This window comes from Schistocerca serialis, chromosome 8 (genome assembly GCF_023864345.2).
Source record: "Schistocerca serialis cubense isolate TAMUIC-IGC-003099 chromosome 8, iqSchSeri2.2, whole genome shotgun sequence".
Lineage (NCBI taxonomy): Eukaryota > Metazoa > Arthropoda > Insecta > Orthoptera > Acrididae > Schistocerca > Schistocerca serialis.
In genome coordinates this window covers 397467257-397539345 of record NC_064645.1, presented here as the reverse complement: position 1 = coordinate 397539345, position 72089 = coordinate 397467257, and the positions used below count along the sequence as shown (strand labels likewise).

The window sequence follows — 72089 nt, the reverse complement described above, 5'->3', positions numbered from 1 at the left end:
ATGTTGTACGCACCACTGAGCCAGAGTTCAAACTTATGCGTTGAAATGGAAGCCAGTTGCGAGGTTTCGAAAAAGTGATCCTTTACTTTTGTAGTACAGTGTATATTTCATTCACTTCAAGACAGGTGACCCAACTTACAGGATGTTTACCCAGGTCAGGTGAAGTATGTTGAGTTGCCTGCCGTAAGGTGCATGAAAAATCGTCCGGGGCAGTTTTATTTTGTGCAACACGCGTATCTACATCTACATCTACATCTACATCCATACTCCGCAACCCACCTGACGGTGTGCGGCAGAGGGTACCTTGAGTACCTCTATCGGTTCTCCCTTCTATTCCAATCTCGTATTGTTCGTGGAAAGAAGGGTTGTCGGTATGCCTTTGTGTCGGCTCTAATCTCTCTGATTTTATCCTCATGGTCTCTTCGCGAGATATACGTAGGAGGGAACAATATACTGCTTGACTCATCGGTGAAGGTATGTTCTCGAAACTTCAACAAAAGTCCGTACCGAGCTACTGACCGTCTCTCCTGCAGAGTCTTCCGCTGGAGTCTATTTATCATCTCTGTAACGCTTTCGCAATTACTAAATGATCCTGTAACGAAGCGCGCTGCTCTCCGTTGGAGAGGTACGGATCCGACACTATCTAAACCGGTTCCTAATTAAAATAAAATATTTCGAAATATGTGAGTGTTTTAAATTCCTGAAACCTAAAACATCGTATCGTGAGTCCTTCACTGTGATTAAATCACGTTTCAGCAACCTATGAAGGTACCTGGAGGTACTCCTCTTCATTTATTGCCAACAATTCCCTACAATTTATAGATGCAGAAGCGTGGATCATTCGATTAGTTGCCATACTTTGACAATTTGAAGTGCGTACTGAAAGTCCTAACAACCCGCCAGGTGAGCTAAGAGCGCTACTGCGCTGCTTCCTGGACTCGGGTAGGTGCGCCGGCCCCAGATAGAATCCGCCCGGCGGCTTAACGACGGAGACCGGTGTGCCCGCCAGCCTGCATGTGGTTTTTAGACGGTTTTCCACATCCCACTACGTGAATACCGGGCTGGTCTCCACGTCCCGCCTCAGTTACACGGCTCGCAGACATCTGAACACATTCGCACTATTCCATGGATTACACTCGACGCAGACAGTTGGGGTACACTAATTCCGTCCTGGGGGGTCCAGGGTGGCGGCAGGAAGGGCATCCGGCCACCCCTTAAATTAACCTTGCCAAATCCGATTAACCATGCCGACCCTGCGTCATTGCGGGAAAAAGGCACAAGCAAAACAAGAAAGAAAGAAACTGAAAGTCATAACACGTACCTGAGAGTCGTCGCTGGAGAAGATGGCGTCGAAGGAGAACATCTTGGGGGCGGCGACGGCCGGGACCCGCCGCTCGTCGGCCGGCGCCTGGGCCGGCGCTGGGGGCGGCGGCTGCAGGAGCGACACCTGCTTCCGGCGCCGGTCCACCGACAGGATGGGCGCGCACGACGACGCGGACGTCGACTGGTCCGCCGTGGCGCCCTGCACTCTCAGCAGCACCTTGACCTGCGACACGGAGGCGCCCACTGTAGCCAGCACTAGGACAGTGTTGCTGCTATGGCAGCGCTGCCTACAGCCGAAAAGATGACGTTACCAATAAAACTACTACATATACGCTATATATATATTAAGTAAAAGAAATGTAGGGTATCCCAGGCTTCTAAGGTAAAAATAATACAGACGCAGATCTTATACACAGTACTGGGCATTGTATCCCAGACTTTTATGCTGAAAATAGTACAGACGATAGATCTTAAATAGAGTACTGGAGATGATTTACTTATATGTGTGTTGTATGTCCCTTAATTGCCTGCCCTAGCTGTGAAGTAAAATGTGTCATTTTTTACACTTACAACATGCAAGGGTCACTCCGAATGAAATGCACAATATTTTTTTAAAAAATTCATGTCTTATTCTACATGTTTGAAAGTTTTACAGTGAGTAGAGACATCCTTTAGGAACAATATTTTCATTTCTCCACATAATTTCCATCCCTCTTAATTGCCTTACGCCATCTTGGAACCAGCGCCTGTATACCCGCACAGTAATATTCTGGACAAACGTGTCGGAGCCACTGTTTGCAGCGTGCACTAGGGAGTCATCATCTTCAAACCTTGTTCCACGAAGATAGTCTTTCAGTTACCCAATGAGATGATAGTCACATGGAGCCAGGTCAGGACTGTAAGGCGGGTGTTTCAGTGTCGTCCATCCGAGTTTTGTGATCGCCTCCATGGTTTTTTGACTGACATGTTGCCGTGCATTGTCGTGCAACAGCAAAACATCCTGCTTTTGCCAATGTGGTCGAACACGAGTCAGTCGAGCTTGAAATTTCTTCAGTGTCGTCACATATGCATCAGAGTTTATGGTGGTTCCACGTGGCATGATGTCCACAAGAACGAGTCGTTCGAAATCGAAAAACACCATAGCCATAACTTTTCCAGCAGAACGTGTGATTTTGAATTTTTTTTATTGGGTGAATTTGCATCATGGCATTCCATTGATTGCCTCTTCGTCTCTGGTGAAAAATGATGGAGCCATGTTTCATCACCTGTCACAATTCTTCCAAGAAATTCATCTCCACCATTCTCGTACTGTTCCAAAAGTTCGCTGCATACCATTTTTCTTGTTTCTTTTTGAGCCACTGTCAACATCCTGGGAACCCACTTGGCACAGACATTCTGCGAACACTTCCTTCCCCTATCCCAACGTAGCGTGACAATTCGTTCACTGTGATGCGTCTGTCAGCAGCCACCAATTCGTTAACTCTCTGCACATTATAACTGCGTAGGCTTCCGCGGCCAGAGGCAATCGACATAAAAGTTTTCTGGGTTTGGTACCACGTCTCAATGTAAAAACCACTGCTGCTGGAGAAAAATACCAATGTTACGGCCACGATTGCAGCGGTCTTCTTCTGGGTCTAATGTCTCTGCACATTGTCTGGAGGGTGTGCAGTGCGAGGTCTGCTGCGAGGATAATCCTCAATATTGCCGTGCCCGCTTTCATCACGTAACCTGCTTGCCGACAGACTAACAGTACTGCGATCGACAGCAGCATCTCCATACACCTTTTCCAACCTCTTGTGGATGTTTCCCACTGTCTCGTTTTCAGAGCACAGGAATTGTATGACAGCACGTTGCTTCTGACGAACGTAAAGTGTAGCAGCCATCTTGAAGACATGCTCTGGCGGCGCCACTCACGGGGACTGGTTGAACTAAGTTTGAAAACAAGCGGGAAGGATGTATCTACATACTGTAAAACTTTCACACATGCAGAATGAAAACTGTATTTTTACAAAAGTAGTGTGCATTTCTTTTGGAGTGACCCTCGTACTTTCCCAAAGAAAAATATGGCACCATGCTGCCTGTGTACATGGCTGTCCTTCTGTTTTACATATATAGTAAAGTACCTATGTTCAGTCTCTCTCTCTGTCATTCCCTTCTGTCTTAAAAACGCACACACACATACGCCACTTACATTGTTACCCATTCAGACACTCAGTTGTAGAACAGAGTTTTCCATCAGATATGATTTAAATTTGTGTTTGAAGTTAATTTTATTTATCAAATAAATTATTTCCTTCTCTTAGTAAGCTGTTACAGATTTTTATGGCTGAATACGTCACTACTTTCTGTATCACCCTAATGATGAGTGATGGGCAGTATAAGTCATTTATTCTATTACTATTACGTTTGTGAATGTTACTATAGTTTTCGAACTATGACTGGTTTGTTAATAACAAACTTCATTGGAGCGCAGATGTATGGAGAAGCTGTTGTCGCGTGTCTAACCGTTTAAAGATCCATCAGCAAGAGGCTACAGAATGAATAATAATCTACTCTTGCGAAATGGACGTTTTATATGGAATTAATTCTTAAATGAGTTGTGCAGGCGAAACACGTGCTTGTAAAGTGTCTGCAAAAAGTTAGAAATACGCACGTGGTTTCAAAGTTGTGCACTTATATATATCAACCACAGACTTAACAGGAATGAACCAATACAAAACAGAAACGTCATGCGACTCAGGCCATTTACTAGTTGATTCTAAATCCCATTGTAATAATTTGATCTTGTTAATGCGTGTAGCAATACATTTCTAACTTCTTTCCATATTCTCTACAGCAAATGCCTATCTTTTGTGTGCTAAAACCATCTCGAAGTTCGGAAAATTTATCTTCACATGACGTTAAAAGGCTTAATATCAATGAAGTAATCTGCTAGGGAAATTATCACCCAAGATTTTCTCAAATTTCTTCCCGAGAGGCATCAAGACGAAACATAACTCGACAATCCTTGATATTCGAAAATAAATAGGGCTGTACCGTCACCAGATTGCTACTTCTTTGTAATGGAAACGTGTAATTGCTGGGAAGACACCAAAGCAAGTTCTGTGCCCTCTGGTCGATTGTTTGCTGATGCGAGTTAACTAAATTGTGATTTGATATTTACAGTCTGGAGAGAAATTCTTTCTTCCAAACGTGTCTTAACGGTAACGGAATTCTGTACGATTCAAATGTTGCCAGTTTCCAACATGACATGGATGTCCAAAAAAGCCTTACGTTACGTGCTTTTGTTGTTATAGCTTTCATGAATCGATGTAAATAAGGGAATTTTATATTATGCTTTGAGACCTAGACGCTGCTTTCAACATGTTGTGAGAGATTTTCTTTTGCTTACAACACACAATAAAAAGTTGTAATAGTTAAAATTGAAGTAGCATCCCTCCTTACTCGATTAACTCTGTATAAAAATCATCCATACCAGTTGCCTTTTTCGTTTAGTTGCGCTTGCAGCCACCATTAATTCTCTAAAATAATGTATGCGACTAAAAACTAAAAAATTACATAATGAACATCAGCAAAAATCGGCAGTTTTCTTAGCATATGTCATTAGTTGATCCAGCTTAAAAAAAGCTACTCGTAATCGTCTGTTACGTATGCGCTATGAAATTTACGACTGTTTACAGTTTTCAACCAGTTGTCAAGAATGGAACTTTACTGGTTACAGAAATTTATAGATATCAGTTTGATGTAAGGCGTTGCAGGTAGCAGTGAAGTTAAAGCTGAACGATTGTGTAGAGATTCTTTTTCCAACCATTGTCGTACTAAGGTATATATCACTGTGGATAGAAGACGAGAAACTGAGTGGCTTTAGCCACTGGTAGCTAACTATGTTATCAAGAAAGAGTTATTTGTACAGTTGAATTTGACGGAATGGTGTTGGATGATCGGAGAATAGTTATCAATACACACCCATCAGCTTAACACTTCGAAGAACAGAGTTTTCCAACACTTAATTTAGTATTGCGGTGTAGCATCTTTCATTTCGGCAGGGTATGTATTATGCAGTTGCGGAAGCGATGGGTACTGCAAATTTGCTATGAAATGATATTACAATAACATACAGAAAGAATTTAAAGTTTTAGTTGATAATGAAAGAGCAAAAAGTTACACCGATCGATAGACACGATTCATTATTCTACTTCAAAAAGCCCCTCGTGATAAATTTTCAGGTATGCAGCACGCTATGAAATTGATGGTAAGAATACTAAAATTTCAGAAATTGACCGCATTATTTCACTGCCAGCTCCAAATGTTTTCGATGGAACTGAACGAAGAACAAAGACACTTTATGTGTTACTGCAAAGTACATTGACAAAGGCAATGGGCATGCCTGAAACTATTTTTCGGTTTGAAATACGCCATTATCGATAAAATGGAGGGAAAAGGAGTGCAGGAAGGAAAGTTAGGATGTCCCAAAATGGAACGCACACTTCGCACATTAAGTGGACATGACTGCACTCTGCCCACAGTAATAAATTGCAAGCTGACGAACAACTTATTACTGATTTGATGGCGATGCACATTCTGACAAAGGAAGTCCAGTCTCCTAAGCTGCCATTAAAGGAAACGCGAAGTTTGAAGAATCCATTGTGCCCATGACAGAATTACAAGGATAGTTTCCTAAACGTTGTTGGCGTCTCTGCCAGCCTTACTTCTGTTTTTTGAGACTTCTCCATTTCAGTTGCGAGTGCCCCTGACTATATGCAGATCTAACTGACTGACCTGCAAGGTAATTCCCATTTTAATGACAAAGCTTTTATGTTAAAGCTGTCGAGGAGGTTCAGAATGGTTCGAATGGCTCTGAACGCTATGGGACTTAACTTCTGAGGTCATCAGTCCCGTAGGACTTAGAAGGACTTAAACCTAACTAACCTAAGGCCATCACACACTTCCATGCCTGAGGCAGGATTCGAACCTGCGACCGTAGCGGTTGCGCGGTTCCAGACTGTAGCGCCTAGAACCGCTCGGCCATTCCGGCCGGCTGTCCAGGAGGTCTACCTTGCTTTCCTCAGGTATGGTTTCCACATATTCACAACGACGCTGTAAGAGTGGTACAATAGTTCTGTCGACATTTTTGTGTAAAAGACCTTTTTCGATGAAAAAACTAAATAAGTCACAATTACATGACAACCTGTTTGTAAAAATTTGAGAAATTGTCTGTGTCTCTGCCTATGCCGACGGTTTGTACCAGATATAAATTATATTTTGTCTTCAGTGCACCAAAAATAATTAAATTAGCCTTAAAATTTGTTTCGTTTGTGATCTATGATGTTGATAAATATGAAATATGCGACCGTGCTGTATGCAGAGCGACTGCACTGCCATTTAAATGCGGGGAATTCGTAGTTTCCCCCTCTTTCTCCTCCTCGAACTCATTGTGGTGTGGTTTGGTGGGGGAAGTGTGCAGCGAGGATCGGCTCTATGGCCTTCGTGCCAAAGAATGACTCGCAAGTCAAAAACTTAGCATGTTTTGCAGCGGTCAGACACTGGCGGAAAGCTGTTCAAATCGCTGTAACTTATCTAGGTTTTCCACAGTGTCCTAAATCACTCGTGACTACTACTGGAATGCTTACTTTGAAAAGCAAACTTCGAGTTTCCTTCACTAGTCTTCCCCAGTTCGAAATTTCGCTCTAATGGCCATGAAAGACTCTTTTCATCTTTGTTTTTCCTTAAGGCAGACTAGAGTGTTATTGACACCACTAGCCTTCAGCTTCTTGCAAACTTCTTGCACACTGCGGACGGGTCTAGTGAAGAAGGGGATACAACCTGTCGTCTTTGACCAATGACATTAGTCATAGATAGTAATGTCTTCACTTCGAGGCATAGATAATAAAACAGTTCTGTGTTCCGGATAAGCGCTATCATTGTACATTAAAATTATTCACAATGATATTGAGGTAATTTGGAGTATTAGTTTGTTATTGTAGAACAATTAATACTGTCTCATTTTCATTTATAGGAATGGATTTGTCTGTTTGTGGGTATGTAATTTTCGTTACTGTCTGTCTAGGCGAGCTTCGGTTATTCCTCGATATTTCCGTGTGGTAAGTTCACATTTCCATTTGCTTCTTTCACTGTATTTCACTATTTTGACATATTTCACTGTTTTACTCCACCAGTATTTTCGTGTAGTGAAGTACGTAATAGAAATTTCTCAGCTGTCGATCTTCTTTCGTTTCCCAGCACTAGTATCACTACGACATTTTCGAATGTGTACTTGCTATATCACAGGCGAAACCCCTGACACAACTGAAATTTGTATCCCATCCTTCACTTCGCTTTTACACTGACGACACAACTAAAATTTGTATCCCGTCCTTCACTTATTTTTTACACCGACACCATATATGTCAATTGGCGAGCAAGATACAGATGTTGCGTATAGCTATATAGCTCAAGTAACGAATGGGATACTATTAGCGTCCAAGGCAACAAGAAAACTGTACCCCATAGTGAAGTACGGGATACAAATTCTACATGTGTCGTCTTCTTGTCTCCGTGTAGTTCAGTTGTGGTACAGGTTGCAAATGTAACTTACGTCTATTTCCACCTTTTCGTTATCAGTGTACACATATAGCGGTCAACAGAAGTCTGGTATAGAAATAAAGATCAGTTTTAAAGGAGTCTGAAAGACTTACTAGTGGCCAACTCCTACTCCATTGACGAATTTTTTAATAGAAACAAATGATGTATTGTATATACTCATACCATTAGTACTGTTATTTCAGCTCAAAAATGATATATTGTATATATTCATACAATTAGTATTGTTCTTTCAGCTTAAAAAAATGACATGTTCCACATCCACGAGGATCTCCGCTGCACGGATCCATGGAACAGAAAGCTAATCTAATCTAATCTAAACATATATTACATACGTGGGTCCTTCTGTCATCAGTAGTACTGATATGTACATAAGAAAGGACTGTAAGTAATAGCGGAGACGAAATAAACAACACATCTACAATTTGTATCCCGTGTTCCACTTACGGTTTACTGAAGCAGAGGATACATCGTTCAAGTGAAGAACAGGACAGTAATGCTAGTGAAAACGAAGAAATCGACTTACGAAAAACTCGTATTCCGTACTGTACTTAAGCAACACACTTCGAGTGAGCTTTTAATTTGTATCCGGTGTTTCATTTACGTTTTAGTGAAGCAGGGGATACATAGTTCAAGTGAACAACAGGACAGCAATCCTAGTTGAAACTCAGGAATCGACGTACGCTGAACTTGTATCCCGTACTGCACTGAAGCAATACAGTTCTAAAGAGTTTCGGGATACAACTGACATACATGTAACGTCATGTATTCTTTGCTAGTAATATATTTCGTTCATTTCTTTCCATTGTATTTTGCGGAGAAATACTAAGATACAAACATGCGATATCGTTAACGTGAAAATGATTCTGGCCCTTATAAATGTGAGGTATAGTTTTTCTCTCTTGCATTCCTTTGTTTCTGAACCTTCTTCTCAGCTCTTTCATCTTTATAATACATGCTCTCTGGACAATTCTGACGTCATTGGTCAAAGCTGACGGGTTGCATCCCCTGCTAAACTAGACCCCCGGGCACTAGAACCTGAGGCCACACAGTTTTTCTGTCGTGCTGGGAGGTGGTAGAACAGGGGCGGCGGGCCAAGTGTTTGACCAGCTGCTGGCTACCGGGGCCCGCATGTGCTTTGTGGCCGACCCGCCGCTAGACCGTGTCCTAATTGGCCGCGCGCCACGGGGGAGTGGGGTAGTGGCCAGCGCGGCCAGCAGTACTGGGGTGGAGGGCACAGTGACGCCGGAAAGTGGCTGCTTCCACCCCTGCGCGAGCAAGAAGTGAAGCACAGTTTATTAGGCAACATATACTGTAACATCCAATGCGAAGAGGATTAACTCCTTATTAAAAATTGTTTATAACTTTTTGAGTATTTAATCTATTTCCACGAAACAAAAAAAAATTTTCACTGAGGGCCTCCACGATACAGAAAAAGAGGAAGACCCTGGCTACATTGGAAGATGGAGTGAAGGGTTCGATGCAGGACAGGGCTGTACAAGAAGAGAACTGGCAGGATGGAAGGAAATGGAAACTTGGATGCTAGAGACACCGCATGGTGTAGAAAACTTGCAGAAAGAAGAGAGAAGATCAAGGTACCATTCTAGATTCATTGTGTCCAAGATGAGATATCGACCAACAACTTCCGTGGACGTCATGCCACACCACAACGTGAATTTTGGGCGAAATTGGCTTCGTTCAACAACCATCCTCGGATCCTCTTTTGCCGCCCCCTCCTCCAACATGAAAGACGGCTTCATCTGATCACAGAATATTACTGAAAATATCGGACCAGTTTTAGTAGCATCATCTCCCCGTATTCCAAGCGATGATTACAGTCTTCCCTCGATAATTCCTGGTAGTAATGTGATTTACATCGACTAAAATTCAACTCTTCCTTCAAAACAGTTCAGATTGTGTGTCCCGTAAAAGCACTTTCGGCAGATGTGATTCAATGTACTTCTAGTGAACATTTCCTCATCCACTTGCACGTTTTCCTCTGTCCTGAATAGTAAGGGTTGAGCGCTTCTCCTACATCTCATACTAAACATGTGTCCATTAGCTTCGCCGGCCGGAGTGGCCGAGCTGTTCTAGGCGCTACAGTCTGGAACCGCGCGACCGCTACGGTCGCAGGTTCGAGTCCGGCCTCGGGCATGGATGTGTGTGATGTCCTTAGGTTAGTTAGGTTTAAGTAGTTCTATGTTCTAGGGGACTGATGACCTGAGAAGTCCCATAGTGATCAGAGCCATTTTCATTAGCTTCGAGTGGAACTCCTTATAGTATTTACATCTGCCAAGGCACGAGATCCTTTTACACTTTGGCACCATCTCTTTAGTTGTACCACGTATCGCCGTATTTCATACCTCATACTGAGATGCCAACTGAGCCCAATCACGCAAGGTTACACCGTGGACCGTGGTCGGCTATTGATATCTCCGATGATATCTAAGAGACGGAAAGTAAGACATTCTACCCCATTATAAGGAACAAAATGATTTTTATTTCATGAAAGTTAGTGATGTATTAAAAAAAGTTAGGAGCAATTTTCAACTGCTAGTTAATTCTCGCCCACCGAGTAGACACTAGTGTCGGTGGCACTCAAAAACAGTTGAAATTATTCCAATCAAACAAGGCTGCAAGGCCACATGTAATCTCAGGCCGATTCCATAGGATGTTGCAGGAGGAACGGTCGATGTTCATTAATGTGGCAGGAATGATCATTCGAAGCAAAACATTTTAGTGGACATCGGCTCTAAACAGCATTTCTTAACAACTAAGAGCACTCTTTTCAGTAGAAGAGTTGTGTTTCACATTAGTGACGACAAAGATGTGCTCGTAACTCTTAAGAGCACTTTTCAGTCCATGTTCATTTGTCATTTTTTTCTTGTTCTGGTCCACTCTATCATCTCTCAAAATATGGAAAGTAAAGTTATTCCAGTAAAAGAATTTTGTTTCACGCTACCGAAGAGGAAGAAGTGCTCTCAGCTCTTACGGTATGCATTTTAGAATCCATGTTTACTGGACTTTTTTTGCTTCGAGTGATCGTTCCTGTCATGTCTCTGAATACAGACCATTCTTTGTGAGATACCTGTATACAGAACTTGCCTTTATTTGAAACAAAAATGTAACGAAGATCTCTGAAAAAAAGAAAAAAAACTAATCAGTAACTGGGAAAGTGCACAGGCCATACGCGTGTATGAGAACAGTTACAGAAGCTTTACACAAAAATACTGTTCAGTTTCACTTACGCCCATTTTTTGTTCAATTTTAAAACGTTTTCTGAGTTTAAACGTATTGAAGAATGTCGCATATGTTTTATCACATGGGCCCAATACTAGGTTAAACAGTAGTGGACTTCAGGTTACTGATACAGTAGAATACTAGAAATATACAGTATGTCTATACAGAAAACTGCTCGCAAAACATTAATGTGACTCATGCTAAAATATCGTTCTTCTGTGCAACACCCATACGAGACAGGGCCAACAGGGGACACGGGACTTATACAAAGAATGGTCACTAGTTAGTTTGACAGCGCGCACAAAGGCAATTAAGTGATCATTCTTCCCACTTGCCATAACTGAGTGGAATGGGAAGAAGTCCTATAGTCAGTAGGACAATAAGTAATACCATGACTTGGTTCAGAATATAGACACAAATGCAGACATGTTGCATTAGTGTATTGTTAAACTACCGCCTATCTGTTATGTATCTCCACAACAAACGCCCTTTACACTACGTATGCATGTAGAGTACTAAATAGCACCACTCTAAAGTGTAACAACAAACCTCAGTGTAGCAAAGTGCCTGACTAGTATTTTTCTTTCTGTAATTTTTTATCATGATTTCTTACTCTTTAATGTGAACTTGCTTGCTTCGAGCTGATTACTAGTAATTTCGTGCCTATCAAAGGATGGCACGAAAGTACTAGTAATCAGCTTCAAGCAAGCAAGTTGCGCCTACAGATGGCATGAAAATGGATTTTATGTCTAACAGCCAGTACGAATTCCGTAATATTATCATTTTAAGGACTTATTTTACATGTATGTAAATGAGAAAACAACTGCAGTACCGGTAGGTATATTACGCAAGGATTTTGTATCAAACATTTCTAATTCTCTATGAGAGATATTTCTTGAAAATCATTTTGCTGTTCATATCGTTTTAGTGCTAATAAAAACATTGTAGAGCAGACCGGAAGGAGGGAACTCGTGATTTTTGGAAAGTGAAAGTAGTTGCATTGATGACTCGCCTGAAGAGTGGCCGTACTCGATTTGACATACTTAAATTGACATTACAGTATAAAATTGTACAAATCTACCATAAGATCAGCGAGTGTAATTTATAACGGAAAACAAGTGGGGACTTAAACATTTGACAGCTAATGTGTTCTGACGTTTTTGGTTCATATAAAATATGGACACACTTCATACACAAGTCTGTACATATATCTAGAGGCTTTAAAAATTAATGCACACACCAAAAAGTTTTGCAAGGCCCGGTTCCCAGAACTCCTGAAGATAGACGTTGACTGTGGATATTGTCTGACAGACACAGTCCCTTTGACTGTTCAGAGACGTCACTATACCCACCAAAGATGTAAACAACCACGAATGAGCAGTGCCTATTAGACGGAGGGAGCCCGACAGCCGATCAGTTCCAGTCATTCTACCAGGAAAGATGTGCACGGCTCGTGTTGTCTGTAGTTCAACCATGCCTAGACGGTCAACGCCGCGGTTCGATCGCATCTGCAATGTTACTTTGTGCCAGGATGGGCTCTCAACAAGGGAAGTGTCCAGGGGTGTCGGAATGAACCAAAGCGATGTTGTTCGGATATGGAGGAGATACAGAGAGACAGGAACTGTCAATGACATGCCTCCCTCAGGGTGCCCAAGGGCTACTACTGCAGTGTATGATCGCTACCTGTGGATTATGGCTCGGAGGAACCCTGAGAGCTCGTGCGGTAGCGTTCTCGCTTCCCACGCCCGGGTTCCCGGGTTCGATTCCCGGCGGGGTCAGGGATTTTCTCTGCCTCGTGATGGCTGGGTGTTGTGTGCTGTCCTTAGGTTGGTTAGGTTTAAGTAGTTCTAAGTTCTAGGGGGCTTATGACCACAGCAGTTGAGTCCCATAGTGCTCAGAGCCATTTGAACCATTTTCATTTGAACCCTGACAGCAACGTTGAATAAGGATTTTCGTGCAGCCACAGGTCATCGTGTTACGACTCAAACCGTGCGGAATAGACTGCTTCACTCCCGACGTCCATGGGAAGGTCGATCTTTGCAACCACGACACCATGCAGCTTGGTACACCTAGGCCCAATAACATGCCAAATGGACCGCTCAGGATTGGCATCAGGTTCTCTTCACCGATGAATATCGCATGCGCCTTCATCCAGACAGTTGTCGGAGACGTGTCTAGAGGCAACCCGGTCAGGCTGAACGTTTTACAAGCACTGTCCAGCGAGTGCAGCATGTTGGAGGTTACCTGCTGTTTCAGGGTGGCATTATGTGGGGCCGACGTACGCCCCTGGTGGTCATGGAAGGCGCAGTAACGGTTGTACGATACGTGAATCCCACACTCCGAACGCTTGTGCAACCATATCGGCAGCGTATTGGCGGGGCATTCGTCTTCATGAACGACAATTCGCGCCTCCATCGTGCATATCTTGTGAATGACTTACTTCAGAATAACATCACTCGATTAGAGTGATCTGCATGTTCTCCAGACATGAACCCTATCGAACATACCTGGGATAGATTGAAAAGGGCTGTTTATATACGACGTGACCCACCAACCAACCACTCTGAAGGATCTACGCCGGATCGCCGTTGAGGAGTGGGACAATCTGGACCAACAGTGCCTTGATGAACTTGAGGATAGTATGCCAGGCATGTAGCAATGCAAGAGAACGTGCTACTGGGTATTAGAGGTACTGGTGTGTACAGCTATCTAGACCACCACCTCTGAAGGTCTCGCTGTATGGTGGTACAACATGGAATGTGTAGTTTTCACGAGCAATAAAAAGGGTGGAAATGATGTTTACGTTGATATCTATTCCAATTATCTGCATAGCTTCCGGAACTCTCGGAAACGAGGTGATGCAAAACGTTTATGGATGTGTGTATGATTACTGGAAGTTATGCCGAGGAGGAAGTATTGTCTGATCTACATGGTACGCTACTGGTCAGGTGCTTGCAGCATAACACTTATGCTCTCTATTAAAAAAGAATATTATTTGTTCAGTGCATCGAATTAAATATTTGTACTCACGAAAGTGTGGAATTTATGCTAAGTACAGTAACGTTTATGAGCTGTACCTCCTAATCCATTGAACATTTCAATTATTAAATGTGACTTTGAAAGTAATTTTGTGTTGGATTACATTAATTCAGCTTTGACATAACACCGTTTTCCAGTATTGTTTCTGTTTTACGTTGACATATTGAATGGAGACCTTAAACCTACGGCTGTCACAGACAGTGTTGAAGGGCAGTGATTGAAAAACAATAACATAAAGTTACATTCGGAACTAGCGCTGTGCCGAACTTCTCAGGAGAAAAGGTAACATAATTTTATAAGAACAGATGTTCCCCAAGCAAGAATGATGAAATGCTTCATTATTTATTTGAACTATAAAACTGCAATATTGGCTAACTCGTTTGGAACTTCTCAAACGTTTATTACTCGTATATAAAAGTAATGGCGTAACTGTCTTTAAATTAAAACAGTCAACAGTACTTTGATAAAATCAGTGACAACAAATTAAATAACATTCACAAGGCACGTTTATTTTTTTATGAAACGATAATGAATGATGCCACCATTGCAGCAAATTTCAATAACTTAAACTAAATTTTTGAAGCAGTGCTGTAACTTATAATAGTGTTTTTCTACGTCAATTTTATATATACTAGTGTTTTTGCGTGTGCGTGCGTAGTGGGAATTTATTATGCAGTCATATACAAATGTGATTCATCACAAAGTGGACGGTGTTGTGATATTCTTAAATTTTTATGTAGAATCCGATGGGGTATATTCATTAAAAAAATTCATACCTCATTTAAGGAGAATAAATGGTTATCAGAGAATTTGTTTCAGAAACTCAGACGACGTTTGACGGGAGTGTCACTGTAATAATATTAGCGAATAAATAAAATTTTCCCGAAATTAGTGTATTGCAGCCATTAAAAACTAATCTCCTAATTTAAAAAAATAACTGTTTCTGCTGTATCAAACAACTACCGCAGCCGCACACACTACTCATAACTCTTACTCTCAATACAATTTTCGTCATGTGCAGAAAATACTGTTGTTAATCAAACTGGTACCAAGTAAGGAATGTTACAACATACTGAAGGACCCACCGAACGAGGTGGCGCAGTGGTTAGTACACTGGCCACGCATTCGGGAGGACGACGGTTCAAACCCGCATCCGGCCATCCTGATTTAGGTTTCCAGTGATTTTCCTAAATCGCTTAAGGCAAATGCCTGGGTGGTTCCTTTGAAGAGGAACCGTCAACTTTCTCCCCCATTCTTCCCCAGTCCAATGGGACTGATGACGTACCTGTTTGGTTCCCTCCTCCCTATACAAAAAACCAATCAACCAACCAACCAACTGATGAACAGAATTCAGTCTCCCAAGACTGCGTCGCCACACAGAGAATTTCCCTATAGTGAAAGAACATGAAGTTACGTGCGGCTGCCTAGGTTGTAGATTATAATATTTGTTCTCGAAACATCGCAGCTAACACACATATAACTTTCTTTTTCTTGTTTAATTCGTAAGATTTCCTAAATATAGTTTTGTAATGTCTGGGTACATTTGAAGATGCTTTACTTTCTCACTTCAATAGGAGGTATCTCAAACCCATTCAGTTTTGTAAGATTTAGAGAATCCTGAAAGGTTGTTGTATCGAAAAGTGTATCGAAAAGCATAGAAAAGTGTGCAGTACTGTCTCTACATGTCAGGATGGTGCAGTGGACGAACATTGTAGAACTGTTTGAAGACAGCGGTTGTTTTTCAGAAACGAGTTTAAATTTCGATTGATAGGAATACTCTGTAAGACTAGAGTTTTTAACAACGCGTTACTAGATAGCTTTCAGCATAGTTTTATGCTGGCATGAACCAAGAACCTAAGCAGTGCAGAATGTGTGCGGCCGTTTATTATGAAACACGCACGCACGCACGCACACACGCACACACACACACACACACACACACACACACACACACACACACACACACACACACACACAAATATGCACACACATACAAACATTCACGCACAAACGAACAGCAAGAAGACTCAGTGAGTGAGAACGTAAAAGGATGCTTCGACATTAATTCTCTTACGAGAATACTGCTATTCATACGATACTAGGTAATAGCTCAACCAGGGAAAAAAATTTCATCTTATGAAGTCTTCCTAGCAATGAATTACGAGAATTTTGAAGACGTCCCCTCTCATCTTCAGTGGTTTAGTCTGATTCAGGGACTCGTAAGGATTATTAAAGAACGCAGTGTGGGCCGTGTTATCTGGACGTGGTCCCCCCCACAGCAAGCCCCCATCTGTGTTATTAACAAAGCGCTAGGGGCGGAGCCGACCTGCGCTGTGGATTGATGAAATTATGAAGGCTTAAGCGTGCTTCCGTATGAACTCGGAATAGAGGTTGCAATCCCGATAGATTATTAAAGAGTGGCAGAAATCTCTGTCCGGGGAAAATGGGCTCAAAACAGTATGCAGAGAAAATCTGTACGCTCGTGCATTTGCCACGTGTTGTGGGAAAACTAAGAGAAGTGGATGCAGATATGGATATGAAGAGAATGGGATAGCTGTTGTTATTCATATTTAGTCACTTTGTTGCGTCCACGTGTTATCTGTAAGGCACACTATTATATGTGGGTAACGGCTTATGGCGTCTCTTTCTGTTTTGCTACGTAGCATAGAGTTGAAAGTGTATAAACATATTCTTTTCTTGTCATGAATCTCAACACTTGCAGCTAACCGTTGTAATTTATTTCGTTATTTAAGTTGAGTTATGTATGCTCTTGACGGAGATGAATCATTAATTATATACGTGATATACGTACGATTGATATTTGTGACATTATATCGGATTTCCCGTACTTAGCACACCACAACATTTTTTTTTAAAATGATGCCAACGAATGTCTTGGCGTGAAATTTTTTGTTTGCAAATACTTGAGGACTAACTGAATGATGAACTGCACATCATTAGGAATCTGCTAAGAATTTAAGAAAAACGAAAAAATTATAAGAGGCAGCAACGAGGAATGACAAGTGATCGATTAAGAGTATTCTACGTGCTGCCTTATGTCGAATCTGTTAAATTAGTTGTTAAGATTCTCGTGGATTTTTAAGATCCTAATTTACTGCCTAATCTTTAAAATCTAGATCAGTAAGAGATATCACTCCCTTTATGGCACGTTAAAGCTGCGTACCGAATCGACAGCTTTGCCTCTCGTGGTCTGTTCTCCAACCAGCAGAGCTATCCAGGCACCACTCATTATGCCTTCACTGCTCCCCTCCATAGCAGACTTGTTCCCCCACAACCTCTCTCCTGCTTTCAAAAGTTTGAGTCCTGGCCTGGTACACAACTTTAACCTGACGGTACTATTCGAAACAGCCCTCACTCCGCTAAAGGGTGAAACATTGATTCCGTTGCAAAGTACACGGTCATATCTCCCTATAATATAGTTCATGTTATTAAACTCAGTTCTGGACTTGACAGGATATAAAATGACTTCCGGTGTTAGCAGATCGCCTAGAGTCTTGTCGAAGCAGGGCTGGGAAAGAGAAGCCAACTGCACCTACAGTAAAACTCTCAGAAACACTCAAGTCTTCTCGGAATTCTTGACTTTGCCTTTTATAGAGGTCCAAGGCATAATGTTTAATTTGCATGTGTCTGAATTTCACGACTAGGTACTGGCACAAAATAACGTCAGTTTAACACACTATTTCGTTTGGCTATCATTTTACTATCTTGTTTACTGTCAGTTGTCGATATGAATAGAGCACCAGTTTTAAAATTCTTCAAACAACACTGAAGTTATTTAGCTGCGTTGTAGTTACTTGACAGTACTTGGTGCATTTCGCGTAATCAGAAACCGGCAATGTACCTTCATTTTATTTAAAATCTTGCTTTAAGGAGTTAACGTGATCGGCATCTACAAGGCACCTTCCTTTTTTTCAGCCGATATAATGGCCATAATATGTATATCAACGTTTTAAATTACAATCTGAATCCTAGCGCCTAAAATTTAGGTCTGCAAGGAAATTACAGTTTTCAACAAGATAACGACCCAAAGCATACGGCTCTAAATACAAGGCTGTGTCTCCTGTACAATACTTCAAAACAACCTAACACCCCTCCTCAGAGCCCAGACATTAATCGTATTGAACACCTTTGGAAAGTACTGGAAGATAGGATCAGGAGAAGACACATTTCTAGCAAGAGAGACCTAAAAGAGGCACTCCAAGACGAATGGGACAAAATTCCAGCCTCTCTGACTTGGTCAGTCGATGCCCAGACGACTACAAGCAGTAATAGCTGCAAAGCAAAACACCACTAAATATTAATTTTTGTAATTGAAATCATATTTTAAGATTGTAAACATAAAAAAAAATGAGTGGATGAATACTTTTTGAAGTAGCCGTTGAATAAATTCTCCATTTTGTCGAATTTGCTATCGCTATGGATGGACTTATTTCCTTGTCCATCAATAAAAATGACTTACCAAGGATCGTTGCATACGACTGGATGTTCACATTTATGCTACCTTCTTTTCACGTGACATATACTCAGTTTTTTTTTTTTTTTAAATTACAACTACACAAATTCTTTTCGGACTCGCTGTTTGTGCTGGTTGCACGCGTTTTTCGTGCGCCAGTCACACGGCAGTATTAGAGCGTTGTTTTGCCTGCGGCAGCTGGCTACAGCAGGTGGCAGGGCAGAGCCCCGGTGCAGGGGTGCAGACGTGTTGTGTCGGCAGTTGTTTAAGCGGGCAATGCCATTTGCCGGCTGGCTGCGCGCGCCCCCTCTTCCTACTCTCCGGATTGCGACGGTAACCGCTCGGATTCGGCCCTGTGTACGCTGGATGCCAGGCAAATGCGAAAACGGAAAGAAAAACGGAAACCAGAACGAGAAAAAAAACCTCAAATAACAGCAAATTTCGCAAAAACCACCCGACGTAGCGCACGAGTTAGTCCAGAGCTCCAGCAGACCGCCTAGTCCCTTCTGGCCTCGGTCAGGAGGTGAAGTCTGGCGAAACCGGACGACGCTTCATCCACGTCGCCAGTAATTTTTTAGTCTGCAGCAACTTGTCTCATGCCTGTTGCAGGATAATGATACTTTCAGCTTTGTTTTGTAAATATTAGGCCGTGTTGGAAAATGTTTCTAAACGTAAACGTTTCGTCACCAATTACTGCGCTCATAAACAGATGCTAGAAATGGAGAGGTAGTGGTTTCAAACCCAAACCACCTCAACTCTTTATACGTGTTGGGGTAAGAATCAGGTGGTGACGCCACCAGACCGCTGAGTAGCACCGTCGCGACTTATGTAAGAAATGTGAGGCACTGATGCATACCTTGGGCTACAGCCTAAACACATGAAACTAAAATCTCCAAGGATAAAAATATAGGCCAATGAAGCTTGCGCTGTTTTAGAGATGCCATTAACTTATGGTGGTGATTCCTATGTGCATGTGTAGGGACTGGTTGTGAGATGTCCGAGATGTTACGTGATTGTTAAAGAATTTAAAAAAGCAGGCGCTGGATTCGATAACACAGTTGTACAGATAGGTGGCTGCACCCTTCGTCGTGGAGACACCGGAGGATGAAGGAAGAAATAGTCTCCATGTCAGTATTCAGTTTACAGTCGAAGAAAAGAAACTACACTTCCCTGTAATTTCACTCACAAGTAACAACGCAAACAAATTTTTTTTTCGCGCGCTTTCCTTTATCGTTTCCCCTCCTACTTCAAAACTCTTTTACGGCCGGACGCTGGAGATAGAACGGAATGAAATGAGATCTTTATAATTTAGGGATACTTCTCAGTGACTCCAAGTGAGTAACGCCTAGGAGTGAGAGTCCTAACTGCAATATTTAGGAGATGCTTGCAGAAAAGAGACTGCTGTTGCCATCCGACCGGATAGCCGTGCGCGTTAGAACGCGCGCTTCTGGGACGGAAAGGCGCTCCGCCCCGTTTCGAATCGGCCCGGCGGATATGTTACGGGCCGCGACGAACCTCCTGGTCCGAGACTACGGTTCCGCACTGGAGAACGCATTTGCTTTCATACATAAAAGAAATCGGATAGCAAAGTAGTAGGAGCCCAACTATCAAATGGATGTTAGTACGATGTTATAAGTTTATTCCAACTATTTTTTTTCTTTTCTTTTTGAGAAGATCATGGTACCCTGGATGTTAATCCGAAGACAGTTATAATGCCACTTCTGTGATCTAAGGCTGACATATGGAATAAGAAATTTACAAGACAATTTGCCTAAGGCAGTGTGCCTAGTCTTTGTATTTATTCGATTATTCTTCTGTACACTGTTCCGAACAGCAGCTTACAGGAATCACTTGCCACACTAAACTTGCTTATCTTAATCAACATAAATACTGTACAAGCCACTGCAAAGTGCATGGAAGAGGGTACGTCGCAACAACATTATCAATTTTCTGTCGTGATGGCTCTGAGCACTATGCGACTTAACTTCTGAGGTCATCAGTCGCCTAGAACTTAGAACTAATTAAACCTAACTAAACTAAGGACAACACACACATCCACGCCCGAGGCAGGATTGGAACCTGCGACCGTAGCGGTCTCTCGGCTCCAGACTGTAGCGCCTAGAAGCGCACGGCTACTCCGGGCGGCTTTCTGTCGTGATCCATGCTCACACTGAGTAAGCGAGAAATGAGTATCCGAACGCCTGTGTAGGTGCCCTAACCTCTCTCGCTCGCTCGCCCTCTCTCTCTCTCTGTCTCTCTCGTGACTCCTGTGTGAGGTACAGTTTGACGAGACTATAATCATCGTGTACTGTCGTCGCACTACAGGTTCTCTACCCGTGGTCTAGGGGTAGCGTCTTTGATTTATAATCAAATCGTCTTCGGTCACGGGTACGATCCCCGCCACTGCCTAAATTTTGATAAATAATCAGCATTGGCGGCCGAAGACTTCCGGCATAAAAAGTCAACCTCATTCTGCCAACGGCCTTGTCAAAGAGGGCGGAGGAGCGGGTAGAGGTTCAGGGCACTCTCTTGTCCTAGGGGTGGGAAATTGCCCCTAAAGGCGGAAGAATCAGCAATGATCAACGACATGCGGATGCAGAAGGCAATGGGAACCACTGCATTAAAGACACGTAACGTGTATCCACAAGACATGTGACCTGTAATTGAAGAAGTGTCATGATGATCTCTCCATTGGCAATAGATTTCGGAATAGTCCCCCATTCGGATCTCCGGGAGGGGACTGCCAAGGGGGAGGTTATCATGAGAAAAAGATTGAATAATCTACGAAAGGATAACGTTCTACGAGTCGGGGCGTGGAGTGTCAGAAGTTTGAACGTGGTAGGGAAACTAGAAAATCTAAAAAGGGAAATGCAAAGGCTCAATCTAGATATAGTAGGAGTCAGTGAAGTGAAGTGGAAGGAAGACAAGGATTTCTGGTCAGATGAGTATCGGGCAATATCAACAGCAGCAGAAAATGGTATAACAGGTGTAGGATTCGTTATGAATAGGAAGGTAGGGCAGAGGGTGTGTTACTGTGAACAGTTCAGTGACCGGGTTGTTCCAATCAGAATCGACAGCAGACCAACACCGACAACGATAGTTCAGGTATACATGCCGACGTCGCAAGCTGAAGATGAACAGATAGAGAAAGTGTATGAGGATATTGAAAGGGTAATGCAGTATGTAAAGGAGGACGAAAATCTAACAGTCATGGGCGACTGGAATGCAGTTGTAGGGGAAGAAGTAGAAGAAAAGGTTACAGGAGAATATGGGCTTGGGACAAGGAATGAAAGAGGAGAAAGACTAATTGAGTTCTGTAACAAGTTTCAGCTAGTAATAGCGAATACCCTGTTCAAGAATCACAAGAGGAGGAGGTATACTTGGAAAAGGCCGGGAGATACGGGAAGATTTCAATTAGATTACATCATGGTCAGACAGAGATTCCGAAATCAGATACTGGATTGTAAGGCGTACCCAGGTGCAGATATAGACTCAGATCACAATATAGTAGTGATGAAGAGTAGGCTGAAGTTCAAGACATTAGTCAGGAAGAATCAATACGCAAAGAAGTGGGATACGGAAGTACTAAGGAATGACGAGATACGTTTGAAGTTCTCTAACGCTATAGATACAGCAATAAGGAATAGCGCAGTAGGCAGTACAGTTGAAGAGGAATGGACATCTCTAAAAAGGGCCATCACAGAAGTTGGGAAGGAAAACATAGGTACAAAGAAGGTAGCTGCGAAGAAACCATGGGTAACAGAAGAAATACTTCAGTTGATTGATGAAAGGAGGAAGTGCAAACATGTTTCGGGAAAATCAGGAATACAGAAATACAAGTCGCTGAGGAATGAAATAAATAAGAAGTGCAGGGAAGATAAGACGAAATGGCTGCAGGAAAAATGTGAAGACATCGAAAAAGATATGATTGTCGGAAGGACAGACTCAGCATACAGGAAAGTCAAAACAACCTTTGGTAACATTAAAAGCAACGGTGGTAACATTAAGAGTGCAATGGGAATTCCACTGTTAAATGCAGAGGACAGAGCAGATAGGTGGAAAGAATACATTGAAAGCCTCTATGAGGGTGAAGATTTGTCTGATGTGATAGAAGAAGAAACAGGAGTCGATTTAGAAGAGATAGGGGATCCAGTATTAGAATCGGAATTTAAAAGATCTTTGGAGGACTTACAGTCAAATAAGGCAGAAGGGATAGATAACATTCCATCAGAATTTCTAAAATCATTGGGGGAAGTGGCAACAAAACGATTATTCACGTTGGTGTGTAGAATATATGAGTCTGGCGATATACCATCTGACTTCCGGAAAAGCATCATCCACACAATTCCGAAGACGGCAAGAGCTGACAAGTGCGAGAATTATCGCACAATCAGCTTAACAGCCCACGCATCGAAGCTGCTTACAAGAATAATATACAGAAGAATGGAAAAGAAAATTGAGAATGCACTAGGTGACGATCAGTTTGGCTTTAGGAAAAGTAAAGGAACGAGAGAGGCAATTCTGACGTTACGGTTAATAATGGAAGCAAGGCTAAAGAAAAATCAAGACACTTTCATAGGATTTGTAGACATGGAAAAAGCGTTCGACAATATAAAATGGTGCAGGCTTTTCGAGACTCTGAAAAAAGTAGGGGTATGCTATAGGGAGAGACGGGTCATATACAATATGTACAACAACCAAGAGGGAATAATAAGAGTGGAGGATCAAGAACGAAGTGCTCGTATTAAGAAGGGTGTAAGACAAGGCTGTAGCCTTTCGCCCCTACTCTTCAATCTGTACATCGAGGAAGCAATGATGGAAATAAAAGGAAGGTTCAGGAGTGGAATTAAAATACAAGGTGAAAGGGTATCAATGATACGATTCGCTGATGACGTTGCTATCCAGAGTGAAAGTGAAGAAGAATTAAATGATCTGCTGAACGCAATGAACAGTCTAATGAGTACACAGTATGGTTTGAGAGTAAATCGGAGAAAGACGAAGGTAATGAGAAGTAGTAGAAATGAGAACAGCGAGAAACTTAACATCAGGATTGATGGTCACGAAGTCAATGAAGTTAAGGAATTCTGCTACCTAGGCAGTAAAATAACCAATGACGGACGGAGCAACGAGGACATCAAAAGCAGACTCGCTATGGCAAAAAAGGCATTTCTGGGCAAGAGTAGTCTACTAATATCAAATACCGGCCTTAATTTGAGGAAGAAATTTCTGATGGTGTACGTCTGGAGTACAGCATTGTTTTGTAGTGAAACATAGATTGTGGGAAAACCGGAACAGAAGAGAATCGAAGCATTTGAGATGTGGTGCTATAGACGAATGTTGAAAATTAGGTGGACTGATAAGGTAAAGAATGAGGAGGTTCTACGCAGAATCGGAGAGGAAAGGAATATGGGGAAAACACTGATAAGGAGAAGGGACAGGATGATAGGACATCTGCTAAGACATGATGGAATGACTTCCATGGTACTAAAGGGAGCTGTAGAGGGCAAAAACTGTAGAGGAAGACAGAGATTGGAATACGTCAAGCAAATAATTGAGGACGTAGGTTGCAAGTGCTACTCTGAGATGAAGAGGTTAGCACAGGAAAGGAATTCGTGGCGGGCCGCATCAAAGCAGTCAGTAGACTGATGAACAAAAAAAAAAAAAAAAAAAAAAAAAAAAAGTACCCAACAGGGATTACGTCGTCTTCATTCCAAGGATTGCCAGTTCAGTTTCCCAATCATTTCTTTTGCGCTGTCCCGTTGGTTAACACGGTCTATCACGATCCCAAAATCTCGTCTCTGAATTCGTTCGGCGTCTGTCGTCAGGCCTGCTTTATAATAACTCCACCTACTAGAATAATACTCTAGAATTGGTCGCACTAGCGTCTTGTAAGCGATTTCGCACTCTCCCAGACCACTTCCTGCAAGCCTAAGTCTTCCATTCGCCATCCATAATACTGATATTACGCTATCGTCACATATTATATCACTTTTTGGAATTACCCATAAACTCTTTCACGATGTGTTCATCACTATTATTGTAATGACCCACTGTACGGTTCTCTTTCCTCATTATAGACATTTTTTAGACTTATCCAGAGTCATTACATAAAATGGAAACTTCATCTACACCTACATCATACTCCGCAAGCCACGTAATGGAGTGTGGTGGAGGGTACTTTCGGTACCACTATCTGATTCCTCCAACCCTGTTCCACTCGCGAATAGTGTGTGCGAAGAGTGATTGTCGGTAATCCTCTGTATTGGCTCTAATTTCTCGAATTTTCTTCTCGTGGTCAATACGCGAGATGTATGTGTGTGTGGGACGAGGGAGGGGGGAGGGGGAGAAGGGTTGGAGTACTATGTTCTCCGATTGCTCCTGAAAAGTGCTGTCCCGAAATTTCAATAGTAACTCTCTCCGTGATGCACAACGTCGCTCTTACAACGTCTACCAGTGGAGTTCGTTTAGCATCTCCGTAACACTCTCTCGCCAGCTAAACGATCCCATGACGAAACTCACTGCTCTTCGTTGGGTCTTCTCTATTTCCTCTATCAGTCCTACCTGATAGGGATCCTAGATAGATGAACAATACTCAAGAATCTGGCAAACAAGCGCCGTATAAGCCACTTCTTTTGTGGAAGAGTTACATTTCCTTAAGATTCTTCCGATGAATCCGAGGCTGGTACCTACTGTTCCCAATATCTGTTTTATATGGTCTTTCCACTTAAGGTCACTCTAGGTAGTTACACCTAGGTATTTTACGACAAACGCTGTCTCCAGCTGTATGTCATCAATAGTGTAGGTGTACAGTAGTGGATTTCTTTTCCTATGTATGCGCAATATGTTTCATTTATTTACGTTCACGGTCAACTGCCAGAGCCTGGACCAATCATCAATTCTTTGCAGGTCGTTCTGCAAATTCTTACTGTCTTCTGGTGTTGCTACTTTGGTATAAACAAGTGCATCATCTGCGAATAGCCTTAAACAGCATCCGACGCTTTGTACTAGTTCATTTGTGTATATTGTAAACAGCAACGGTCCTATCATACTTCCCTGTGGTACTCCGCATATTGCCTTTAAATCTTTCGATTTTATTCCGATAAGAGTGACGTATTGAGTTCTGTCTGCGAGTAAGTCTCGAATCCAATCGCAAGTCAGCTCCGATACTCTGTAAGCTCGTATTTTTTTTCATTAAATGACACTGCGGGACGGTGACAAATGCCTCACTGAAATCAAGGAACATTGCGCTGTGGATCTCATGGAGGAACTGAGCGAGCTGAGTTTCGCAGGATCTCTGTTCGCGGAATACATGTTGAAGTTCGTTTTTCAAAAACGTCTACTTTACTTAAATTTTTGTGAAATTCTTTACGATCTTCCAATAACGAGAGTTTCCTTTGCACATCTGCGTCGTCAGCGAAAATCCTTATACAGCTGCTAATTTCATTTGATAAAGTGTCTGTGTACATTGAAACCATCATAGTTCTGCAGTGGACTTAGAGAGATTGACTACGAGGACCGCCAGAGCGATGGAACGAAGACATGGGGAAGCCTGCTTTAGTGATCTAGCTGAACATCGTCCGAAACGGTTCCTCGAGGAAGAAGAACTCGCGTACCAGAGCTCGGTACTTGGAGAGGCCCCAACAATTAATGACAGAAATGGCTAATAATAGTGGTGATGATGACTCCGTGTGACCGTATTTTGATTAGTAGTTGAAAGTATTACGGAAATATTTAGGAAAGAGTACAATTGAGCGAGTGGCAACTAGGAGTGAGGCAGTTGAACCGGAGAGGACCAAGCTGGTGGGACGGTATCGGAACGCCTGCCCGCGCTATCTCGGCGTCGCGTGCCCCGGCGCTGTTAGTCGCGGACGCGGCCTGCCGCCGACCGCCGCTCGTAAATCGCGTCCGTGCCCGCATGCTATTCAAACAGACAAGTGTCCGCTAATGGGAGGGCCAGCCTGCGTTGCCGCAGCCGCAACCGCGGACCTGTGGCACCACGCAAATAGCCTGACGGCAGCGTTCTCCAACTTTCATATTCATATTCACGTAGCGAAGTGAAGCGTCACCACTTTGTCCAGTATCACTTGAAGATAGTAAAATTTATTCGTTTCTTCCATTCCCCTGGTGGTTCAGAATCGTACGTCTAGCACCTACTATGCTGCTATCTATCTTAGAGCCTCGTATCGTGAGTCGCCGACTTTATCGCTACTCCGATGATTTCAGGTGAACAGCCCTACCTGAGCCGTGTGAGGCTGGCGTTGATGCCGTTCATAGCTTGACATCTTGTAAAAGCGATAGTGGCGTCTCGTTTTCTTTGTTCACTGGCGCCACCACGTCTGCTCGCCTTGTCCCTCTGGTAGCAGCAGCGCTAATCGACAGCGCGTACTGCAGTACCATCTTTGCGGCTCTCTCTTGTATTTCCTGGTCGTCGTGTGTCGAGTGAGTGGAGTAGGAACGGAACAGCAATGAGGACCGGACAGCCAGTACTCGCCCGACCTCTGGCGACACACATGCACTGTCCGACGGAAGGATGTGGTGTGTGTGTGTGTGTAAGCCCAACGAAGTGCCCTCATGGCAATAAGTTGTCAGTCGACGATTTATACTGGGATATTTTCCGTGCCTGACTTGAGTGAGGACGACCGTTGGTTGGTCGTTCGGTAGGTCGTCGCAGCGGACGAGGTGCATTTGATCTTCCGACCGCTTCTGGCTTGTCTGTGTTTGTGCCGACTTTTAATTCGTCCGTGTTGTTTCACAGTGACGGGTTTTAGTATTGTGAGTTGTTGGTGGAATTGTTTTCAAAATGGTTCAAATGGCTCTGAGCTCTATGGGACTTAACTTCTGAGGTCATCAGTGCCCTAGAACTTAGAACTACTTAAACCTAACTAACCTAAGGACATCACATACACCCATACCCGAGGCAGGATTCGAACCTGCGACCGTAGCGGTCCCGCGGTTCCAGACTGTAATGCCTAGAACCGCTCGGCCATCTCTGCGGGCTGGAATTGTTTTCCCGGATGCGTGTGTATCTTGTGGTTTTGAATGAGCAGTTATTTTAATGCTGTCTGCGTACTGCATTTGGTGAGAGTTGCGAACGGACGTAAGTTCGGTTGGGGACGCAGCAGCGAGCAGGTACATGCAGAGCGAGGGCAAGCCGTGGTTCGGTCGGCGCTTAAGCTGCCCCTAGTTTGAGTTGCCATCCTGTTACGTGGGTACAACTCTTGGCTGCCTTTCTCACCACTTTCACAGCTGTAGTCACCTTCCTCAGGTCGGCCCAGGGAGCACTGTCTGTGGATCACTCCGTCTTATTTGGACAAGTTGCCATAATTGTTTAAAATTTACTCTAATGTTTTAACATGTTATTGCCTTCCCCACTTGTAATTATGGCTTCCAGCCGTTATTTGTTTGTAACACTGCTTGTGGTGTTCAGCCGACAAATTATTTTCAATTTTCTCTTAATGAGGCCTGCAGCCGTCACTATAGTCTGTTACAGTTAGTTAAGATTGTTTTTTAAAAAAGTAATAGTATTTTAAAATGCAACTGCCTTCCTTACTTGTAATTCAGGCCTTCAGCCTTTGAGTATTCTGAAAATTGCTTGTGGCCTTCAGCCCCCAATATTTTGAATCCTTCCTTAATCAAGCTTTCGGCCGCTATTGTTTGAACATTGCTTGTGGCCTTCAGCGGACAAATAATATTCAATCCTGTTTTAGTGAGGCCTTCAGCCGTCACTATAGCTTGTTGTTATTAAGATTATTAGAAAGGGTTTTATTATATTTTAAAGTGTAATTGTCCACCTTATTTGTAATTCTGGCCTTCAGCCCTTGTGTATTCTGAAATTGGTTGTGGCCTTCAGCCCAAGAATAATTTTCAACCTTCTTAATCACGCCTTCACCCATTGATTGTGTGTAACATTAATTGTGGCCTTCAGCCGACCAATAATTTGCAATTTTTTTAGTAAGGCCTTCAGCTGTTACTATAGCTTGTTACCGTTTTGATCGTTAAGAAGAACATATCGTAGTATTTGTTAATGTGTAACTGCCTTCCTCACTTGTAATTCATGCCTACAGCCGTTGCGTATTTTTGAAATTGCTTCTGGCCTTCAGACGACGAATAATTTTGAATCTTCTTAATCAGACCATCGGCCGTTGATTGTGTGTAACATTGCTTGTAGCCTTCAGCCGACAATAACCTGCAATTCTCCTAAAAATGCTTGCAGCAGCCATTGTAGTAAAATCTTTTAACAATGATTGTTGAGAGTTTTTTGTAAAAATAAAGTGTATGTGTTTTCTGTGCAGCCAACGGTAACTGATTAGGCCTCGTCCACAACTTTTCCTGTTTTCCCTAAGTACCACGCCTCACTTCCCAGGCATAAACAAGCATCATTGTTTTCCTTCCAGTCTCCTGAGGTCTTCTACCGTCCTGAATGTACGAGTCTCGCCACAGAGGCCGCTGCCTGCGGTACCACATTGCTGCCGCCAGCCATCTACCCTCCACCTCTGTTTCCTGCCAAAGGTCACGTGACACCTCCTACTATGACGTAGGACCTCCTGTAGCCCGGCGTAGTGCAGCAGCTCGACGTGGTAGAGACTCAACAAGTCGGTGGATATCCCATGCATAAATATTGCTCCATGCTGCTTCTACAGCAGACCACAATTGCGAAAGTGTGGCGGTGCAGAATTTTGCGCACGAACTGACCTCTCCTTAATGTCCCATAAATGTTCTATGGGAGTCATATTGGAGGATCTGGATGGCCGAATCATTCGCCCAAATTGTTCAAAATGTTCTTCAAACAAACAGCCAATACTTGTGGCCCAGTGACATGGCGCTTTGTCAACCACAAATATTACATCATTATCTGATAGTCTGCAGGTAGCCGAACATTACCGTTTAGAGTCAATGATCAGGTGAACCAAATGATCTAGACTATTCTATGCAAACACAGTGTACTCCATTATGGAGCCAATACCAGCTTGCACAGAGCGTGTTTGACAGCTTTGATCCATGGCTTGGTGGGACCTGTGTCTCACTCAAACCCTACCGCCTGCTCTTACCAAGTGAAATGAGGACTCGTCTGACCAGGAAACGGTTTTCCACTTGTCTAGGGTCGAACCAATAGTTTTACGAGCCCAGGAGAGGCGCTGCAGGTGATGCCGTGCTGTTAGCAAAGGCACTCGCGTAAGGTCTTCTGCTTCCGCAGCCCATTAACGCAAACTTTTGCCGCACAGTCCTAATGAATATGTTCTTCGTATGTACAACATTGATTTCTGCGGTCATTCCATGCAGTGTTGCTCGTATGCTAACACTGAAAACTTTCAGCTCTCGTCCATTAAATGAAGGCCGTCGGTCACTGCATTGATCGTGTTGAGACGTAAATTCTGAAATTTGGTATTTTCGAAACACTCTTGATATTTTGGATCTCGGAATATTGAATTTCGAAACGATATCCAAAATGTAATGTCCCATGCCTCTAGCTCCAACAATTATACAGCATGCAAAGGATCCCGTGACTTACTTTTTTTTTTCTTTTTTTAAAATCTTATGGGCCTTAACTGCTAAGATCATCAGTCCCTAAGCTTACACACTACTTAACCTAAATTATCCTAGCAACAAACACACACACCCATGCACGAGAGAGGACTCGAACCTCCGCCGGGACCAGCCGCAAACTCCATGACTGCAGCGCCCCAGACCGCTCGGGTAATCCCGTGCCGCGTGACTTACTTACTACACAGCCGGTCGGTGTGGCCGAGCGCTTCTAGACACACTAGTCTGGAACCGCGCGACCACTACGGTCGCAGGTTCGAATCCTGCCTCAGGCATGGATGTGTGTGATGTCCTTATCTAAGTTAGGTTTAAGTAGTTCTAAGTTCTAGGGGACTGATGATCTTAGATGTTAAGTCCCATAGTGCTCAGAGCCATTTGAACTAACTACACAGCACTGTTCCGTCAACGCACTGTCCATTTATACCTTGTGTACGCGACACTACTTCCATCTGTCGACGTGCATGTCACTATTCCTTTTGTTACCTCAGTGCAGTTTCATCCGCGACCCGGCTGTACTGGTAACATCTAGGACGATCATCAGCAGTCGCACACCGTGACAGGCTCCGTGGCCAAGCGCTGACCTTCCACTGTCCTTCAATATGGAGCTATGCCCAACGAGTGCAGTTGCAACTCATCGGGAGTCGTTGAGTGACCACCGCCGACTTATAGTGATCCTATGGAAGCATCTCTAGGCATATCCGACCATCACTCACCACCACCGGTTGTTAGAATCGTTTCTCGGTGGATCTCCTCAACCACCTACGGATCGCGGGCACCTAAAACAGCTCAAAGGACATTCCAGTGCATCGTGTCGAACTCAGATTCTGAACCGAGTTATCCACCAAGAAACTGTTCAAAGTTTTTTTTTTTCATTGTGCGTTAAGTAATGCACCAATAGACTTTCGTTTTGTTTGATTATTTATTTAACAAAGTTCATTACTGTGGCTAGCTGGGTTCGTATCTAGTAGCCATTCAGTCACGAACTTCAAGTCGGACTATTGTTCCTCACTAAATATCACAATTAATTATTTCACAGGTTCTGCTCTGAGGGTCCCGCACAAATTTAATTGTGTATAGTGGTAGTTAATCTATATTTTGATAGGTGAGTTTACCAGTATAAAATTATGTGTCATAAGTGGCAGTATCTCTTGACTGCACTGAATTAGAAGCTTAAATTTCTAACTCCATCAAGGGTCTGTTGGCCTTAGTATTCGGTATAAATTTCGACCTAATACTTGCACCAGTTCCTCAGAAACATTTGTCTTAATACTCAGACAGAGAAAAGGACAACGAAGTAACCGACTGCGGCACGGGAATCTAAAAACCAGGGCGATGACCTGATGGTATCCTTCTATATGGCATTAGAATTTGTTTTTCAGCTGCACGGTTTTGTCGTCTTTAAGATCATAGTACCTGAGACAATCAGAAAGTAAACCATAGATTCCACAAGGAATAAAGGTGTGATGTGGAACAAAAAGGAAACTCTATCTACTATCTAGGAACAGCTCTTATTTTAATACATTACAAAGAATAGTGGAAAATACTGTAGCAAGTAATCCAGCAATCTAAGCAGCTTTATTATGAGCAAAAAGATAATTACATGACGCAACATAAAAAGTAAATGGGATATAGAGAAGACATAGACGGGTGGGGTCAGAAAGCAAGAAGAACCATTAGCTCTTAAAATAAATGAGACTTTTCGTAAAAAGTCCTCGTGGTGTTGCAAACCTTTCTAAAAAGTACACTATTTGCCCTTAAAAATTGCTACACTACGAAGACGACGTGCTACAGACGCGAAATTTAACCGGCAGGAAGAAGATGCTGTGATATGCACAATGCTTTTCAGAGCATTCACACAAGGTTGGCGCCGGTGGCGACAACTACAACGTGCTGACGTGAGTAAAGTTTCCAACCGATTTCTCATACACAAACAGCAGTTGACCGACGTTGCCGGGTGAAACGTTGTTGTGATGCCTCGTGTAAGGAGGACAAATGCGTACCATCACATTTCCGACTTTGATAAAGGTCGGATTGTAGCGTATCGCGATTGCGGTTTATCTTATCGCGACATTGCTGCTCGCGTTGGTCGAGATCCAATGACTGTTAGCAGAATATGGAATCGGTGGGTTCAGGAGGGTAATACGGAACGCCGTACTGGATCCCAACGGCCTCGTATCACTAGCAGTCGAGATGACAGGCATCTTATCCGCATGGCTGTAACGGATCGTACAGCCAAGTCTCGATCCCTGAGTCAACAGGTGGGGACGTCTGCAAAACCACAACCATCTGCACGAACAGTTCGACGACGTTTGCAGCAGCATGGACTATCGGCTTGAAGACCATGGCTGCGGTTACCCTTGACGCTGCATCACAGACAGAAGGGCACGCGATGGTGTACTCAACGACGAACCTGGGTGCACGAATGGCAAAACGTCATTTTTTCGGATGAATCCAGGTTCTGTTTACAGCATCATGATGGTCCCATCCGTGTTTGGCGACATCGCGGTGAACGCACATTGGAAGCGTGTATTCGTCATCGCTATACTGGCGTGTCACCTGGCGTGGTGGTATGGGGTGCCATTGGTTACACGTCTCGGTCACCTCTTGTTCGCATTGACGACACTTTGAACAGTGGACGTTGCCTTTCAGATGTGTTACGACCTGTGGCTCTACACTTCATTCGATCCCTGCGAAACTCAACATTTCAGCAGGATAATGCACGACCGCATGTTGCAGGTCCGGTACGGGCCTTTCTGGATACAGAAAATGTTCGACTGCTGCCCTGGCCAACACATTCTCCAGATCTCTCACCAATTGAAAACGTCTGGTCAATGGTGGCCGAGCAACTGGCTCGTCACACTACGCCGGTCACTACTCTTGATGAACTGTGGTATCGTGTTGAAGCTTCGTGGGCAGCTGTACCTGTACACCCCATCCAAGCTCTGTTTGACTCAATGCCCAGACGTATCAAAGCCGTTATTATGGCCAGAGGTTGTTGTTCTGGGTACTGATGTCTCAAGATCTATGCACCCAAATTGCGTGAAAATGTAATCACATGTCAGTTCTAGTATAATATATTTGTCCAATGAATACCCGTTTATCATTTGCATTTCCTCTTGGTGTAGCAATTTTAATGGCCAGTAGTGTATTTTGTTTCTGTCTCTGACAATTTGTTTTATTAGTTTCAGTGAACAGTGCCGTGGAATATCTGAGACCAGTCTGTTTAAATAAGTCCAATGAAATGGAAATGACACTCACTTCTCCCAAAGAAGTTGTATCCACCATCAGTTCCTTGAAATCATAGTATTCCAGTGGTTATAACATATGAACGAAGCCTACATGGAATGATTAAACAAAGAGTGTTCATGTGATTTGAGTACTATCTTAAGTTATTAGTGTAATCAATCAATTATCAGCGAAACATTTCCAAACTATCGATTGATTTCACTTTTTCCGTTTTTTTACAAAGATATTTGAAAAGGTTGTGTTGAAGAGTCTTCCCAAGCATCTGACTACAAATATTATATTGCCGTAGTCACAGTTTGGGCTCCTTAAGGGTTCCGATATAGATGGGACTATTTACAAGTACAGTGAATATGTACTCAACTCATTAGAAAAAAATCTGAAGCTACTGGAATTTTCTGTGATTTGTCAAAAGCATTTGGCTGTGTGGATCACGCAATTCTCTTAAGTAAATTGGAATATTAAGTTTCACTAGCAGTACGGCAAAACGGTTCGAATCTCACATAACTAAATGGAAACAAAGGATGTCGTTGCGCAATACCTGTTGAGTAAGCAATCAGTCTTCGTCTGATTCGGAATTAATTACGTGTGATGTTCCTCAAGGTTCCAGCTTGTGCGTTGCTGTTTCTTCTGTACGTTAATGACCTCTCGTTGTTACATTGCCAGATGCTAAGGTTGTTTTGTTAGCGGATGATACAAACATTGCAATAAATAGCAAGTCAAGTACGAATTTAGAAATGACTGTTAATCAAATTTTCACTGACATTAATAAATATTTGAATCTAATTCACTGACAAACTTTTAAGAGACCCAATATATGCAGTTCAGGAGCTGTAAGTAATTTCCTTCGAGGACGTGAATAACTTATGAAGACTTACAGACAGAGGTGATTCGCAGTGTTAAATTTCTGGGATTATAACTAGATTCTAAATTCAGTTGGGATGCACATCCCACAGAATTTTTGAAGCGTCTAAACAAGTCTATATTTGCAATATGAATGATCTTAGAAGTAGGAGATATAAATATAAAAAAAGCTTACATACTTCGGTTACTGTCATTCTACTACATCATATGGGATCATAAGACTCATTTGTGATGTAAACTCAAGTAGTCAACTAAAGACGATTGGACATTCAACAAACAGTGTCGCCGCGGTCCACAACTAATTTTTGATGTTTCCAGAATGAGAGTTTCACTCTGCAGCGGAGTGTGCGCTGATATGAAACTTCCTGGCAGATTAAAACTGTGTGCCGGACCGAGACTCGAACTCGGGAGTTCGAGTATCGGTCCGGCACACAGTTTTAATCTGCCAGGAAGTTTCATATATGCAGTTTCATATCAGCGCACACTCCGCTGTAGAGTGAAAATCTCATTCTGGAAACATCTCCCTAGCTGTGGCTAAGCCATTTCTCCGCAATATCCTTTCTTTCAGGAGTGCTACTTCTGCAAGGTTCGCAGGAGAGCTTCTGTTAAGTTTGGAAGGTCGGAGACGAGGTACTGGCAGAAGTAAAGCTGTGAGGACGGATCGTGAGTCGTGCTTGGGTAGCTCAGTTGATAGAGCACTTGCCTGCGAAAGGCAAAGGTCCCAACTTCGAGTCTCGGTCCGGCACACAGTTTTAATCTGCCAGGAAATTTCAATTTTTGATGTTTATAGTTGCCTAGTAATGACAATGCCTTTGTTCTTTTTCTGTAGCATTGCGAAGAGCCTTCGAAGAGGACTTCAATTACATAACGTGCGTGAAAAGTGATCAAATATTAACAAGAAAACAGCAGTGCAAACCGCTGTCCTTAACATCAGAAGAAAGGTGTCTCATTTGCGCGTGCAGTGATTCGCAGCACAGTTATCTTCTTACTATTTTCATACAAGCTGTGATGAAGTCCTCTTTGAATGCTCTTTCCAATGTTACAGAAAAAGTATACAGTCTCACTAAAAACATGAAGGTACCAATAGCCCAGGAAGGCCGCCGACCGCGGGAATTCGCGCCGCCCCCATCCCGCCAGCGTACACGAGACTTCCAGGGCACCCTGGACGACATCTAGGGACTGCAATAATTGGCATTCGCCGTGTCACAGGGCTCGTTGGTCTAGGGGTATGATTCCTGCTTAGGGTGCAGGAGGTCCCGGGTTCAAATCCCGGACGAGCCCTAGCGTTTTGTGCAAACTGATCGCACGTCAGTGGCTGAGTCAGCGCAAAAAGCTCGCCGTCAATATCAAATGAATTTCTTATTCGATGTGAGCAATTGACACTCTGGTCCGACGCGTGAAGGCGATTACGAAGGTTTCGGGTACAGATGGTAACTAATTCGGTGTAAAATTCGGTAGCTAGATATAAAGATAAAGAACAGTAAATTTACTTTATCGATGTATTTGGACCGGTCTGTCTTAGCTTCCTCAAACTGTATGTCGCAGCCAAGATGCTAACTCACTATTCGCAAAAGAAGTTACGCACTAGATTAGAGACGAGACAACTTGTGACACATTAAGGTTCTGTGGCACACCGGGACTCCAAAGCAAGCGCCTAACTTTGGAGGGCAGTTCTCACACTGTTCTATCATCACAGCACGCCTGACGTTTGGATAAGACAACCGATTGGGACCTCTTCCTCGTCACCGCTCACTTATCACCTAGAGTCTCTCACTCAGCGTTTAACTCTTAGCAAATGACAAACTGGAGAAGTAGCTACGGGTTTCCCACTATCGGCATTTGCAACCCTAGGCATCATACAGTGCGAATTTCTGTACTTATAAATGTTGGAAAATGACCTGTCTCGTGTGGCCACATGATGAAGAGAGACTGCAGTACATCCACCACTAGCTTAACCAACTGCATGCTAATATCTAATTCATCAGGGAAACTGAAAATAATTGTGTGCTAACATTCCTCGATCCGGAATTATTTATAGAACTTGATGCATCACTGGACCACAGAGTGTAGAAGGGCACTTGAAAGCGGTGCTGAAGAACCTACGATCCTGTTCCAGAGCCAGTGACTGCAACAGAGGAACGATACATAGCACTATGGAAACACAAAATAAAACACAAGTGATGAAGAAACAGAACAGCACTTCTCTCTCACTCGGTACATATAGGACGTAAGTGAAGGAGTTACTAACGTTATCCAGGACGTGTGGAAAAAGCTCGTCGGTTGAAGTAGCAGCAAAATCAACGATGTCATCAGCTATACAAAGGATGCTGTCAGTAAAGCTACACATCCCCGGAGCGTATGAAATCATCAGTGAGTGGGACACAACTACGCATTAACACATGCCTAGCAGACACAAGAGACATACAAGAAACAAGCGAGTCAACAGTGGTTGCGCATCATAAGACGTGCGGCAAAACTATGCAGCACCAGGAGGTTATATTCATGTATTTAAACACCTGAACTATTATAATGATTTGATTAAGAATCCTATATCATTTCGTAATCAGATGATCCTATGCTTCTATCAATTAAATATTGTTATGTGGGTGGTCTATGGCTTATGCTACACTAGGGCCATCCTTTTCTAATTAATTTAATCCGGTTCACTGAGTTTTAATAAAAGTATTTGAGCCTACCGAAGTACGCAAGTTACAAATGACCACTACCCCTAGCTGTTTTTGTGTCCATAACCTATGAATAACATTTGAAAACGGACTCCATCAGAATAGTTACATTTAAAATACGGTAGTACTAATTAGGATAGTATATCACACTGAAGTCAGTGGCGGCTCGTAACCGAACATAAGCCATGATGTCATTAGCGGCTCGCTTTTGAACTATGTTTACTAGAAGTTTTTTGCTTCTCTTATAGAATATTTTCATGCTCGTAAATTTTCGGTATTAATTATGAGTCACATCCTCAAGTCAGTTCATAAACGTTGATGAGCCGAATTATTACGAGTACCTGCTTTGCAGGCCCACCTTTGGAACGCAGTCTCGCCGCTATTCTGCTTGGTGTCAGTTCTCTACGCACAGTTCACGTAATTCCCTTAAATTAGCCCGGCCGCTGTGGCCGAGCGGTTCTAGGCGCGTCAGTCCGGCACCGCGCTGCTGCTACTGTCACAGGTTCGAATTCTGCCTCGGGCATGAATGTATGTGCTGTCCTTAGGTTAGTTAGGTTTAAGTAGTTCTAAGTATAGGGGACCTCAGATGTAAAGTCCCACAGTGCTTAGACCCATTTGAACCCTTAAATTACGGGCAATCGTGCAATGAAGCGGGCTGATGTGGTCCATAGGGTTCAGATCACTTGAATTTAGTTGTCAAGACAATGCCATAGCCCTAGGGGTAGTCCATAATAATGTTTAAGTAGTACCCAGCTATCATGGCAGCATTGATTACTACCACAAGTGCCATGGAAGCCAAGTTAAATGTCACCCATCGCATAATACTTCCCCCACCAGCCTACGTCTTTGGCGATGTCGTTGTCTCGAGCTACTGCTCACCCGGTGTAAAACGAAAAATTCATCCGACCAGAAGTCACGTTTCCACTGATCCAGGGTCCAATCTCCATGGTCCTTTGCCAGCTGCAATCGTAATTGAGGATGCAGTTGGGTCAAAATGGTGTTGTCTGCTATTAATCTCAATTTTCAATAATGTTATTTAGCGATATGCTCCGAAACAGTGATTTATTCACCAGCTTTTTACTCTCTCCTGTAACCGATCGCCGCCTAATGCTTCACAGAACGAACAATCCTCCGATCTCAATGTTATGTGACGTCCATCACCTTGTCGGCTACTAGTGGTTCAACCGCACTCCAGCAGTTCTCCATACACTCTCACGACATTAGCACGCGAACAGCCGACCAGCATAGCCGTTTTCGAGATTCCAAGCCTTTCACACATTCGCTTGTCGGTGGATTTCCCCTCTGCGGCCCATATCGTCGCTTCAGTTATTCTCCATTCGTCTCTGCTCCGTGGTTGGCAGTGGTCTGAATGTTTCGGCTAGTCAGTCCATAAACAAGGCGTAAAAAAATGGTCACTTATTCCCGCAGGGGTAGTATTTATCAAAAGCAGAAGAGAAGTCCCTATCAAATGTTCCACAAAATTTCGGGCATGCAGCCGCATAAATTTCACTTCTTCTTCTAATATTTCGGCTGTGTATCCGTGGCCGCGTGCGCAATATCGCGTCTACGGGTTTACAAGGACGGAGCAAGTGCTGGAGCGTCAGTTACCTCGGTTCTCTCTCAAGATGGGTGGACGATATATAGCCGGAATATTAGAACAAGTGACATTTTTGCCGCTGCTCGTCCGAAATTTTATGTAACAGTCATTGCGTCTCGAAAATATGGAGATGCAGTTCCTGTAACATGTCCGGAAAACGATACCTGTTGAGGTACGGACCAGTCTGCTACATATTTCCATCAATGTGTCATCTGTAAGTATGCACTACAGGCTGTATTTTATGGGGTTACCACCTATCCTCGTACATTCTTCAGCGCCTTTGTGTAGCAAATAAACCACTCTATGAAACAGACCTAGTTCCTTTTGGATTGTGTCACATGCGTTGATCACAAGTTCTTGTAATGTCTGCACATTGTCGATGGTTTCGTCATACATGAGACCTTTGAAATGTGGTCGTAGCTATAAATCTAGCGAATTCATGCCCGCTGAACAGGGCAGCGTGGAAGATGTCATTCTGCCGGACCTCCTCCGCCAATCCACCACCAATGAAAACTTTCGCAAGATCCGCAGAAAATGGTTTGGTACTGTCGTGTATAAACCACACTCTATGTCTTTCTGCAAGAGTAATGTTAAACAGCGCTGATAAATCATTGTGCAATGAACATTAATAGTAAAACGACCTACACCACCGAATACTACACTTTAACACGTCATAAGTAAAACAGTTAGTGTCTGAACAGGTATGAGTTTCCGGACATACCACTATAAGAATTTTTCTTCTATTTTTTACCAGATTACGTCCTCTAAAAATATGTGACACATTTTAACGTTCTATCCCTCAGTCTCTAAAACGGAACTCTTGCAGAATCACTTCGTTTTCCGTATGTCTGTCTGACTGTTAAAAACCCTTCGTCTTAAAAACGTGTGGACGTTTCAAGTTGAAATTTATGTCAAATTTATGTCACTATAGTCTACGGTCTCATAGTGATGTAATAAATGTAAGCTTCCAAGTCAGTGCAATCAAAAGGCACGGCGGTTGAAGTCACGTATTTATTCTCCCAAGCTCCATTATTAAAACCTATAAGGTATCCACTGACCTAAAATCACGAAAGTTGCCAAGAAGCATGTTTTCACAGTAAAAATAGAGGAAGAAGATCATAAAATACTTGATTTGTAATTATATAAGGGGACGAAATATTTCTTTTGTCATTTGTTATCTGGTTTCAAACTAAAAATTAAATTCAAATGAAAGTATGGTCCAGACCTTTTTAGGTTCCAAAATTAAAACATTCGCGAAATTCTTGGGATTCTCAGGACCGGTATCTTGCCAGTATCTTTCCGATGACAGGCAAAAATCGTAGACAATCGCATTTCCCGGGAGAGATGAACCGTCTATATGATCAAAAAGTCAGTTTAAATTTGAAAACTGAATAAATCTCGGAATAATGTAGATAGAGAGGTACAAATTGACACACATGCTTGGAATGACATGCGGTTTTATTAGAACCAAAAAATACAAAAGTTCAAAAAATGTCCGACAGATGGCGCTTCATCTGATCAGAATAGCAATAATTAGCATAACAAAGCAAGACAAAGCAAAGATGATGTCCTTTACAGGAAATGCTGATGTCCACCATCATTCGTGAACAATAGCAGTAGTTGAGGAATAATGTTGTGAACAGCACTGTAAAGCATGTCCGGAGTTATGGTGAGGCATTGGCGTCGGATGTTGTCTTTCAGCATCCCTAGAGATGTCGGTCGATCACGATACACTTGCAACTTCGGGTAACCCCAAAGCCAATAATCGCACTGACTGAGGTCTGGGGACTTAGGAGGCCAAGCATGACGAAAGTGGCAGGTGAGCACGATATCATCACCAAACGACGCGCACAAGAGTTCTTTCACGCGTCTAGCAATATGGGGTGGAGCGCCATCCTGCATAAACAACGTACGTTCCAGCAGGTGTTTATCAGCCAGGCTGGGGATGATGCGATTCTGTAACATATCGGCGTACCTCTCACCCGTCACGGTTGCAGTTTTCCTGTCCAGCGCCATCTGTCAGACATTATGTGAACTTTGTTTTTTTCTGTTCTAATAAAACCCCATGTCATTCCAAGCATGTGTGTTAATTTTTACCTCTCTATCTACATTATTCCGTGGTTTATTAAGTTTTCAAATTTAAACTGACTTTTTGATCACCCAGTACATGATTATATTTGTACGGAACCCTCAGAGTGCGAATCCCATTAACACCTTGACAGTTCTTTCTAAAACATTCTGTATATTAATGCGACGACATGGTCACATAGGGAGCGAAGCTGTATTAAAGAAAGGAGAAGGTTCACCCTCACTAGCGTTGATGCATATCGGCAGGGTATGTGTCAGAAGCAATATCGTGAAATGAATATGGGGAAATTTAGTAGGGATCAAAAGACAGCAGCAGAAAGAGGGGAAGAGGGTCGGTGGGTAGGATCGTAAAGCGTGCAGCGTGACACTGAGGAGGCGGGACCTGGCTCGGGATTAACAGGTACCCGGGCGGACGGTGCGCGGCTGTCTCGGCAGCAGATAACAGGCGCGCCTGACGTGTAGGCAGCGCCGCGTCACGACGTAACTCAGAGAGGACGGCGGCCTGCGTGCCTCGCTGCCATCGCCAGCTTTACGACCTGCTGTCTGCCCGCTTGATATTTACCTGCCCTATCGAGGGGCAGCAACCTAGTAAATCTTTATTGCCCCTCAACAGTGGGCCGGCAGCGTACAGCCCAGTATGCTCCGTGAATAAAAGGGCACGCACCCTTCAAGAGCCTGTCCTAGAGAGCGGGCTATCCACAGTGCTTCCAGGGGGAGGAGCTTCCATACGTAGCTTTGCTACGTGACACGCCAGTATTCATCAGATTTCGTCGTTAGTATTCAGAACAGTGAGCCAACGAACTAGCGCACTACCCTGTGATGATTTGCAGGGTGCAGACTTTTCGTGAACAAGCCACAAGGCCTGCCACCAGTCTCTAATGCTGTATGGTCCAGGTCAGTGACAGTGGGTGACTGCACTAGGTAAGATAAGTCAATACCTCTCACATTAGAGTCGGGTTATTCAGAAAAAATACTTTTCGTTTCGTACGCACTCCAAGTTGATAAAATTGGTATTTCACCAGTCATCATAATTAATCTCTAATTATTCGCTATTAAACTAATTTTCTCCAATGATCTGAGATCGCCGTCGGCTTGCCTAACCAACGGACTACAGGCTCATGGGGGGGGGGGGGGGGCGGACGAATTTCCTGGTTCCTAATTGTCGTAAGGTAGCGACTACTGCATGAGATTAGCCAGCTCTTAGTTCCAAATTCAGCCCAAGGCTACATACCGCGAAGGACATCAGAGTTCCTGCCGTTTTCGCGGAAGTTGGTGACCCCTCAGTAATCCCAACCCCTGGGTCGAGGAAACTAACGTAGCCACAGCGATGGTCAGGTTGGCTCTACGGCCCTCATATTGTCTTTGGAAGCTTACTATGCCGATGGCTCTTCGGCCACAAAAGTGTCGAGAGACTCCATGATCAGGCATTTGTCACTAGTTGAACAGAAATGAGCAGTTAGAACGGTTGTGAGTTCGTGACCGGCAGCCATGTCGGCGAGCATATTTTGTGCAGAGTTTGCCGCGATGGACCGTTCCGCTCGCGAGGTTGCTGGTAGTTAAATTCATCTCCCAGTTCATATTCTGCAGCGTTCGTAGCTATACTCCTAATCATTCAGTACACAATAGAAACGGGTGCTGTCCAAGACAATACCGCACTAGTTACTTGACGTTACCGTTCAAGCTAGTGAACAAAGTTATCCATATATTCTCTCCACGCACTCTCTCGTAGTTCAAGGGCTGGATCGTTTTAATTTGATGGTTTTCATGCAACTGAATATTTTATATTCGTGTCCAACAACAAGAAGCAATAGGACCTGGCGATAATAAATTTACTGTTTTACTCATGTATCTGGCTGCGTCGCCAATTTATTGTGTGTTGTTAGAGGAACAATACAGTAGATTTTATCATAACTGACGCCTTTTCTCTTGTCTGTAGACCCCTTCTGTATCGTATTGTTTGTATTAATTAACCATCAACTTAACCCCTCCTAGCAGAGAATTAGTTCGCAGCCAATCACGTTTGAAGCAGCAGCCGACAGGTAGGTGAGTGACAAACCTCACAGCTTGCAGGGAAACAGAGATATCGTCTACACAAGTAATTATTTTGCCTCATTTCTGCAAATTAAGGTTCATTAGAATTCACGCCATTGTCTATAGCAGACAACAACAGCTACAGATCGTCTTGTTGTGTGGGGGTGGTTTTAGCAGGAACGCCACAAATTCATCCCCCTTAATCTCTCCATAAGGGAGGCATAAAAACGCCATCTTGTAGTCTAGTCTCTATAAAATCAAACTATCCTACCAGTCCTGAATGTTTACAGACTGAGTTAATTACAGGAAATAAAGAAACAATAAGGTATTGGTTTTTAATGGTTCAGGTGGTCTACATAGTTCCCCACCCCCCCCTCCTCCCTACTTCAGTACAACGCACAGAACTTTCAACCACGTTAAAATGTTTGAAAAGTTCTTTAGGATGGTGCTCAACTCGCCATTTATGTTGTACTGTACGTTGAACCTTCGTGTGAATTTCTGCACATTCTTGTTTTGTGATAGGCTCGTATTGGTAACACCAAACCATGTCGTTTCTGATTATTTGTTTCCAGGAAAGAACTGTCCGCATTTTGCATTCCAGTCAAGTCACTGCAGGCGTCCACTTGACTCTCTTTCCTTTCGAGAATCAAGGTCTGCGGGAGAAACACTGCACACATTATTCTCTTCCTCAAAACATTCTTGAAAATATTTTGAACACTTTTGTTAGAGACATTGCTTCACAGCGATTTGTGAAGCAACTATGCTGAGGTACTACTGTCACACGTCCACTGCTTAACATTGCCGACCTGCAAGTTATATGTAGATCCCACATCTGTAGTTGACAGGTGTTAGTGCTAGCTACCACCATACTTCTACATCTACATCTACATTGATACTCCGCAAGCCACCCAACGGTATGTGGCGGAGGGCACTTTACGTGCCACTGTCATTACCTCCCTTTCCTGTTCCAGTCGCGTATGGTTCGCGGGAAGAACGACTGTCTGAAAGCCTCCGTGCGCGCTCTATCTCTCTAATTTTACATTCGTGATCTCCTCGGGAGGTATAAGTAGGGGGAAGCAATATATTCGATACCTCATCCAGAAACGCACCCTCTCGAAACCTGGCGAGCAAGCTACACCGCGATGCAGAGCGCCTCTCTTGCAGAGTCTGCCACTTGAGTTTATTAAACATCTCCGTAACGCTATCACGGTTACCAAATAACCCGGTGACGAAACGCGCCGCTCTTCTTTGGATCTTCTCTATCTCCTCCGTCAACCCGACCTGGTACGGATCCCACACTGATGAGCAATACTCAAGTATAGGTCGAACGAGTGTTTTGTAAGCCACCTCCTTTGTTGATGGACTACATTTTCTAAGCACTCTCCCAATGAATCTCAACCTGGTACCCGCCTTACCAACAATTAATTTTATATGATCATTCCACTTCAAATCGTTCCGCACGCATACTCCCAGATATTTTGCAGGACTAACTACTACCAGTGTTTGTTCCGCTATCATATAATCATACAATAAAGGATCCTTTTTTCTATGTATTCGCAATACATTACACTTGTCTACGTTAAGGGTCAGTTGCCACTCCCTGCACCAAGTGCCTATCCGCTGCAGATCTTCCTGCATTTCGCTACAATTTTCTAATGCTGCAACTTCTCTGTATACTACAGCATCATCCGCGAAAAGCCGCATGGAACTTCCGACACTATCCACTAAGTCATTTATATATATTGTGAAAAGCAATGGTCCCATAACACTCCGCTGTGGCACGCCAGAGGTTACTTTAACGTCTGTAGACGTCTCTCCATTGATAACAACATGCTGTGTTCTGTTTGCTAAAAACTCTTCAATCCAGCCACACAGCTGGTCTGATATTCCGTAGGCTCTTACTTTGTTTATCAGGCGACAGTGCGGAACTGTATCGAACGCCTTCCGGAAGTCAAGAAAAATAGCATCTACCTGGGAGCCTGTATCTAATATTTTCAGGGTCTCATGAACAAATAAGGCGAGTTGGGTCTCACACGATCGCTGTTTCCGGAATCCATGTTGATTCCTACATAGTAGATTCTGGGTTTCCAGAAATGACATGATACGCGAGCAAAAAACATGTTCTAAAATTCTACAAGAGATCGACGTAAGAGATATAGGTCTATAGTTTTGCGCATCTGCTCGACGACCCTTCTTGAAGACTGGGACTATCTGTGCTCTTTTCCAATCATTTGGAACCCTCCGTTCCTCTAGAGACTTGCGGTACACGGCTGTTAGAAGGGGGGCAAGTTCTTTCGCGTACTCTGTGTAGAATCGAATTGGTATCCCGTCAGGTCCAGTGGACTTTCCTCTATTGGGTGATTCCAGTTGCTTTTCTATTCCTTGGACACTTATTTCGATGTCAGCCATTTTTTCGTTTGTGCGAGGATTTAGAGAAGGAACTGCAGTGCGGTCTTCCTCTGTGAAGCAGCTTTGGAAAAAGGTGTTTAGTATTTCAGCTTTACGCGTGTCATCCTCTGTTTCAATGCCATCATCATCCCGTAGTGTCTGGATATGCTGTTTCGAGCCACTTACTGATTTAACGTAAGACCAGAACTTCCTAGGATTTTCTGTGAAGTCGGTACATAGAATTTTACTTTCGAATTCAATGAACGCTTCACGCATAGCCCTCCTTACGCTAACTTTGACATCGTTTAGCTTCTGTTTGTCTGAGAGGTTTTGGCTGCGTTTAAACTTGGAGTGGAGCTCTCTTTGCTTTCGCAGTAGTTTCCTAACTTTGTTGTTTTACCACGGTGGGTTTTTCCCGTCCCTCACAGTTTTACTCGGCACGTACCTGTCTAAAACGCATTTTACGATTGCCTTGAACTTTTTCCATAAACACTCAACATTGTCAGTGTCGGGACAGAAATTTTCGTTTTGATCGGTTAGGTAGTCTGAAATCTGCTTTCTATTACTCTTGCTAAACAGATAAACCTTCCTCCCTTTTTTTATATTCCTATTAACTTCCATATTCAGGGATGCTGCAACGGCCTTATGATCACTGTAATGACGCCGTTTCTACGCCAAGAATAAAATCAGTTTAAAAACCTTCGCGACGGCCGGTGCACACTGAAAATTCTCGCCCACAATATTCCATCCAGCATACCCGCCAAAGTTCACATGTGTCCACACATGAAGGCAGCGGTAATCACTTGCTACTTTCCTCGTCACCCTGCAACTACTTTTAGTGTGAGCAGATATGAAAGTCTCATTTCCAACGGTACCAAATACGAAAAATTTTAAAATGAGATAACAGGTCTGCAATGTATTTCAAAACGTACCATATTCGTTATATATTTTTCCTAAAGACTTGCTGTTCATGGGGATGAGTACCGAATCCAGTCTTATTTGGTTTCCGAGCAATATCAAATCCCGGCGGCCAATGGTTGCTCTTCTTTGTAACGAAGCCACACATAACATGACCGACATATATTTACAAGACACAGCATGTTGTAAGGACGTGGCTGACGTTTTTTTATGTCCAGTGTGAGTTTTTAATTAAATTTCGGAGTTTGACATGTCAGATGGATGATGTGAATCTCCATCAGAAACTTCAGAACAACAGTTACCAAACGTAACACAATTTTCTGCCAAAAGGTACCAAATCCATTATTATTTTTGCAATAACAATTAAATAATTAAACATTTAACAAAGGTACTTCACATAATGTGTCTCAACATCTGTCTGAATATGAAAACAGGGCTACAAAACACATTCTTATGTTACTGTGGATGTAAAAGATTTTTGCCAGTCCTAAATAAGATTTTAAGGATTTGATATCTTCTGTCGGGACAGGAGGTGTTCTGACGTGTAGTCAAATGCCAGCCTACTGGCACAAATCATAAAACAGTAAGAGAAGACCACATTATGGCTGGTATCCGATCCAAACCTCTGAAGTAGTTTTTTAGGTGTCATGGCCAATTCAATTGTACTGTAGGTGGCAGAGAAGATCGCTGACGAATTAAGAAGCTTGGACAATCATTAACAAATTCCTGCATTGGTGGAATTACATATTACTTCTGATCAATGGCGCGAAATCGACTAAACCTTATCTCACAGAACTGGAGATACTGACGATTCAGATAATGCTTCGCACACAGAAATTCTTGTCGCTGTGAACTGTCTGACGTCACTTAGGGGTGATCTGTGACGTCTGGATTGACCTTCACCCTCTGTTTATGTGCGGATACAAGGGGTTCGTAGGGGTCACGACACTGCCCACCCTCCTCCAATAATATTTAAGTAAAAGCGGTTATGTTGTTACAGACTCAGTTTCTTAATTTATGGGAGAATAAAATAGCATGGAAACTTAGGGTCTTGGAAATGATGTGGGATTCTACAAATTCCAAGTTATGCATAACAATGGATACTTTTCAGTTTCTTGCGGCTATCAGTAAACACACATCACAAAAGTTTTGCATCACCTCGGTTCCGAGAGTTGCGGAACCTGTACAGAAAATTGGAAAAGAGATCAACATAAACAACATTTCCGCCCATTTTACTGCTCATGAAAACCACACATTACATGTTGTACCACCATACAGCGAGATCTTCAGAGATGGTGGTGCAGATTGCTGTACACACCGGTACCTCTAATGCCCAGTAACACATCGTCTTTCATTGATGTGTGATTGTACTCGTCGTGGCATACTATCCACAAATCCATCAAGGCACTGTCGGTCCAGATTGTCCCTCTCCTCAACGGCGATCCCCGTCGTAGATCCCTCAGGATGGTTGGTGTGTCACGTCGTACATGAACATCCCTTTTCATCCTATCCCAGGCTTGCTCGATAGTGCTGATGTCTCGAGAGCATGCTGGCCAGTCTAGTCGAGCGATGTCGTTATCTTGAAAGAAGTCATTCACAAGATGCGCACGATGGGCGCGCGAATTAATGTCCATGAAGACGAATGCCTCGCCAATATGCTGCCGATATGGTTGCACTACGGTCGGAGAAAGGCATTCACGTTTCGTACAGCCGTTACGGCGCCTTCCATGACCACCAGCGGCGTACGTCGGCCCCACAAACAGCAGAGAACACCCACCTTGCTGCTCTCGGTGGATAGTGTGTCTAAGGCATTCAGCCTGGCCGGGTTGCGTCCAAACACGTCTCCGACGATTGTCTGTTCAAGGCAGGTGCGACACTCATAGGTGAAGAGAACGTGATGCCAATCCTGAGCGGTCCATTCAGCATGTTGTTGGACCCAGCTGTACCACGCTGCATGGTGTCATGGTTGCAAAGATGGACCTCGGCATGGACGTCGGGAGTGAAGTGGCTTACCAAGCAGCCTACTGCGCACAGTTTGAGTTGTAACACGACGTCCTGTGGCTGCACGAAAAGCATTATTCAACATGGTGGCGTTGCTGTCAGGGTTCCTCCGAGCCAAGGTCCGCGGGTACCGGTCATCCACTGCAGTAGTAGCCCTTGGGCGGCCTGAGCGAGGCGTGCCTTCGACAGTTCCTGTCTCTCTGTATCTCCTCCACGTCCGAACAACATTGCTTTGATTCACTCCGAGAAGCCTGCACACGTCCCTTGTTGAGAGCCCTTCCTGGCGCAAAGTAACAATGCTGACGCGATCGAACCGCGGTATTGACCATCTAGGCATTGTTGAACTGTACACAACACGAGCCGTGTACATTTTTCCTGGTAGAATGACTGGAACTGATCGGCTGTCTAACCCCAAATGGTTCAAATGGCTCTGAGCACTATGGGACTTAACTTCTGAGGTCATCAGTCCCCTAGAACTTATAACTATTTAAACCTAACATCTCTGAACAGTCAAAGGGACTGTGACTGTGACACAATATCCACAGTTAACATCTGTCTTCAGGAGTTCTGAAAACCAGGGTGATCCAAAATTTTATTTGATGTCTGTAGTAAGTGCACTGAGTTAGCTCACAGTTAGAAGCGGCAGACCACAGAAAGTTGAGTAAGGCGTGGCAAGGGAAAAAATAAAAAAAACAGTCAACCATAAAGTCCGAATTCTCGAACGACACGGTTCGAGACATGTATTCTCAAGATGTGTGGGGACTTCTGGGACACCACTTAGGTCTACTTCACACTTATCCGGCAAACATCTATATGGCACCGTATGCACGGCAGTGTTATGGAGAATCGTACCGCGTATTTCATATCAGCGGGCACGGACTACTGCCTCCCAAACGACACACGGCAGCCGTGTAGCTGCCGGACACTCTCACAGCACTGTATTCCTGCTGTACCGTTACCAAGGTGACGCGTCTGCTAGTGGATACTTTGGAAATACTGATGCATTGACATTTTTCAGGCACGGCAGACTTCGAGACAACAACAGCGTATACATCAGTTAATTCGTTGTGATTTTGCTTGTGTTTCTTTTTGTATTCGTAGCTTCTTCTGGTAAGCCTACACATGGTTTGAGAAATAGACACTAAGCGATTAATATCTTAAACGGAAGAACAGACAGATTTGTAGGAGAAAACTTTAGATAAGTACAAGTACAGGATTCATACAAAAATGTTCCTCGATGAATTCATAGAATTGCGTGGACCATGTAAAAACATCAGCGACAAAGGAAGAAACAAATGAATACGTGGAACAAGTCAGTCAATCGTTTGATGATGATGTATTGGATTACTTTCAAAAATATGTAAACAATGAATGAAAAATACGTCCTCCCAAAAACTATGTTTTAGGAAACTGCTAGTCTAGTGAACCCTCTGAAGTTGTTCCTGAAACTATTTACTGAAATTCCTCCACGAACCTATCTAGCTCCCTGCACTCGTGCCCATCCAGTTATCGGTAATGTATTTTCAGTATCATAGCCATCTCTGTGACGCACAGAGCTATACAAAACGACACCAGATTTTGCAATATCTGCAGAGAAATCAGAATCTATGTTGAAGGGCGTTTGAAAAATTCTCCATTTGCTGCTCGGTAATCCAAAGTTACATTCTACGTACCTTCGAACTACGGAAAGACGGTAAGTGAAAATTGTCATTGCAGTTTTCAACATATTCTCTGCGTATGGTTGAAGAAGAGATATGTCCACACCGAAAGTCTCATCCCCCGCGAAAAATTAAGATATCTTGGGGGATCGTTCAGTCGCTATGAAGGTCTTAGAATGTTGATATACTCAATAGAAAGTAAACGAAACAATCACTCAGGATCTCGGTGAAGCACTTGGAATACAGTGTGAAACGCTCCGTTTGGCTCCTTTTTAAATTAAGTGGATGAGTCCACTGTATTCTGTTTCTATTGTTTTACATTGACAACAAGCTAAACTCATGTTAGCATCTGTTCCCATTCTATTTTGCTGGGACTGCGTTCAGAGAGTGGGAAGCAATAAAATGGTGACTCCTGTGTCCTGCCGTTTACAACAGCATGAGGAAATATCAGAAACTATCGCGGTTTTTTGGACGGCTACCGGACCAGTGTGAAATGGGCCCTACATTGACGCTTGTCGTCTTCCCTGAACTCTGTGAGTCAAGATTTTATGTGCTTTCTATGTCTGTCTCCAGGCAACTTACGGACGAAACTGTCTAATCGAATGGAAGGTGAAACATCCATTCACTTTGTTGATTTGCCGTATTTTAGCTTTTATACTAATTTGTATGAGGGTGATGTCATTTTTCTCCCCTTTTTAGTTGTTTATCTCCTAAGCTGAAGGTCTCTCTCAGATATAAATAATTTTTCTTTATATAGCTGAGAAATGAATCCCCAGTATATACATTAGGCTTAACACACGGTCGCGGCTGCGGCAGTTATTAACGCGCCCCGACACCGTCCCCGCGGCCTGTTGCGCCGCAGTGAACACAGCCCCGGGGCGGCGAGAAACGCAAACACCGGCCCCAAGTTTGCAGTCCAAGCAAGGCAGCCGCGGCGTGGGCTGCCCTGGCCGGAGCGGGCTAGTTTGCATACGCTGCCGCCAGCCAGCTGTTAATAACACGCGTGTTCCAGCAGCCCGAGCATGCGGCTACTGTGCGTGAGAAAGGTTCAGCAGTGCAAACACCGGGCTGTTCTTTGTCATGTACGGTCGCGGCGAAAGTGTCTTTCAACGACAAGCTGCTGGAATCGCAATTGTGTAAAGTCTGGTTTACTGCTTAGATTCGTCATTGAAAGCCACCTCCATGCCCCTACTAATCCCTGTGATGCAGAGAGAGGCTTCCGCTCATGTTACGACTGTACAGGTTGTTTCAGCTGCTCGTACCACTGGGTTTTATGCTACCTGCAACGCCTTCAAATACCGCATGCAATATTTTCATATTCCCTCTCTCGCTACGTGCCAACTATTAGATCTGCAGAAAAAAATGAACACACCATTTTTGTACGAAATTTAATGAAGATAAATTTTGTGCTGTGAGACGTTCTCAGCGGAAGCTGTAGTTTTCGAATTATTCTAGAAAAACATACAAAACTAAACATCAAACGCATTTTTCCGTTTAATTCGAAACCTTGGTCTCCAGCGAAAACGTTCTGCATTACAAAACTAAACTACAATAAATTTCTTCATTCCTTCAGTAGGAGTGATAGTTTCCGCATAGTGACGGAAAGAATACAAAAATCTCGCATGTGCTTTGTGAAAGCGTTGCAGGTTGCATAAAACCAAACTGTGGGGGCAACTGCATCACCCTGTTTAAAGACAAGGAAATGAATACTGAAAAAGAGTTTGTTCCGGATTGCACCTTACTTTTTGAGGTAACAATCAGCTGCTTTGGCGCTACAAAGATTTATGGTCGCTCGTAGTTTAATTTGTTTCTTCACCTTTATTAATGATCGGTCATTTTGGTAAGTACAGTACCTGAAAAAAAAATGGAAGCAACCACAAAATGTGGTGGAGAACAAATGAAATTTCGCAGGTTGAGGAGGTATATAATTTTAGTTCAGTGATTACAAAATACAAAATCGATTCAAATTTAGTAAGAATACAGCAGTGTGGCCCCACTTACCGGTATGAAGATGTACTCCCTCAGACGGGAGGCATGCGCTGATTCAGTTGGGAAAGGTGTTATAAATCTTTTTGTCTTCTGCTAAGGAAATCTGTTCCACAATTATTATTACTGGTCCTTGATATCCTGGTACACTGTAGGGGTTTATGTCCGAGCTGGTCCGTCACATTTTCTAATGTAGACAGATATAGGTATCTTGTTGGCCACAACAGTACCTCAGCACCACACGTGCATTTCAAAGCGATAGGTGCCGTGTGTAGATAAGCACTGTCCTCTTGAAAAATAGCGCACGATACTGCCGCATGAGAGGTAACACAACAGCGCACAAGACATCCATAACGCACTATTCTCCTGTCCGAGCTTCCTCATTCACTACCATCCATGACCTGAAATTATATCCAATGGTTCCGCACACCAAGACGCCAGAGGTAACACCACTGTGCCCTTAGAAAACAATGTGCTCTGTGACCAGGTCGTATCCATAATCGTGCAGAACCACGATTCATCGGTGAGCTCAGTTCGACGCCATTCATCTACAACCCATGCTTCATGTGCACTGTTTAAACGCAAGTGCAAGTGTTTGTGTTACTGTGTTAACAGTAGCCTATGCATGGGACGGTAATTCCCCAATCTGGATGCTGGTAGTCTCTGACCAATGGTGCGGAATGATAGAAAATTTTCCAGAGAGCCCATTACTTCATTACTTGTTCCCGGATCGCAGCCGTAAATGTGAAGATGTGACGACTGCGTGATGCACAGTGAGGTTGCTGATAATCCTGTCTCATACGAGTACACAGCATTTCCATGTACTACACGTTAAACACTGAGGATGTGAGGCTTTACGCGCCCCTTATATTCTCTACCATTCGCAGTCGTTCGACTGGAAGTTTGATGAGGAGTGTGCCTACCCTCGCCTCCCCACGTAGGCCGACATAGGGTCCCCGTCAGAACTGAATGAACAATAAACCTGGATACTGGGTAATTCGACCAGCTGGTCAAATGAACACAGACAAATATGGAGCCTTTCATATATTGTGAGCTGTTGATAATGCTGCCTCATACGAGTACACAGCTTGTCCCTGTACTAAAAGTTGAACGCTGAGGATGTGACGCTTTACATGCGCCTTTTATTCTCTACTATTCGCAGTAACAACATTAAACACTAACAACACTAATGCGCTCTAGTCGCCGTTCTACCTCTCACAGACAAGTACACATCTTATCATTTAATTCCTGCTGATGGTGTATGTGTGTACAAAGATACACTGACATGTGAGAGCTTCATTTCGTTCTTCGTCAGGTAGTCGAATATCAAACGTGTATTTTTAGAAGAGCGGTTGGTTGCGGACTGCCTCAACGGAGTAATGCTGAATCAGTGGATGGAAATTCTGGCCGTGTGCGTTGATCCCCAGATGTGTCTCCTAGGAAATTTATGACACTTACTTACGCTTAAAATTATTGACCATCTAATACTACAAAAGGAAGAATTAATATTCGTAATAATTATAAAGGAACTAAAATAATATTGTGCACAGCTGAGGAAAGAGGGGGCAGGGGAATAAGAAAATGGAAAAGAAAAATAAACAGTTTGTTAAAATACGTGAAACAGTTGGCAGTTGGCCAGTTTCATTAATCATCTTAATCCGCTTCAGCGACTAGGTAGGTCTACATCCAGTTCCCATTTTGTATTAAATTCTGAAATCTTCTGGATGCAAAAACAACTCGACTTTGCAGTGCAGTATTTCCCTTTTCTTGTTTTCTGTGATAGATTATGTACTAGACATATCTCCCATTGTAACTCTGCCACGTTTACTAGTTATTTCTCTTACTTTTTCAATCTAGCATTTTCGAAACCAATACTCCCCACACATTCTTCTAAACTGTATTTGGATACGATACATTTCAAGAAACACTAAGAGGATTTCTGATGACGCTCTCCAGTAGGCGTCAGAGATCTTCATAAGCATGTGAACCGGGCTCAGTAACTAAAGTTTGAAAAGCCACAAACGTGCGGCGGAGCTCGCTATAGAGTTAAGTGTGACGTCAATAATATTGCGAAAGCCTTGGCGGCTCAAATGTTGATAAGACGATTTCAGTAAGACAGAGAAAATCTTTGTACTAGCAAAAATGAATGACGCCCTAAAGCAATTAATTAGGGAATAGTGTTGAGCCGTTTTACAAGTTAGCGTTGAGAATCTATCCACGTCAGCTACAGAAGTGGAAAAAATAGATCTGCTAGAGAGTTATATCTATCGGTTGACACGTCATGCTGCTAGCGTCCATCACCGAAAACCTGATAGGAAACCTAATACTAACGGAGCCATTAGATACCGTGACGGTAAATGTAAATGTCATGTGACTAGGGCCTCCCGTCGGGTAGACCGTTCGCCGGGTGCAAGTCTTTCGTTTTGACGCCACTTCGGCGACTTGCGCGTCGATGGGGATGAAATGATGATGATTAGGGCAACACAACACCGAGTCCCCGAAAGGAGAAAATCTCCGACTCAACCGGGAATCGAACCCGGGTCCTTAGGATTGACATTCTGTCTCGCTGACCACTCAGCTACCGGGGGCGGACATCGTGACGTTGAAGCAAGCCTAGTGTGGTGCCTTCAGCATCTCCCAGGTGCCTGGAAATGAAGATGGGAGACATGTGACTTCGTATAGGTATTTAGTAGTAGTGGAAGCTATGTGAAATGATTGTATCACTGAAAAGCAGAATTATGAAAAATGGAATTAATGTTAATACAAGTGGTACAGTACATTACTAAGACTGTCCACCGCGAGACTGAATTCTTCTAGTGAGGTAAGGTCATGTGACGCGGTGAGGAAACAGTATAAGCGCAGCAGAAGCCAATGGAGAATCATTCCACTGACTGTAGGGGTCACAAATGGTGAAAATCACTGACATAATCGACTTTGACAAAGGGCAGGTTCCTAGGGACGATCATTTGGAAAACGGTGTAGCTGGTTGACTGTTCGCGTGTAACTGTTGTGAGCAGTTATGGAAAATTCTTGAGGTGCGGTGAAACCGTAAGTAGGCGAAGAAGTGTTGGACGTTCGTCATTCAGACAGAACAGACTTAGTGCTGGGGCACATCGCAGAGCGCACGTTGTGAACACGGGGCCCGTATAGACAAATCCTACATATTCTCATGTCGACCCAAGAACACCACATTTATTATTGCAATGGACACGAGATTAACAATATTGGACCGTGCATCAATAGAAATGTGCATCTGGTCGGATGAATCGCGTTTTTTGTTTCACCAGATCGACGGATATGTCCAGATACGCAATCATAATAGCAAATGGCGGATCGAAACATGCACAACGCTTGGGACAGAGGCCAAGCCGGAACAGTCTTATGCTACAGAGGTCATTTTCCTGAGCATTCAGAGAGACTGTGGCAATAATCGAAATCACCATGATAACTGTGAGCCACGTTAACTTCACTGCAGACCTCCTGTATGCCTCCACATTTGATGTCTTCTCCGACGGCAATGGCATCTTCCAGCAGTATAACTGTCCATCTTACAAGGTGACAATCGCGCTACAATAGTTTGAGGAGCATGGCAAAAAAATCTGATACCTTGGCCAGCAGTTCAACTGACCTGATCCAGCTGGACTACATATGGGATGTTATTGGGGGCTCTCTGGTGTTACATCTACACGGAAACGCAGCAAGGACGCTTCGAATTGATGCCAATCAGAATCTCCGTTTCGTTGCGTTCCAGGTGTGGCTACGAAGACGATGATCATAATGTATTGCTTCACAGCGTAGGGTTTTTGGAAGGGTTTCAGAAAACGCAGTTCATCTGCAAAGGTAATAGCACACAAGAAGCGGCTAATTCCACTGATCCAGTGTTCGTCATCCTTTTCAAGTTGCAATACCTACATTTGCTGCAAGAATTCAGAGGTGCTCTGCTAGAATTGAAAGAGATCGATGTTGCACAGACTTGAGTTCAGCGAGAACCCTTGGACGAAAGACGACCTGAATCATTGGAAAGCGTGGTGCTTGAATTTGGAGAAACGGAAGAAGCCTCTGCTACCATCACGCTGCCGTCATACTGTACGTCAAGTGAAGCTCATGAGACTAAGAGAAATTAGGGCACATACAGACACATATGCACAGTTATCTTTCCTTAATTATGTACATGAATGGAATAGAGAAGACAATCAAAAATGTTGGAACGATGAACCGTAAGGCCATGCATTGTACCGTGGTGTGCGGAGTATGTATATAGATGTGGTTAACACACTATAAGAAATATAGCTTAAGCTTCATTACTCTAATACAGCACATAACAGTGTGTTCATTTGTATCAATGACATAGGAAGTAGTTTTTGCTGTGTTAACAGTCCAGGATTATACGGGAAGCAAAGGAGCTGTGCGCCAGCGTCACTTCCATTAGAGTTCTCTTGCGTGATCTTTCCCCTACAGTTGACTTCTTCTGGTACACTCTTCTTTTAAGCTTACAGTCGCTCCCTGTAGCGTGCTTCTTGTAAACATTCGTAGAAAAAGTTGGTTTGCTCTTGAGCATTCATTAGTGGCACACAATATGTATTCGTGTAATGAAAGAGTAGTAAACACAAATAACATAGTTGTATCGCAGAGCTTGTGTTGTTCATCATCCATTATTCCACAAAATTCAAGTGCTTTGACACCCTCCGAATGTGGTCTACATTCCTAGAGAGATAAGAGAATGTTACAGCTCACTATTCTCAAAATGGTTTTTGGTCCCGAGGAAGAGTTAAAGTTTTAATGCAGACCCAAATTGTAGACTATAGGTGTACATAAGTATGCAGATTTTAACTCATACGGGTGTGTGTTTGTGTGTATAAATTACGTCTAAAAATTGTATTTACATAAATTAAATAAAAATGAATACTTCGAAAAAGGTCTGAGATCTTGAAACCAATGAAATATTTGTACGGATACAAGCGAGCCTTTCGTTTTAAAAAAAGAATGCAATTTAAGTTTAATCGTTACTTCTGATGATACGAAATTGGTCTCAACTGTTTCACAAATCAATCACAGAAATATAAAACAACTTTTCACATTTCGACTCGGCTTCCTTTCCTTGTCAGTTTTTCATGGAATAATTTCTACAAGATACATGCACGTGAATGGAAAGTAACCATTTATACTGTTTTTCGTGGTTTGTTTATGTCTATCACTTTACTTTGGCATTTGTTGAGGACGTTACGACTAATTACGGAACTCGATTTATGAATAAATGATATATGAATAAATACATGTGTTATATAATATGTGTAGCATGAAAAATATCTATAAAGTTGGCAACACAATGACCAAAACGAAACTGTGTTGTGTAAAAGTAAGGGTAAGAAAAAGCAATGAAGTAGAAAAAGCAACGAAGCTTCTCAAAGGTGCATTCAAATATGAGCGGGCACAGACAACGAGATCATGTTCATACAAATGAAAAATATATGAATTAATTTAAAACTAGAGTGAAATTCTGTAGGATAAGCCATCTTAATTTAAATAAATTACATCGTTTATCGACCAAGCTGTCAGGGACACTACGTAGGCTAATGGGTTACAGACGAAGCTGCAAAGAACGCTACGTAGGCTGTTTTTGCCAAGAGAAACGTTTGTTTAATTAGCGGTACGTTATTAGGGCCATCTCCCTCTGCGGGCGACCTTAAAAAATTCTCAACCCGACCCTCCCGGAGTGTCTTCAATATTTTAAGATTTTCATTTCAGCCCGGAAAGAAACGGTGCTGCCTAATTATGGGTTCTCTTGCAGTGCCTGTAATTAAGACTGAGAGAAGAGAGGGGAAGAGATAGGAAGGGACTGCACCCAGTTGGTGGCCTTCTCCCACTATGGTCTCCAAGAGAGATGAGCACGAGGTGTTCCTGTCTATAGTGTCTGTGTCACATCTCACCTACGAACAAATTGGCTCACGGATGATTCACGTTCCTTTTACACGTACTTTCTCTACTATTGTACGCGTCATTCTTTAATCTCTGACACAGACAAAGAATTACGTACACATAATTAAATGTATCTCTTCTTTAATCACCTCTAACAAATCTCACACAATATATTAGTTGAATTACTTCGCCTCTGTCTATGTAGTGTTTCTATGTGTTGATGTTTTAGCTGCTGTCGCGGCTAATACGCACATCAGTAGCAGACAAATTACACGAGAATCGGAAATCACCAAACGTCGCTGTTGAGAATGCTACATCAGTATCGATTGCACCAGTACCATATTTATATGCACCAATTGCATGGCGACGACTTTGAACGTCGTGTACAGTTCTGCCACTGGGCACAAGAGAAATTACCGGACGATGACAGATTTTTTGAACCCGTTCTATTTAGCGACGAAGCGTTATTCACCAACAGCGGTAACGTAAACCGGCATAATATGCACTGTCGGGCAACGGAAAATCCAAGATAGCTGCGACAAGTCGAACATCAGCGACCTTGGCGGGTTACTGTATGGTGCAGCATTATGGGAGGATGGATAATTGGCCCCCATTTTATCGATGGCAATCTAAATGGTGAAATTTATGCTGATTTCCTACGCATTGTTCTACCGATGTTACTACAAGATGTTTCACTGCATGACAGAATGGCAATGTACTTCCAGCATGATGGATGTCCGGCACATAGCTAGCGTGCGATTGAAGCGGTATTGAATAGCATATTTCATGACAGTTAGATTGGTCGTCGAAGCACCATACCATGTCCCGCACGTTCACCAGATGTGACGTTCCCGGATTTCTTTATGTGGGGAAAGTTGAAGGATATTTGCTATCGCGATCCACCGACAACGCCTGACAATGCGTCAGCACATTGTCAATGCATGTGCGAACATTACGGAAGGTGAACTACTCGCTGATGAGAGGAATGTCGTTACACGTAGGGCCAAATGCTGTGAGGTTGACGGACATCATTTTGAGCATTTATTGCATTAAAGTGGTATTTTCAGGTAATCGCGCTGTAACAGCATGCGTTCTCAGAAATGATAAGTTCACAAAGGTACATGTATCACATTGGAACAACCGAAATAAAATGTTCAAACGTACGTACATTCTCTATTTTAATTTAAAAAACCTACCTGTTAGCAACTGTTCGTCTAAAATTGTGAGCCATATAATTTTGTCTATTACAGCGCCGTCTATCACAAAGCGAAAAAAGTGGTCCAACTAAAACATTCATATTTCTTTACGTACTACACGAATATGTAATAAAAATGGGGGTTCCTGTTTTAAAAAACGCTGATGATATCCGTTTAATCTATGGCAGCGCCATCTAGCGGGCCAACCATAACGCCATCTTGTTTCCCCCTTCAAGCTAGACAAGTTTCGTCCCTTTTAGTTTTTTCGTTTGACGCTTATTTCGTGAGATATTTGGCCCGGTCACGATCAATGACCACCCTGTATATTATAATATTCAATGTGGTGTTATCTCCACTACAAGTGAATGTGTGATGGAGTGGACGATTTTTTTTTTTTGTTCGTAAGTACGACACAGACGGGAGAAAGACAGAAAAAACACAAAGCAATGAGTTATTGTCCAAGGGAGATGAATCTTTTATAAAAAGTAGTAGCTGCCATGAACCCTAAATATGAACCTTGTAACCAGGGAAACTTTAAAGAGAAGCCATGTTTCGAGCGGAGCTATTTGTGATATACAGACAATTAGGAAGATAGAAATGAAATAAAACTTCCTGGCAGATTAAATGTGCCTGGGGTTGGCTGTGGCTAAGCCATGTCCCCGCAGCATCCTTTCTTTCAGGAGTGCTAGTTCTGCAAGGTTCGCAGGAAGTTAGGAAGGTAGGAGACGAGATACTGGCAGAAGTAAAGCTGTGAGTACCGGGCGTGAGCCGTGCTTCGGTAGCTCAGATGGTAGAGCACTTGCCCGCGAAATGCAAAGGTCCCGAGTTCGAGTCTCGCTCAGGCACACAGTTTTAATCTGCCAGGAAGTTTCATATCAGCGCACACTCCGCTGCAGAGTGAAAGGCTCATTCTTGGCAGATATTGTCCAATTTTCCGTCTCGCCGCGGCAGCCGTGCTGTGCGGACGTGTGCTGAGTTTCATTCGCCGCGGTCTGCTGTGCTTCGGCGTGGTAAGTCGAAGTGCTTGTTGCATCGTTGCAGAAATTCTACGCATATTGAAATTTGAAATATGAATTCGTGATGGCGCACTTGAACAGACAAGATACTTCGAAATTCTCGTTTGATCGTAATTACGCCCGACCTGAACTACACGAACTCGAAGATGGGTTGGAATATGAACTGAAAGTTGATTCAGAGGATGTCATTGAAATGCATCTTTCGATAGTGAGCAGTATTGTATTTGTGAAATTGAGGAATGTAAAAATATGTGACAAAATAGTTGAGTCTTGCGGAGGAATTATGAAGTTTAAACAATGTGATGGAAACGTAGGCGAAGTCACCGTAACACATGCAGGGTTTGGAATAAGAACGATCAGGATATTCGAACTACCATTCGAAGTACCGGCGGAACAAATAAACGCAGTCATAGCGCCGTACGGTAAAGTTCTCAGCAATGTTGCTGAACGGTGATCCAACGCACGCAAATTCCAAGTTCTCAACGGAGTGAGACAATTAAAGGTCGATTTGCACAAGCATGTACCGTCATACATCAGCGTGTGTGGATACCGAGGTAATGTTATATACGACGGCTAGCCGAGGACGTGCGCGGCGTGCAACTCTCCCGGCCACGTCCGCGCTGAGTGTTTACAGCGGCGAGTGGCGCAGGTGCCGGCTGGCGAGGCGCCGCGACCGCCGGCTATGACTGCGCTGCCAGCGACTCACGCTACGGCTGCCCGCGGCCAAGTCTTGACCCCAAGCCCTAATGTGAGCACGGAGAACCATCCACCCCGAGAAGAAGCCCAGATTGCCACTACTGACAGAACAGAAGCTAGACCACCCGAACCTAAGGAAATCGTGACAGCTGTAACGGTTTCAACACAACAGCCACCGAAAGATATTGGGAGCCACAGCAAATTATCCGATTCCTCCGCCGTTGAGAATGACATGCAAGAACCATCCCGGAATGAGCAACCTCATAGTGAACCGAATTCTCTATTGACACCATCATCCACCAAAATCATGGTCGACAATTTGGCTCAAAACACCACCCGCTTAGAAGATATGAAGAATGCTAAGGAAGACAACATCAGACAGCAGCCGGTGAAACCTAAAGGGCAAACACGAAAACAGAGCCCTGAAGAGATTCAAGAACTGGAAAAAAAACTCTCCCGTACCAAAAAAATCCTTAAAACAGATCGAAGCGGAAAGCAAGGCGTGGCAGACATCGGAAAACCAGACATCCCCAACCCGAATGAGGATGTACTGATGAACCTCGCCCCTCCAATTGAAGAACCAATGGTCACTGTTGACCGCTGTGGACCTGATACGGGGGCAGCATGGTCTGACGACACTGAATGCGCTTAGTTGGACTACCGAATGACGCAGGCGTATAAAATCGCCACGCTCAATGTAAACAGAATAGTTTCGGAAGTAAAGTTACAATCTGTGAAGGACTACTTATATGCCGCCGACATTGACATAGCGATGTTACAAGAGGTAGTTGCGACCAAAATAGCGGATGTGTACGGATATGAGGCGATCTTAAACATAGGCAACGAATGTGGAACGGGAATATTGATCAAACACGGCATACCATGTACAGCAAAGCAATACTTGAATCTGGACGAGGCATCACTGCACAAATATATGATCTGCTTCTTGTTAATATATATGCTCCCTCTGGATCCAGCGGAAAAAGAGCAAGGGGCAACCTGTTCCGGGACGAAATTGTCCCATTAATAACGGATCCTCGACTGCACATAATTTTGGGTGGAGATTTGAACTGCGTATTGCGTCCTGAGGATCAAGTCCCAAACTTCAACTTTTGTGAGGAGCTGTTGATGTTAATTAACGGAGTATATATGACAGATGCCAGGTGCCATCTTCGCCCGCACGCCAGAGGATACACGTACGTATCCAGTACATCGGCAAGCAGACTAGAAAGGCTGTATGTAACGAAAGGTTTTATTCATAATGTAACTGACTGCGAAATTTGGCCTCTTAACTTCTCGGATCACTGCGCATTTCATATAACCGCGCAGCACACTAAACAAAAAACTTTCCTGGGAAGGGGCGTATGGCAGCTAAACGTGTCACTTTTGGAGGACGCAGTACTGCAACAGGAGATCCATGATACATGGCAGAGTTGTCTTCGGACGCAATCCAGATATCCAACACGCATCATGTGGTGGCTACAGTCTGCGAAACCACAGATAACAAAATGCATCACACGCTATGGCCGCATGAAAACGTACTGGCGAAAACGCACCTTGGAGTAGCACTTTCTTTGCCTCCGCGAACTATATGATGACCACATGGGATTAGTAGCAAACAGCTCTAGAATAAAACGCACTAAAGCAAGAATAACGGCGTTGGTACGACAATCACTAGAGGGGAAAAAAGTTCGATCACGTCCTCCGATTGAACTGACGCAGGAGAATACGTTCGTATATCACGTGATACGGGAAGCCAAGAGAGGTAAACAAAAGTTAATCCACACTCTCAGTGATGAACAGGGGAACGAATACGATCAACAAGTCACAGTAAAAAACTACGTGGTGCAACATTATACAGAGTTTTACGCCGCGTCGGCGACTGATGCGACGGCAAGTGAGCCGCTTTTATCCAACATTCAATCCATGGTCCATCCGACTGACAACGCCGACCATGTACCCCCCATAACTGAGGAAGAAGTATGTGCCATAATCAAAGATTCGCCTACAAAGAAATCTGCTGGTTTAGATGGCCTACCCATAGAATTTAATGCTTGTTTTTGGCACATCATAGCACCGAAATTCACCAAAATGTGCAATGAATTATTGCGAGACGTGCAGATGCCATCTCAGTTTACCGAAGGATTGATTGTCCTGATTCCCAAAAACCCACGTAGCATTACGCTGAAGGATTTTCGACCACTAACACTGCTCAATTCCGACTATAAAATCTTCACCCGCCTCATCAGCTGTAGACCAGAGGTGTACAAATTCCCCTTGCAGCCTGCTTGCCCCTAGCTCCTCTGCAACCATTCATGCAGGTCAGCCTGCCGCGACGTAAACACAAGAGTGCGCGTGTACTGAGGCATAGTGGGCAATGAGGGCGATACAAGCTCCCGCAAGCCCGGGCTACCTGGGTTCCCACAGGCCTGCCAAGCTTCACGGGACCCGCTCAGCTTGCTGCGCCTGACAACAGGTTGCGCTGTCAAGCTACCGTGACTATTGTAGCCAGGTAGTTAGGCCGCAGTTCATTTATCGCAACGGTGGAGGCAGCACAATGAATAGGTCGAACATTAGTGAGATTGAAAAAAAAATTGACAACTGGCGAATACATGCTGGTAACGAAACAGAGCACAAGTGCCGCATGGGAAACGTTTTCGTGTGTTTATGAGGCCGCTTCAAATAAATCGGTAGGGGTGTCTCAATGCAAACTATGTAAAAAGCTCTTAAATACTTATTCGGGAACCTCGAGTATGTTACGGCATGTGTGCAAATTTGACAAGCAGTTCCCTCACTCCGTAAATATCTTGAAAGAGGACAAAGATTTAGTGGCCGAAAAGTGCGTCGAAATGTGTGCTAAGGACCTGAGACCATTTGGCAGTATAGAGGGAGAAGGATTTCTTAATTTAGGGCAGACACTGATCGACGTAGGTAAAAAATATGGCTCAGTTGATATTAAAAATGTTATGCCTTCCCGAGTGACAGTAGCTAGGAAAGTTCAAACCTTAGCTGATAAAGTGCGCAGCAAAATGCTCCCAGGTATAGTGCATGCGATTCGTTCTGGTATATGTGCCAGTACAATTGATCTATGGACAGACAATTACAAAGGGGTGCATTACATGTCCGTGACAATGCATTACATAAATTCAGACTGGCGTTTGAATAAATATGTACTGATGTGCTCTGCGTTTCCTGACTGCCCAAAAACTGGCTCGAATATTCGAAACGAGTTGGAAGATGGCTTAGAAACAATGGGTGTTTCTCGTGAAGACATTGCCAAAATTACGTTTGTCACAGACCAGGGCAGTAACATTGTCAAAGCTCTCGAAGTATATCAGCGTCTTCCATGCATGGCTCATAGTATAAACACAGTCTTGAAACATGTTCTGAGCGAACAGTTTTTGAAAGAAAATGTTCCAAATATATTAGCCATTCTTAATACAGTGCGGGCTACGGTTTCGTACTTCAAGAGAAGAGGTCTCTGTGTGAGACTGAACTCATCTTTAAAGCAGTGGGTTTCAACTCGTTGGAATAGCTATTTTGACATGCTTGTATCAGTCCATTCTCAGATTGATTCACTGAAGGCTGTTTTACATAATGAAGGTGCCTCCGATAAAATGCTGGGTTATGACCACCATATAACTGGCCAGCTTATAGAATTTCTTAAGCTGTTTAAAGAAGCCACAGTTGATCTAGAGAGTGACAAGGATCCAACCCTACATTTAGTTCTACCGTGGTTTTATGCCTAAAAAACTCACTGTACCGTACGGGATAACGATGAAGAGGTTTGTAATTTTATTCCATCTGAATATTATAGAACCATTTGTGAAATATGTATGTTGAGAAAATGTATTTTCAGGACATGAAACCTTTGAAACAAGTCGCTGATGCCTTCCTAGAACAGAAAATGTGCGTTAGTATGTTGCATAAAATTGCAACGTTTATGGTGGCTAACTACCGCACATTAAGAAAGTTAACCGAGGATGAAAAAATTGAAGTTTACCAAGCAGCACGACAGATGTGTGCTGAAGGTAAGCTCCTAAGATAATGCATATATTCTTCATCTACATGTACATGGTTACTCTGCAAGACACACGCAAGTGCTTAGTTGAGGGTTCATCGAACCACTTTCAACTTATTTGTCTTCTTTTCTCGAATTTCGCGCGGGATAGAACACCTACAGCTCTCCGTCTGAGCGCTGCTTTTTTGTATTTTATTCTGATGATCATTTCTTCCAATGTATATGGGACTCAACAATATCTCTTCGAATTCGGAGGTGTAAGTTGGTGATCGAAATTTCATATATAGATCGCGCCACGTCAAAAAATGCCATTGTTGTAATGATTACCACCCCAACTCTTGTGTAATTTCCGCGACACTCTTTCCCCTGTTTTACGATAATACCAAACCAGCTGCCCTTATTTAGACTCTTTCGACCTCTTCCGTCAATAGTAAGGCTCTCCAACTTCGTAGCAATGCTCCAAAAGAGTGTTTTGTCGTTACAACGCCTACAGAATTTCTGTGTGTCCATTCCTATTTAAGTAGGTCGTAATTGTAAGCAGAGGTATTAAGTAGAATCTACAGCCTTTAGATTTGACTGGTTGATCTTGTAAACGAAGTTTAACGGATTTAGTTTAGTACACACAGGGATAACCTCGCTCTTGTCATTATTTATTGCCAACTGCTAATTTTCACACCAAAAATATATACCTTATTTAAATCGTCCTGCAGTTAGTTTTGATCTTCTGGTGACTTTACAGGACGATAAATGATACCATCATCTAAAACCTATTATAATTTCAACTATGTGTGGTACGATCTTCACATTATTCTGCAAATATTAATTGGAGCCTGTACAGTTTCAGTACAAGTGCCCAATCACAGCAACCAAGAAACAAATCCAGGGCCGTACAAAATGGCGAAATTTGAGGACTGGGCAGAAGAGCCTCCTCTCCTACATGATGAAGTCAGCAGTTACTTGCAAGAACACTGTGTGAACGAGGGAGATATTCTACAGTGGTGGAAAAATAACTCCCAACGACTTCCTCGACTTGCGTGTGTGGTAAGAAAAATATTAAATATACCAGCCACTAGTGCGTCTAGTGAGAGAATTTTTAGTTGCGCTGGAAACCTAATTAGCGAAAAACGATCACGACTTAATGCAGACAGACTTAACGATCTCGTCATAATTAATTCAAACACTAATCAGCAGACACATTGAAAATACAGTAGAACATTAAACGGGAAACTGAGTTTGAGCGCAAATTTACTAATTAAGAGTGCAGATTTCTTTCTTGTGCTTTCTGGGCGTCAATTTCTGAGATAGAAATTTTGTAATGCATACAGTTCATTTTTATTTTAGACTAAACTTTTTGATTTAAATCCTCCCAAGTGACATTAATTATTGTTTGTAAACCATTTTCTGTTACTTGGGTTTGCAAAAGTAGCCAAATATTTTTAGGAGTATCTGGTTTGGCCTAAATAATACTTTCAGGGGAACTGAAGGAAAATTTGTAAAGATTTTATGTTGAAAAGTGTTCTGCAAAATAAAATATTCATTTGTGGAGTAAGGCAATACACATTATGAGTTTAAATTACAATTTATTTTGTTGAGTTCCACACACATTGCAAAATGTAATTTTATTCTTTTATTTCTATATTAAGGGGAATCCCATATGCAGAGTCAAGATGCTGAAGACCTAGACACTACAAATACTCCTAAAATGAAGATCGTCTTCTTCCATGAATGTATTGTAGTAGGAATATAATGGAAACTCTGAGCCACTCTCCACAGCGTCTATATCTGCGTCATGAGGATTCAGACTCGTCGTTTAGGTCTGTGTTATGAGGGTCTAGAGTCGTCGTTTGGATTTGCATCATGCAAGTAAACACTCGTCGTCTTAGTCTGCATCATGATGGTCCGAAATATGGTCCCTCATGATGCAGACCTATACTACAAGTATGGACTCTCATGACGCAAACGTAGGAGCCGCGAAAAATGGCTCAGGGTCGCCATTGTATTCCCAGTACTATAGTTTTTAGACGAACTGGATACGAAACAAGTCCTTCGATTTTGTTAAAATGCATTTTGGCAATTTAGAATGATTTTGCCAACTTCGAATGAATTCACAGAACCAGTAAAATACATCTTGGAAACGTAGTTAAATATTTATATAATTGGTGTCATACTTGGCTGAAACATACTAAAGTTAAAGAATCTAGACTTCCAAAATCTTAATTTGGTTCTCATTGCAGTACAGTGGTTAATAGGGGTGTAGATAATTTATTCTTCTGGGGAGGTGACCAATCTTCATTTTGGGGGGTGGAGGTTCACTTCTTAAGTACAAATATCCATCCGTTTCGGTGTTGAAAAGTGCAGCACAGACTGCATTGCGTTGCCTGGGCATTTATTTATTCCATACTCTCGTAGTCCATCTTCCTTCCCGTATTTTCTCTCTATTCATTTAGTCCTCTCCCACTATCTCTTTGATCACCTCCCCCCCCCCCCCCCCATCCCTTGGCCGGCCGAAGTCGCCAAGCAGTTCTAGGCGCTACAGTCTGGAACCGCGCGACCGCTACGGTTGCAGGTTCGAATCCTGCCTCGGGCATGGATGTGTGTGATGTCCTTAGGTTAGTTAGGTTTAAGTAGTTCTAAGTTCTAGGGGACTGATGACCTCAGAAGTTAAGTCCCATATTGCTCCGGGCCATTTGAACCATTTTTGAACCCATTCCTTGGCCCATCTCCCCCCCACCCTCTATCCTTCTCCTCGTCCTCTCTCTGTTGGATTCCGCCACCTCAGTTCATCTCCTCTTCACCTATCTATGAAAACTCATATATATCTGTCAACTTTTGTGGTGATAAGTGAATCAGTGTCAAAGTTTATTGCTAGGTAGCATTTATTGTAATACTTTTTGATACGCAGCATTGATAGTTTTGTTTTCTGGTGCGTGAACAAATGAAGTTGAAGGTGTCCCGACAGGGGAATATGCGACATACAAATAGCCATATGAAAAACATGATTTTCAAGATTGATGCCACAAACATATAACAACTGCCCTTGCGATTTATCTATCGACATGGCAAATGTAAGCTGCACTGGAAATTATAACCGTTTAAAGGCGAATGGCATGTCGGTCGGAATCTTAGTGATACTGGAATCAAACTGTCCTCACCTTTGTACTTTCCTTTTAAAATTGTGGCTTCGATTACGTTGTTCTTTAACTTCTTCCCCGCAAGCCGGGTGCCATTACACTGACGTGGCTGGTTTACCTTTCGCAACATGATTGCCGATCCGACTTAATTACAGATTGGGAGGCGGTAATCCGGGGAAATCCAGCGAATTTAAAAATTCCGTAGGATAGTTGAGTACATCATCTTGGTTAGTAACGGAATAAACCGACTTGTAAGTCAGCAATTCGCCAGGTGTCATATTTTGAATCTGAAAATTCATTTCGTTAACATCAAGGTTTTTTGCAGCCAATATAACACGTTCACTCAACCAAAAATGGTTTGGAACTGTTAAACGACATTTGCTGTGCGCGAATTGTCCAACATGATGACTTTGAATGTGTCAGACAGCTCTCAAATTTCAAAAAGATCATAGACATTTCGTTTAAAAGAAATATATATATATATATATATACACACACTCATAGACAAATACATACACACACACACACACACACACACACACACACACACACACACATATATATATATATATATATATATATATATATATATATATATATATACATGCAAATGTAAATATTCAAAAACCTTCTCCATGGAAACATGCGTACATAGTGAACTTTCATGGTAACCCGCAAACGATGTCAAAATCTTTTGTAAGGTACTCTCTTCAATGTACTGTCCGAAATTTTATGTAGACAGTGATGTTCCTCTTGATGGTCAAGTGTGCAAAATTTCTTCAAGATCGGAATAAAATTGTAGGTTGGTGTAGAAGTGTGTAAGTAAAGTACCCTCCGCCATGCACCATTCGGAATTGTAAGCAGACAGCGCCCTTCATCCTGCTTTGAATATCAAGTGTGCCAAATTTCATCAAGATCGGAATAAATACGTACAATTTGTCGAATTCCGTTATGTAAAGGAACCTCTGCCATGCACCATATGAAATTTTATGTAGACTGTGACCTTCCTCTTGGTTTCAAGGTATAGTGTGCAAAATTTCATCAAGATTGTATGCAATACAAACACACGGACACAATGAAAACGCACTTTCAGTTTTTGTCAAATTTTCCAATTTTTCGGTCGATTTTCGAAAAATTTTATTTCATAAAAACCTTGTCCTGAGAATTACGAACACAGCAAAAAAAATTTTGCCGAACTGGTCAAGGCGTTCTCGAGTTTTACGCTTATCAACACATTTGGCAATTAATTTTTATTTATATAGATAAGAAGCCCGAATATACGCGTAAAGGGAGAATATACAAATAAAACCAATATTTTTTTACCTGAAATTAATACATATATATAATGTTGGGGTTTGTCTTTTGGTGCTCAGGTAAAATAAAAACTTTTGATTAACGTTCATAATACGACAATGACGCGCGCAGACTAAACGGCTGCGTAGCGCAGCTCAGCAGTAATATGAGCAGGCAAGCAAGTTTCCCGCAGCCTGCCCGGGTTGGGTTCTGCTTGGCTTGGCTGGGAGTGAAGCAGCCTGCCCGTTCTGTTGACAACGAGCGGCGGCCTGCCCGCCTGGCCACCGGGCAAGCATGGGCGGGTTAAAAGCGGGACATGTACACCTATACTGTAGACTGAAGACGGTACTGCCGAAAGTACTTGGCCCTTATCAAATGAGTGCTGTCCCAGGGAGATCAATGTCGACTGCATTATGTGAGTATAAGGACATAATATGTTTGTCGTGGCTATGTAAATGCAATGTTGGTCTCATGTTTTTAGACTTTTGACCGCATCAGCCACCACTTTCTACTAACTGTAATGCAACGGATGGGATTCAGTGCTCATTATATTCAGATCATACGCAAATGTATAGTCGGAACTTCCTCTCGAATCAAAATTAACGGTCAGCTAAGTTCACCAGTCCCGATCAAGCAATCTGTGAGACAAGGCTGCCCCCTTTCTATGGCACTATACGCAATCGCCGTAGAACCGTTACTGTTAACCCTACATCACAGGTTACAAGGTCTACAGGTGCTGGGTACAAAAACCGTGTTTCACGCTTATGCTGATGACATCAGTGTAGTAGTTAACACGCACTCAGAAATGGAAGTCGTTCAACAAATAATCCACGCTTACGCCACTTCTTCCGGAGCCAAACTCAATGAACACAAATCGAAAATTTTACCTGTCGGACCCAATATGGAGACAATTCAAAGAACATAGCTACAAAGGACAGAGAAGACGAACCACTTAGGTATGATTCTAATGGCCAACCCAAGAGAGATGACAGTAGCCAACTGGGACCATAAACTAAATATATTCAGGGCTACTCTCCGTGAACACAAAACCAGAACGCTCAATCGGATACAGAGAGCTCTCTTGATTAACAGCTATGCGCTAAGCAAAATATATCACATCGCAGCAGTGCTACCAGTACCCCAGGATACAGCACGAAAGCTTCTAGCTGCAGCGTATTCGTTCATATGGAGCGGAAACATCTTTAAAGTTACCACGCCAACCATAGTGTTAACCCGCGCCGCTGGTGGTTTGGGCGTCAAAGACATCAAGAATCAATGCACTGCCATATATATGGACCGAATCCGCAAAATACTGCAGACACCCCATCCGACAATTACAAAAACGTTATTCAACAGGTTAGTCCCAACGAGCAAAAAGGCCCCAGTCGATGTTGGTCGAATCAGCGCTCAATTCGATCACGTCCGGACTTACTACCTGGAAATGAGCTATATTCAAGATACTTCACAGCTGCTTAACACCAGAAGGACCTATTACCACCTCACGAGACACCACAGGCAAAACCCAATGGAAGCGAAATACCCAGCGGTCAACTGGAGTAACGTCTGGAAAAACATTAACAATCCCATCCTCCACTCCAAAGTAGTATCCACATGGTATTACATTGTAAACGAGAAGGTTCCCACAGGTGAAAAGCTGCACAATATCAAAATGAAGCAGAGTCCATACTGCGATCATTGCCATACGGTAGATACCTTGGCACACATTCTCATTTACCGAGACCAATACCACATATGGAACTGGACTAGAAAAAAAACTCGCAATAATTAGTAGAACTACAGCCTCTGCTATAACACTTAAAGATGTACTTCAACCAGAATGACATTTCTTTCCTGCCACAAAGCACAATAGCTACACTTGGATTATCGGCCAGTTTGCATATTTTGCAGTTACGAATACGCATGCGAGTATAGACGAGTACACACAGTATATAATGGAAGAGCAAAACAACCTTAAAACGAGTCGAAAATACAAAGTTTTGTTTCAAAATTTCTTACTTCACACATTGCCATTATGAAGCGGCAATTTTTGGTTGATGAACAACACTACAGCGAGTCGATACTAATTTTGCCTCATTATAATTAAGTTAGCATTTATTTATTTTTGTAGAACGGCAATCAGAGTGTCTCAGGAAAAATAATTTTGCCAGAAGCTGTAACAGAAAACAAATCAGAAGTGCTTGCTGGATTTCGTGTTCTTCTGTTTTACGGGTATTGGACAGTTTGTCACGGAAAGACAATTTATTCAGTTTCCTTATATATTATTTTAAAAAATTAACAAAAAAAATTAATAAATAAAAAGAGAGTAGGTTAAGTTAGGGTGAAAGTGGCGGTGGCAACAGATTTTTTTTAAAAAAAAGAAAAAAAAATCTAGAAATGAAATAATTCAAGCGTCTGACATGTGGTGTTACTGTAAGGTCTGATTAAAAAAAAAACGAACTTAAGGGATTTTTAACGTCGTAGGAGAATTGCAGCTTAGGTTCTTTTACTGCACTGAGTGGACTATAATCGAATTAAACCAGGGGATGGCAGGCAATTAGATGGGGAAATGAGAGACTAAAAGTAGTTAATCAGTTTTGTTATTTGGGCAGCAAAATTTTTGAAAGATCGAAAAGAAACATTTCTGAAGAAGTGAAGTTTGTTGGCATCGAATATAAATTTAAGTTGTAAGAAAGTTATTTTTATAAAGTTATTTGTCTGGAGTGTAGCCTTTTACGTAAATGGAACATGGGCGATAAACAGTTCAGGCAAGAAGAGTACTGGAACATTTGAAATATGGTAATACAGGATAATGTTGAAAATCAGATGGCTAGAACGGGTAACTGAAGAGTTACTGGAACCAATCGGAAAGAAATGAAATATCAGGCACAGCTTGGCTAAAGGAAAGGGCATTTGGTAGACACATCCCCAGTCATCATGGATTTCGTCAATGAGGTTGTAGACAGAAGTATCAGAGCTAAAAGTTGTAAACGGGAAACAAAGGTTGACCAATTCTGAGAGATCCAGGTTACAGCGCTTACGCAGAAATGAAGAAATTTGGACGGAGTAGAAGAGCATATTGAGCTGCATCAAACTTCGTACACGAGATCACAAGAACAACACTTGGGTTAGCACAGTTAGGAAATAT

At 42.9% G+C, this 72089-nt stretch overlaps 1 non-coding gene across 1 annotated transcript; it reads left to right on the top strand.

Annotated features, from left to right (window-relative positions):
• The first annotated feature begins 35533 nt into the window (after nt 1-35533).
• On the top strand, nt 35534-35605 carry Trnap-agg (transfer RNA proline (anticodon AGG)). Its single transcript has one exon. It is a non-coding gene; the product is annotated as a tRNA-Pro (tRNA).
• Nucleotides 35606-72089: the final 36484 nt, after the last annotated feature.